Source organism: Haemaphysalis longicornis, unplaced genomic scaffold (genome assembly GCF_048455015.1).
Source record: "Haemaphysalis longicornis isolate Haplotype H1 unplaced genomic scaffold, Haemaphysalis longicornis Haplotype H1 scaffold_17, whole genome shotgun sequence".
NCBI classification, from domain to species: domain Eukaryota; kingdom Metazoa; phylum Arthropoda; class Arachnida; order Ixodida; family Ixodidae; genus Haemaphysalis; species Haemaphysalis longicornis.
This window is the reverse complement of record NW_027526276.1, coordinates 3,255,184-3,327,272: the sequence shown is the minus strand read 5'-3', so window position 1 is coordinate 3,327,272 and position 72,089 is coordinate 3,255,184. Positions and strand designations below refer to the sequence as shown.

At 48.4% G+C, this 72,089-nt stretch overlaps 1 protein-coding gene across 1 annotated transcript; it reads right to left on the bottom strand.

Moving 5' to 3' along the window:
- Positions 1-32,179: 32,179 nt before the first annotated feature.
- LOC144166392 (uncharacterized) lies at positions 32,180-59,552 on the bottom strand. Its single transcript, XM_077695911.1, has 6 exons — positions 59,257-59,552; positions 39,895-39,962; positions 35,262-35,384; positions 35,083-35,127; positions 33,011-33,061; positions 32,180-32,326 (listed from the first exon to the last, which is right to left on the bottom strand). The coding sequence occupies exons 1-6, from the start codon at positions 59,351-59,353 to the stop codon at positions 32,273-32,275; spliced, it is 438 nt and encodes a 145-aa protein (XP_077552037.1). The 5' UTR covers positions 59,354-59,552; the 3' UTR covers positions 32,180-32,272.
- Between the last annotated feature and the right edge of the window lie 12,537 nt (positions 59,553-72,089).

The window sequence follows — 72,089 nt, the reverse complement described above, 5'->3', positions numbered from 1 at the left end:
TACGCGCGTAGTTGCTTCAGGCAAGGTCCCCGAGTCTTCGTGTGACCCGGAGGGCGGAACTGAACGTGGCATCTCCTAGGTCGGCTCATGTGATGTAGGGGTGCAGAGGGATCGCTATTTGGAAAGCTGGACGAAAGTGGTGGTGCAAGCGCATTACTTGTGGCTGTGGCGGCAAGAGAAGCTTGCTGACAATGAAAAGGGGTGGTCCAGCAGAAATTAACAAGGACTGCCCTTTTGAAGTTGTCGTACACATTCGCACTCCGCAGCGGCAGCAGAAGTTGTGCCACGATGCGCTCTGGGACAGCCTTGCTGGCGATGTTGTAGCGCTGCCCCTGGTTATTGATGCCTCGGATAAGAAAAATGGCTGTAAAGCAGCGCTAACCCCCCTAGAGGGTCTTTTTCGTAGAACTCCTGTAGATCTGGGAGTGTGATGTTGGACGGCTGGACGGATGAGTTTCGGAATCAAGACCGGCGTGGTAAAGCCATGGGTGACGTGCCCTTGGGTGCGATAGCAACGCTGACTCAGCGTTGGTGATGCTGTTGAGATGGTTGCCGTGAATGCCTCTAAGTGGAGGGTCGGAGCGGTTAGGAGAAGGCAAATTACGGTGGAGAACGGCGAGCCTTGGCGCCGGTGGTGATCCGGCATGGCCGAGTGCGAGCGACGTTCTTTCGGCTCCGTGTCTCGCTTCCAGCTGCCGGCCGTGTAACTCGTGCATCGTGTCTCGCAGTTCATAACGATCTGCAGTCACGGTGTGCGGTGCTCCGGCGGCGCGAGCTTCTTCATCAGCCCCGGTTGATCTGCAGGTGGTCGCGACTGCAGATCATCATGAGCAGCGAGCCACGAGGCACGAGATACGCGGTGTACTGCTCCAGCGCGGGGCCATTTGAATGCAAGTGGTTTTCAGTATTTAGGGAGGAGGAGTGTTGGAACTGTGGAAACCCGCGATCCTGACTCGGCGCAAGGTCAGTGCTCCGAAACCAGCGCGGCCCTTCGATGATGGCGCGGCTACCGCAATAGCGCGGCAACAACGGCGGGGATCGCTTGCGCCCAGGGAGGTGCCACCACCACCGTTTCAGCACGCTTGGAAGCGACCTGACGTTTACGAACGGTGGACAAGCCCTACTGCTCATGCACCAACTGGGCATAAAAAAAACAAAGTAAATAACTGTAAGGTCCATTTATGAGATTAGCGGGCGGGCGCCTGGGCTGCGCGTGGGAAACCGCCGCTCTGTATAGCGACGTAGCACTGCCGACACTGCGCTGCAACCGCCGCCAATTCCTCACGGCGTGAACGGGAGACGGATTTTCTGGCCCACCGCATACCACAAGGATGATCCCCCATTGAGAAAGCAGACAGCGCCGCTGGATTCCGGGAACGTCTGCTAGACGAGCGGAAATGGAGGGATTACCGGCGTTAGGACGAGTGCCGCACGAGCCTCTCCATTGTTGTCGCGCCAAGGTTAGCATGACGCGCTGTCGCCGTCTTTCGCTTTCACCCCGCGGGGTCGCACGACCTGCTCGTTTGCGAGCGTGCCGTTCACCCGAAGATGGCAGTGCCTCTTTGAATATTCCGTGGCGTGCTGAGTGACAGCTGTCTACGTGAGTTTAGGCGCTCCCTTGTGCGTGTACGAACGCTACAGGGGCGTTTCCGAGAGAGGGTGATCTCGAGGTTTTATAAGGCCGAACTTGGCCTTCGAAAATCGTTCTTGTGTGAGCGCTCAGCTGGCAGTTCCCGGCGGGACAAGGAGTCTCGACCGTTAACGCTAGGTTGGGAGTTGTGAGCCCCCTAGTCGACGTTAAGATCGCGTCGGAGGGTTAGGGTGCAGCGCCGTACCGGGCAACTAGACGGATCTTGTGGCGAGACAGGGTCTCGGCCGTTATTTCTCGAGCAGTTTGTGTACGCTCTGAGAATAGGAGAGTTAGACGAAGTTGAGAAGCTCAAGTGATTTATGCGCACTTGGAGCTAGCGTCTAGCTGCAGTTTGAAGTTTTTCTCTATATTACTCGTGTACCCAGTCATCCAACTGTAAATAGCTGTATATAAACCTTCGTTTCATTTAATCAACCTAAATGCCTCGAGTTCATCAATTCGACCGCCGCCTCCAAGAACTTCAACACCATCACCCTGCCAGCCTCCTGCCAAATCAACCGGAGCCCGGGCGATTGGGTTCCTGATCGACACCAGACTTCGGGGAAACGATCTTTACTGGCGCAGCCGACAGGATTTGGCAGAAGAGAACACCAGGCCACAGCCAAGGGCAGCAAGCGGACGCAAGACCGTCTTCATCGGCACCTGCCGAGCTCCACGCGGAGTGGAGCGGCAGAGCCAAGCCAGCGCACGGGGTCAACGACGCGGCGGCCGACCAGCGAAGGTGAAAGTGAGTGGAATTTCTTGCCCTTCGTTGTTGCGGTGTAGGCTGAGTCTTGGGTTGCATGGTAGTCACGCGGAGCATGCTGGAGATCATGGCGGCAGGAGGGGTGGTCCAAGCGGAGTCTGAAACAATAATTATTAGACGAATGGAGTTGGAGTTTCAAGACCGAGAGGAGGAAAATGCGCGAGAATTTAAGGAGCGCATGCAAATGCTGAAGCAAGCTCGAATCTGAAGAGCGGTTGCGAAGGTATGAGTTGGAGCTGGAGCGGAGAAGGCAGACGTCCTTGCGCTCGGACAACCGCGAGCAGAAACAATGGGGCACAGACCCAGCTAGCTGTATAGCGACAGCGAAGTTGAATGGTTCCGGCCAGCGTTTGGAGGTTGTACATTGCGATGACAAAGCAAGCAGCCGTGACTCCCTACACGAGGCTAGCATTTCTGCCGATGTCGAACGCGCGGAGATGGACATTGGGATGAGGAGCGACGAGGTAGGGGCGGCCGGTGATACCGTAGAGCGGTGTAATGAAGTGATGCTCGAACATGACGAGCAGCCTCGCAGGCAAAGTTTGGGAATAGAGCTGCAGCGCATGAGACAGAACCCTTCGAACAGGCCCAGTTATGCGCTGACAGCAAAGTTGAATGGGGCAGCTCGCTTTTCAATTTGAAGCCGCGTGAGAACGAGATAGGCGGCCGTGCGCGCGCACGGGAACCGAGCGGCTCAGCCGTGAACAGCTGCATGGAAAGGGAGGCGAGCACGCGGAGTGTTCAAGCGAGCGCGTTCGGTATAGGAGCAGAGTCAAGGGGTAGCCCCGTTGTCGCGAGTGTAGAGCCGGCAGCCGCTTTTGCACCGGGCACTGCGTTAATGCATGCTGAACTTGCCGCACGGGCAGTACCCAAATTCTAATCGGTGGAGCGGAGGAGACTGGAGTCGCGCAGGAAAGTCTTGGGGCCCGCCGCGCTCCCAATTACGCTCGTAAGTTGCACGAGAAAGCGAACTCCAGGCCGGGCGTTCAGGAGCTCGTCAAGAAGAGAAAGGAGATAGAAGACGAGAAAGCATGTTACGAGTCGGAGCGAAAAAGAGACGGAGTTGACGATCAGGCTGAGGAAAAGCAGGATTTAAAGCCTAATAAGTGACCTGAGAAGGTAGACTGGGATGAACATGTAGAAAATGGAAGAGGAAGTGAGAGAGAACGCGAGAAGACGGAGGATGAGGAGCTCAGAACGTTTGAAGAGGGTAGGAACGATACGGAGATGGCGCGTGGGTTTGGTAGTGTTGATGGCGAGAGTGTAACCGAGAAGGCCGATGGAGAACACGAAAACGCAGGCGTGGAGACTGCGAAACCAAGAATGAGAACTCCCGAGGAGGTTGTGAAGGAGAGGGAAAAACCGTGTGAGGAGGCAGTTACAGTTGAAAGCGAGGAGCGAGACGTAATCGGCGATCTCGCGAAACCGGTGGCTGAGATAGCGCTTCGTAGCTTTAGTGTTGGTTGCGGCCATTAGCGAGATTTAGTCGGGAGCCGCGCTGGATGGGTAGACGCACTAAGTTCTGCAACCTGGCAGTCTGTCACAGGCCCTAGTTCTGAGTTGCGCCAGGATGAGTGCGTGCTGGGACGGCCGAAAAACTGTCTTCCTCAGGCCGCTGCTCAGAATGCACCTAGCGTGCACGAGCGGTTTTTGGTAGTGACAGGTGCTTGTGAGGTTGTTGTTGTGGGGCAGTCTGTGCGTAAGGGAAAGTATGATCCCGAGAAAGTCGTCGTGTTCGCGGGCCGCCATTACGCTCCAGCATCAACCCTACGCTCACGCGGCCAGCGCGCAGCATTGCCTTACGTTGGGGCATTGGAGAGGCATGGCCACTTGGCCTATGGGACAGGAAGCGAACTCGCATTTTGCGATACCACTCCGTCTTCCCCGAAGTTGTGTTCGCCTCATGGGGCTAAATTGTCGAGACTTGCGTTGACATTGCAACGCTACGCGGTCTGTATCATCTGCAGAGGGGGCGGGAAGTACGCGAATGCACTCCCCTGCTTTCAGATTGTTGCTTGGGGAGGCTAGTATTGAATTGCCTCCGAGCCTTAATACCGCCACGAGAGGATGTGAACATTCCCGTTCACCCGTCTTTTTTCGTTGGTGGTGTGTGTGTGCGTGCGTGCGTGCGTGCGTGTGCGTGCGTGCGTGTGCGTGTGCGTGCGTGCGTGCGTGCGTGCGCGTGCGCGTGCGCGCGCGCGTGTGTGTGCGTGCGTGCGTGTGTGCGTGCGTACGTGCGTGCGTGTGTGTGTGTGTGTGTGCGTGCGTGCGTGCGTGCGTGCGTGCGCGCGCGCGCGCCGCGGTTGTGCGCGACGAGAGGCCTTGAGTGCTCGATCCGTGCACCGAATTGATCGATCCGCGCACCGGACTGAACTTTCTGTGCCCCGCAAGTGATCGACAACAGAGCCGAACATTCTTGAAGGAACGTTATCAGGCTCCGCAGTCAAGGAGGACATTTGCGCGCGTGCGCATAGTGACAATGCAAACTTTCTTAACGTTTTATTTTTGTTGACTGCAAAATTGCCCGTGTTCTTTACCAGTCCTTATTCCTTTTGTTCTTGTTGTCGAGTGCCTGAATGATTGTGCGTGTTTGCAGTTATAACGTGCATCAGTGGTTTAAATTGAGTTGTCTCGTTGTTCGTGGCGTTTACGCGCTCCGGAGACACTACCCAATTTCGTTTTACAAGCACTTCTTGTTTTTAGCATTTTTTTGTGTTTCCGGTTTGCTTGGGTATTCCGTCCCTGTTGACGGCTAGTGAATAGGTTGTGTTTGTAGTTTAGGCGAGAGGGAGTTCAGATCAGCTGCAGAAATAGAAGGGGGCTGATTTGTGGTTATACCTAGCCCCTTCCACGTGAGATGAAACGATTGGCCCTTTTAAATTCTTTTCGGATTGACTGAACCAAGAGGTCCAGTAACCCTCTTAAAGGGGGGAGTTGTATAGTCAACTTATGAGATTAGCGGCCGGGCGCCCGGGCTGCGCGTGGGAACCCGCCGCTCGGTCTAGCGACGTAGCACTGCCGACACTGCGCTGCAACCGGCGCCACTTCCTCGCGGCGTGCACGGGAGACGGATTTTCCGACCCACCGCATACCACAAGGATGATCCCCCATTGAGAAAGCAGACAGGGCCGCCGGATTCCGGGAACGTCTGCTAGACGAGCGGAGGTGGAGGGATTACCGGCGTCAGGACGAGTGCCGCACGAGTCTCTCCATTGTTGTCGCGCCCTGGTCAGCATGATGCGCTGTCGCCGTCTTTCGCTTTCACCCCGCGGAGTCGCACGACCTGCTCGTTTGCGAGCGTGCCGTTGACCCGAAGATGGCGGCGCCTCTTTGAATGTTCCGTGGCGTGCTGAGTGACAGCTGTCTACGTGAGTTTAGGCGCTCCCTTGTGCGTGTACGAACGCTACAGGGGCGTTTCCGAGAGAGGGTGATCTCGAGGTTTTATAAGGCCGAACTTGGCCTTCGAAAATCGTTCTTGTGTGAGCGCTCAGCTGGCAGTTCCCGGCGGGACAAGGAGTCTCGACCGTTAACGCTAGGTTGGGAGTTGTGAGCCCCCTAGTCGACGTTAAGATCGCGTCGGAGAGTTAGGGTGCAGCGCCGTACCGGGCAACTAGACGGATCTTGTGGCGAGACAGGGTCTCGGCCGTTATTTCTCGAGAAGTTTGTGTACGCTCCGAGAATAGGAGAGTTAGACGAAGTTGAGAAGCTCAAGTGATTTATGCGCACTTGGAGCTAGCGTCTAGCTGCAGTTTGAAGTTTTTCTCTATATTACTCGTCTACCCAGTCATCCAACTGTAAATAGCTGTATATAAACCTTCGTTTCATTTAATCAACCTAAATGCCTCGAGGTCATCAATTCGACCGCCGCCTCCAAGAACTTCAACACTATCGCCCTGCCAGCCTCCTGCCAAATCAACCGGAGCCCGGGCGATTGGGTTCCTGATGGACACTGAACTTCGGGGAAACGATCTTTACTGTAACCTTTTTTTTCCCGCATGTGACGTCATGATTTAAGAAAAATGGCAGCTGTTGTACGGGTACCTCGCCGCGCTCTTCTCGCCGTGAGTTTTGTCTGCTGTTGCAGCGATGCATAGGTGTTTGCCTTGCGATTGTGACAAGGGCGTTCTCAAAGAACTTCCGGAGAGCACTCACGGTGGTGTGCAGCGTGTGATTGGGGCACTCAATGTGTGAGGCGGCCTAATTTGCGCGTAGTGCGTTACGATGGTGAACATGGCCGTTCTGCATTAGCTATGCCGCCTCGATTTGCGAGAGTGATGAGTGCGCTAGCGACAAACTTCTGCAGTGCGTTTTATTAGAGCACCGTGTTGAGGCCACTGGGCGTTTCATTTCCCACGTGCGAGTGCGCGTATGCCTTCAACGTCAAACGGTGCTGCTATCGTGGCCTGTCGCGAACGCTCGTCCGCACGAAACTCTTGTCGCACACCACACGGTCGTTGATTAAGAAATAACAAGACAATACTATTGCGACCTACAAAGGTGATTCCTGCGCGTAGCTTTGGTTCGTCGAACCCCGTGTCTTGTAATCGCTGCGCGCTGTCATAAGCTCCGGAACATTACATTCAGGAGGTCATGGTCCTGCTGCATATTCTTTTCAAATCATTGCAGAGGGCTCTTGGCGTGCAGAAATGAAACGTTTGTAATTATCCACGTTAGTTCCGTTGGTCTCCAGAGGGTTGCTTTCCTGACGAGCGTATTGATGCGTATATCGCGGTATGGGAGCTGCACAAATGTGTTGACGGATGTGGAGGGGCCCACGTTGTAGCTGTTCTTGGGTTGGTACTGGATATCCGAGGAGTTCAACGGTGTCTCGTCTGGTAGGTGGTTGAGGTGGGAGGTTTGGGAGTGATGATAACCTTCGTGCAGTATATCTGAGGTATTTTGTACTCCCGGTTAGGCCAACTTGCACGTGGGTGTTGCGAGGGCACCGTTCCTTCAGTGAAAATATTCATTTCGCCCACCACCAAATTCTGTACCCGTTTGTGCCGCTGCTATCAGCCTTCGTCGCGTTCTGCTTGATCCTACACAGCGACAAAGTTTGATAACCGTAGTGGAACCCCGCACCAAATGCGGCAATTCACATTCTCAAATGCCGTTTATATAGAAACGTTGGACACTAATTATTGTAACTTGTTCCTACTGTGGCTACACAGCCTGTTACCATGATGCATAGCATGTACTGAAGGTCACGTGCTTTGTTGTTCGTATTTCAATGTATCTTGATGCTACATACGGCCCTAACAGGCGGTGGTGGGAGCATGCCGCATTGCTGACGAATGGAACAAAAACCGATTTGTTGCTGCACTCCAAGACTCAATGAACGCCAGGTGGCTGTATGCCAGAATTTGATATGACGAGAGTGCTGAAATTGTATGGCACAAAACAGGAACGAGAAATCTTTGAGGTCTTTGTGATAAAGGTAAGAGACAGATGCACTTTAGATTACTGAATGATTAGTGTGAAGTGTGCAACAGTTGTACTTGCTTTTTACCTGTGGTGTTAAACCAGTGTCGCATGAGGGTTTTGTTTACTTTGTAATCACTCTCAGAGGGAAAGGAAGCTTAGTTGATGAAGTTCTTTCCTGTCTCTCTCCTTTCCTTGAGTGATGCTTGACATTTGACCAAAATTTCCACGATTAAGTCCCAACTAGCCTGCGTAGCCACCTTCATTCAGTTCACGGTTTTGATGCATATTTAAGCCCCAAACCCTGGGACGTTGCCATTAATGACTCATAAGAAACCCTTTATGTCCGCCACACACACCACCAGCACTTCCACAACTTTGCGAATAACAGATTCAAGGATAGCCAAGACAGATTCCACCATGCTTCCCAGTAACCACGTCGCCCCTATCAAGAAGGATGGATCACACCTCAAATACCCTACGACGCATACAAAAGCTAGCCATCATCTACCTCATCTGGACATCACGCCTTATTAAAAAGGGAATGAGGAGGCACGCACTGCTTCCCTCAAATTTACCATCCAGGGATTCGTAAAAATCAGAAAAGACCCGCCAGATTCCCTCACCGTCCTCTAAGTCCAAAGCCATTTTACAGATGTCTACAAACCCACACATACAACAACACAACACATTACCCAACACGTGCCCATGTGAATGCGCAAGTAAAGGGAAGACAGAGATGTTAACCATCCAATCAACTGCAGGCAATGCTTGTTAATGATTTCAAATAAATGCGTGAAACATGCATAATTAACACCTTAGGGCATTTTTAACTTTCATGCATGAAACTATTTCTATAAACTTATACACTTATACCGAACTGAAAAGGCAGTATATTTTAAGGTGTGTGAACATTTGCAACTTCAAATACCTTGTGAATAGTTTTTGATCTTCAATTTGCAGCTCTGTTTCAAATATTTGAAATTTACAAATAGTACAACAGCGAATGTTTGCTCTTTCGCAAGACGCAAAACCTTCACGCTGCACTACATAGTAAGACCTTACGGGTTGGTTTTTCTGCATGAAACCGAAGCCGTGCCAAAAGCCCAATGTAGAAGCCTTGCACCACACAAGTGCTCGCTAACTGTGGTTTACGTTAGGTCAAGTGCAACACTACGAAGGAAAAATTTATGATCTAAAATAGGTTTCTTGTAAATATATTGGCAGGAGTGAAAAATCAAGCATCATCACTGGCTTGTTGGTGAGGTCTCACCAGCCACTAGCATGCCCAGCCTCCTTTCAGATTGAGGGTGGGGATGGACTGCTGCCAATCATATTAAATATACTTAACATGATTGCTGTATTCACAGTATTTTGAGGAACGCATATTTCCATGGCAATTTATGCAAAATTCTTGTTGCACTGCTTTGCATGTTTATTTTTTATTTTCTCTCACATTAAATGTTTTGCAAATCAAGCACGGGTACCTGAACAGACATGTGTCTAGTTCTGACTGCCTAAGCTGTCTTTTTTATGTAGTGATGTTTTATACTCTTTAGAAACACCAAAACAAAGATAGTGTGGTTTGAAAATATTCAATTCGGAGCCAGCTTTCACTATTCGTATTCAAAAGTATTTTATTCAATTCACAGCCAGGTTTAACTTCTTGTATTCAATTCACAGACGCAAAGTTGATAATCACACACCTCTAAATATATATACAAAATGTAAGTTGTCCTCGCCTAGAAGCAGTGGAGCAGGTGCAACCACGCCCCACTTCCGGCAAGCGCAGAAAAGGCAGAGAAAGAAGGCCAGGAGGAGCACCCAGCCCTTTATAACAATCCGTCACAGCATCAAGAAGACATTGAAAAAGGTATGCTCTCAGATCTCACGTCAGCACAGAACACAGCGCAGCATGATATATATAAACAACTTCAAGAAGCCATCATGCATATCTCAGAGCGTAGAAGCAATTCACAAAGCCATTCAGGAGGACAAACAGATTCAAGCCGCTAGAGTTTGCACGTTGGAAGCCAACATAAACGAAGCTCTGCCAACTTACCGCTCGACCCGACGTGCCACACCATACGCTAAAACCAAGTCGGATGTCTGGTCACCCAACCCTACTACTTCCCAAGTTGTCCCCCCACAATAAACAAACCAACCCGATGACAGCCCTACAATGAAACTGCCGTGGGTTTAGGGCGAAGTGGGAGAATTTCAGCCATATATCAGGACTTTAGACCCGTAACCTGATATAATAGTTCTGCAGGAGATCAGTGGCAAAATCCACCTTCCTGGCTACATCACCAATGCAGACCCTTCAGGATAAGCAACAGCCACTTAAATCAAGGATAATATAGCAGCAACGCAACACCTCACGTGTCAGAAGGGCCGTGAGCACACATTGGTTGAAATTCACTCCCGTGCTATAAGAAAAAAAAACGCAATCTGTTCATTTTGAACGTGTATTGCCGACCTTCTGCTAAACAGACCGGGCTACAAGACACCATCCAAGAAACCGTAAACCTAACCACAGACCAACCAGTTCTCATCCTTAAGTACTTTAATTCCCCTCATCAGATGTCGGGCTACAAGTACAATTCAAAGCGAGGACGACAGTTAGCTCATATTATGAACCAGAACGGGATTACTTTACTAAACGATCCCCATGTTCCCACCAGACTGGGCATCAGTACGGCGAGAGACGCAGCTTCAGACCTCTCACTACTGGTTGGGTTCCTCGACGTTACTTGGGTCGATACGAACACCAATCTTTGCTCAGACCACGACATCCTTGAAATAACTATTAAAGGACAAAGCTACTAGACCCATATCGGCTGGGCCAGACTCATCAACTGGGACCGATTTAGGGAAGCTCAAGCCGCGAAAGAACTGTATCCGGAGACACCCTATGACACTTGGGCCACAGAAACAATAGAAGGCCTCAAATGGCATACTCAATCAATCGCAACTGCATACTGCACTTCCTACGTAGACTATCGCCTACTCACCTTTGGGATGCCAGGCGTAGCCTCACAAAATGATGGAAAAAACGACGACATAACCGAAAGCTACGCAAACAAATAGTACTCAACTGCCTGCAAAAATACAGTCTTTGTGAAAATTTTGTGCGCCGAGCCGGAAACGTGGAGGCTGCAAAAAATTCAACGTACAAGCTAAGGTCCCGAGCGAGGCTGAAAAATTTTATGCAGGAAATCGACAAAAAACACTTTTCTTCCTTACTGCCTTAAAATATGTTGTCGCATTTAACGGTATAGCCGATTATTTGATTTGTTTGGGGTCAAGAAGGCTTAGGATTGGTCCACAAAATATTGACAAACGGTGTACCTAAACAAAACCAAACAAATTCCCGACACAATGTTTGGCTTCCGCAAACACCTCGGAACTCAAGACGTTCTTCTGCAACTCAAATAGGAGGTTCTTAACCCATCCACGCAATGCTCCCCTAGAGCGGTACTAGCTCTGGACTTAAAAGGAGCGTTTGACATTGTTGCCCTCAACGATGCAGGGTGTGGTCGGAGGACCTACGACTATATAACCGACTTCCTCTCAGACCGCACTGCAACACTCAAAATAGCTGACGTCACCTTCAGTCCTGTCTTCCTAGAGAGTTGCGGCACGCCTCAAGGATCTGTCTTATCCCCTTTCTTATTTAATATTGCCCTAATTGGTCTTCCTCAGCAACTGGCCAATATACCTAACCTAAACCATGCCCTCTATACCGATGATATAACCCTCTGGACGGGCACGGACTCAATAGGAGGATACAGGAAATACTACAACAAGCAACAGATGCCGTCAGCCAATATGCGAAAAAGTGCGGCCTCATCTGCTCACCCGAAAAGTCTGAACTATTGATTGGGCGGCATCGTAAGAACAAGAAGGAGCCAGAAGACATGTACGTGATCTTGGGACATACAATCAAGCCCTGCCAATCCCTTCGAGTACTTGGCCTCCACATTGAAGCCGATGGTAAAAGTAATGACGCGATACAACGCATGACGGGAACCACTGAACAGGCCATACACATGATATGCAGAGTGGCAACTAGATGAGGGGGACTCAAAGAAATAGACAGCTTTCGCCTTGTTCAGGCATTTGTGCTCTCGAGAATCACCTACATCATACAGTATTTGATTTTAAGCAATAAGGACCGCGACAAAATTTAACACACGCATACGGAAAGCAACAAAGCACGCCCTAAGCATTCCCATGAGCACGCCCACCGACAGGCTGCTGAGAATGGGCCTGCATAATGCGCTGGACGAGTTAGTGGAAGCCATCTCTCAAGCCAAAAGTCAAGACTAGCCAAGACTCAAGCGGGAAGAAAAGTCCCCGAGAAAATAAAATGGACTTCCGACACTGGAAACCAAGAATTGGAATTTCCTGATCATTGGAGAGCGCAAGTCACTCTTCGTCCTCTACCTAGGAATATGCTCCCCGTCCACCAGAGAGGCCGGCGGGCCGCAAGAGCTAAAGCCTTGAACAAGGTATATGGAGCACACCAAAACACGGTCTCTACTGACGCAGCAGCTCTCCCTGGACGAAAGGCCAAGATAGCAGTAGTGACGACCAAGCACGATCTGGTCACAAGTGCGACTGCAAAAACAAATTCAACAAAAGAAGCCGAAAAATTAGCCATCGCGCTGGTGATCGCGCAGACCACAGCCCGTACAATCATCATGGACTCTCAATAACCGTACCGAAGTTACCAATCGGTATGGGTGGCCCCTCTAGCACATCGAATATTATCAAGTCGATTCCCCAACCGAAAGGTGCAAATCGTATGGACGCCTGCCCACCCCTCCATGGAGGGCAACGAATTTGCTCACCAACAGACCCGCGTACTAACCAACCAGGCCCTGGAGAGTACGGTAGAGCTTATTCCACTCACTACATTCCAAGAGATTACCCAGCACTACAGGCTTAATAGGGGACTGTTCACACTCCCACATCCAAGCCTCACAAAGGATCAGGAAATAACTCTACGGCTTCTTCAATCGAATACATATTGCCGTGAACTATGCATCGGGTTTGTTTATTTGTGTTTTGCTTTTACCGCACGGCTGCGCCGGTCTGTGTTATCTCTGTGCCAAGGGAAACGCGTGTTTCATTCTTTCTTTCTGTGCCGCATGTGTTATCTGTTCTGATAGGGAGAGCATCCCGATCTAACGTGAACAGCCCGGAATAATCTTCTTGGATCTACAATGTTCTCGATGCGAATCGACGGTTCGAGAACCACGCGCGCCGAAAGATAAAAAGCCGGCAGAGCAGACGCCGGGGTATTCGATTTCTGCGACGCTCGCCGACGCAAGTCAGTTTGTTTTGATTGATTGATTGATTGATTGGGTTTAACGCGCCGACGCAACGCAGGCGATGAGGCGCGCCGTTGTGGAGGGCTCCGGATTAATTTTGACCACCCGGGGATCTTTAACGTGCGCCGAAATCTTTTACACACGGGCGTTTTCGCTTTTCGCCTCCATCAGAAAAGCGGCCGCCGTGGCCGGGAATCGAACCCACGACCTCGTGCTCAGCAGCGCAACGCCTTAGGCAAGTCACTTTGTTGACCGCTGCTTCGCCGCCTCTGTATTCTTTTGAGTTGTTAGGGGAGCACAAGTTCGCTCCAATAAACTTGTTTCTCCTTCAAGAAAACTGCGTCGTCCTTGGCTTCGTGACATCTGGTGGAGGTGCGAGGTAGCACCCTTCATGCCCACTACAACCTCTGAAAGCCGCCAAGCCAGTCCAACAGGAGCCAGCCTCCGCCGGCAAGATTTACAACCCGAGTTCGGTCTGCTACCGCAGAAAGCGAAGAAGAAAGACGTCGCAACCAGCACCATGGTCAACCAAGCCGATCGTCCTATCGTTCTGCAGCACCCACGGGATCCGCCATCATTCCGAGGTGCCCCCGCAGACAGTGGCGGTACCAAGGGGGGGTGGGGTAGAAGGGGGCGGTCGCCCCCCCCCCAAAGAGGTCCTCAGTTTCTTATTTTTAGTTTTTTTAAGCATTCCACTTGCGCGAAGTTAAATCCCAGCGGGTTGCACCGCATACGCGCACACGCCTCCATGGTTATCACCACCTCCGCAGAATTGGCGCAAGGTGGGGGGCGATTTTTTTTTCGGCTCGCCCCCTTCCCCCCCGCCCAAAAAAAAAAATCGCCCCCCCAAAACCGATCTCTGGGACCGCTACTGCCCGCAGAAGACCCAGAAGAATGGTTGGAGAAACTGGAGCGCGTCCGGAAATTCAACAGGTGGGACGACGCAGAAACGTTCCGGCATGTTTTCTTTTACTTGGTATATTCGGCTCGCACTTGGTTCGAGAACCGCGAGAGCTCCTTGACAAACCGGGCTCAGTTCAAAAGCGAGTTCCTGAAGACCTTTACTACCGTGGTAATAAAAGAACGCGCAGCGCTTTTGCTGGAAACTCGAACGCAGCACCTCAACGAAGGGGTCATGATCTTCGTCGAGGAGATGAAGCGCCTTTTTCGCCGTGCGGACCCAGAAATGACGGAAGAAAAGAAACTAAGGTTTCTGATGCGAGGTGGGAAGCAAGAGCTCTTCGCGTGCCTTGTTCGCAACCCCCCCAAGACCGTGTCCGAATTCGCGTCTGAGGCCGCCGCGATGGAGAAGACGCTCGAAATCCGAACGAGGCAGTACGGCCGCCCAATCAATTCGCTGGTTTCGGAGACGATTGGTGCCGGCGCTATTAACTCCGACTCACTACGCGACACCATCCGTGCAGTGGTGAGGGAGGAGCTGCGGAAACTTTTCCCGACGACGACGCCACACCGTCAAGTCGCTTACCTGACTGACGTGATCCGGAAAGAAGTACAGCTGGCTTTGGGAACTTCTATGCCGTCCGAAGCACCCCGAGCCAGAGGCTATGACCTACTCCGCGGCTGTTCGTCGACACCGCCCTGTTCCAACACGTCGTCAAGAGGCCCCGCCCTACCGCCGCCCACTGTCGCCCGCCCGACCCCCTGTAGTACGAAACCAGACGCCGAGGAAGACTGACGTATGGCGAACACCGTATAATCGTCCTCTGTGCTACCACTGCGGAGAGGCCGACCACGTCTACCGTCGCTGCCTATACAAGAGACTCGGACTTCGTGTTTTCTTCGTCGACGTACCACGCCCCCAACCCGGCCAGCGCCCATCTGATATTGAAGAATACCTGTCCAACACCAGCCGTGGACCAGCCCGTTTCAACCGTTCGCCGTCGCCCTACCCGTACCAGTCGCCGGACCGCCGCAGCAGTGCTGACTTCGCACGTGGAAGGTCCCCCAGCCCACGCGGGGAAACTAAAGGCGGCAACTTCTGGAGGTAAAGTTGCACAACGGCGGAAAACCGAAAACCCTCCAAACGACGCAACGATTCGCAGAAGAGTGTAACTTACGACATGCCCTCATCCCGGCGACCCGACCTAACCCTGACGTCACTCCTGAACACGACTACAACCACACGGCGCGACGCGTACTTGACATAACCAAACCTGCCGCTGAGACGACGACAACGACGACGCACAGTACCCGACCGTCAACACACACAAGCCGAGATGCGACGCCCCGACGAACCCGGAACTCGAGGAAGGCGGCATCCGACGTCAAGGTGTCCATCAACGGCTTTGACGTAGTCGCCCTCGTAGACACGGGAGCCGACTACTCGGTGATGAGCGGGTCGTTCGCGTCTAAGCTGAAGAAAATTACGAGAAGATAGGACGGTCCGCATATACGCATAGCAGGAGGCCATCTCGTAACGCCAAGTGGAACGTGCACATCCCGCGTCACCATCGACGGCATCACGTACCCAGCTGCGTTCGTAATTTTACCTAACTGCTCCCGCGACGTAATACTCGGAGTGGACGTTTTGACGGACAACGGCGCAATAATTGATCTGCAGACCAAGTCGATAACTTTTTCCTCTGATCACTCTACGACGCCGCCACTGAACCCCGATCACGGTGCTGCTGTAAGTTTCGCCGACGATCACGTCACCCTGCCACACCGTGCAAGCTTGATGATCGCCGTCTACTGTGAGGATGCTGCTCCTAACATCGACGCTATCGTAAAGGGTGACCAAAGGTTGCTTCTCAACCGCGGTGTCTCCATCGCAAGAGGCATTGCGCGCTTTAAGCAATTGAAATCCCATGTTTTGGTCACCAATTTCACCGAGGAGTTCCAGCATCTAAACAAGGGAGCTGCAATTGCGTTCCTCGAAGAAACGCAAGAAGCAAGTTAGGTGATCGCGGTCGCTAACTTTGAATGCGCACGCGCAGAAGCTTCCAAGCCGCCGCAACCTTTCGACGTGAACCCGGCGCTGCCGCAAGAAAATCGGGGCAGATTACTGGATTTGCTCCGTCGCTACAGCGAGTGTTTTTCGGCAAACTCAAAATTACGTCAGACACCCCATGCGAAGCACCAAATTATAACCGAAGATGGGAGCCCGACCTACCCGACAGTCACCGTACCGCGTCTCTTCACACGAGCGGGAAGCCATCCGGACTCAAGTCGACGACATGCTCAGCGACGACATGATACAGCCATCGAAAAGTCCGTGGGCTGCGCCGGTCGTACTCGTGAAGAAAAAAGACGGCACATTAAGGTTCTGCGTTGACTACGGGGACTGAACAAAATCACCAAAAAGGACGTGTACCCCCTGCCATGAATCGACGACGCCCTCGACCACCTCTGCCATGCGAAGTACTTCTCATCAATGGATCTGAAGACCGGCTGCTGGCAAATTGAAGTGGACGAGAGAGACCGAGAGAAGACTGCATTTATAACCCCGGATGGCCTATACGAGTTCAAGGTGATGCCTTTCGGGCTGTGCACGGCGCCAGCAACGTTTCAACGAGTCATGGACACGGTGCTAGCTGGCCTGAAGTGGCACACCTGCCTCCTATACCTCGACGACGTTGTTGTATTCGCCCGGACTTTCGACGAACACCTCGCAAGGTTGGAGTATGTACTGGAGGCCATTCGTACGTAGGGGCTAACGCTGAAGCCTGAAAAGTGCCGTTTCGCGTACGAACTCAAGTTCTTGGGCCACGTCGTCAACGCCGCGGGAGTCCTACCTGACAAAGCAAAAACTTCAGCAGTTGCGAACTTCCCAAGGCAGAAAGACAAGAAGGGCGTGCGCAGGTTTCTCGGACTGTGCGCATACTACCGGCGCTTCGTCGCATACTTCGCACGCATTGCAGAGCCGCTCACGCGCTTGACGAAAGATAGCCTCCCTTTCAGCTGGGACAACAACCAAGAAAAAGCATTCGGCGAGCTGAAAAAACGCTTGCAAAGCCCGCCCGTGCTTGCTCATTTCGACGAAAACGCCGAAACGGAAATACACACGGACGCCAGTGATATAAGATTGGGTGCCGTCCTCGCCCAAAAACAAAGCGGGTGCGAAAAGGTAATCGCCTATGCCAGCCATGGTCTGTCGAAGGAGGAGAAAAACTACTCTGCGTCTGAGAAAGAGTGCCTGGCAATTATATGGGCGATTTCAAAATTTCGCCCATACGTGTATGGAAGACTATTCAAGGTTGTGACAGACCACCACGCGCTGTGTTGGCTCGCCAATTTGAAGGACCCCTCTGGCCGTCTTGGGCGATGGAGCTTGCGCCTGCAGGAGTTCGACGTTACAGTCGTTTATAAATCCGGCAGGAAACACTCCGACGCCGACTGCCTGTCCCGCGCCCCCGTCGACCCACCAGCACAAGACTCTGATGAAGACAGCGCGTTCTTTGAAATCATGACAGAGAGTGACCTAGCCGCTAACCAGCGTGCCGACCCTGACTTACGCGTTATAATCGACCACCTCGAGGGATGCAACGTCACCTTACCTAGAACATTCAAACGCAGCTTACCAGCATTCAGCCTGAGAAACTCCGTCCTCGTGAAGAAGAATTTCAGCCCCGAGAACGAATTACCTTCTTGTCATCCCCGCAGACCTTCGTGACGAAATTTTGGAAGCGTGCCACGACGACCCGTCTTCCGGACATCTCGGCACAGCCCGCACAATTGGAAAGATCAAGGCGAAGTACTACTGGCCTCGCCTTACATCCGACGTCACCCACTACGTCCGGAGCTGCCGTGACTGTCAGCGACGAAAAACGCCACCGACGAGACCCGCCGGACTACTGCAGCCGATCGCCGTCCCATCAACACCCTTCCAACAGATTGGAATGGACCTTCTGGGCCCGTTCCCTACGTCACAATCCGAGAACAAGTGGATTGTCGTAGGAACAGACTACATGACGCGCTAGGCGGAGACCGCCGCTCTTCCGGAGGGGACTGCACAAGAAGTCGCCAAGTTTTTCATAACACAAGTTGTGCTGCGACATGGAGCCCCTGAAGTCCTCATCACGGACCGCGGAACGGCCTTTACTGCGGAGCTCATGCAAGGAATCTTACGCTACAGCAACACGGAACACCGAAGAACAACGGCGGACCACCCCCAAACGAACGGACTAACGGAACGTTTGAACAAGACGATTGCGGATATGCTGTTCATGTACGTCGACGTTGAACATAAGACTTGGGACGAAGTGCTCCCGTATGTCACGTTTGCGTGCAACACGGCTATCAGAGAAACTACGCAGACGACACCATTCGAGCTCGTCTACGGAAGACTGCCGACTACAATGCTTGACGCCATGCTGCCTCACGTAGAAGACGACGACCTGAACGCCGACGTCCAAGGATGCCTTCAGCATGCAGAGGAGGCCCGCCAGCTCGCTCGAGTTCGTATAACGGACCAGCAGCTGGTGGATGCCGGCCGCTACAACCTCCGACGCCGAGCCGCCGAGTACCACCCAGGAGATCGTGTGTGGGTTTGGACTCCCATCCGACGACGCCGACTGAGTGAGAAACTTCTGAGACGGTATTTCGGCCCCTACCAGATTCTACGACGTGTTGGCCAACTTTCCTACGAAGTGATCCCCGATGGTGACTCCGGCACATCACGACGACGCACGCGGCCTGAAGTCGTCCACGTGGTTCGCTTAAAACCTTTCTACGGACGATGACCAACTTTTATTTTTATTTTCGGACTGTCGCTTATGTTAGCATCGGGTCGATGCACTCTTACAGGGGGGGTAATGCCGTGAACTATGCATCGGGTTTGTTTATTTGTTTTTTGTTTTTACCGCCCGGCTGCGCCGGTCTGTGTTATCTCTGTGCCAAGGAAAACGCGTGTTCCATTGTTTCTTTCTGTGCCGCATGTGTTATCTGTTCTGATAGGGAGAGCATCCCGATCTAACGTGAACATCCCGGAATAATCTTCTTGGATCTACAATGTTCTCGATGCGAATCAACGGTTCGAGAACCACGCGCGCCGAAAAATAAAAAGCCAGCAGAGCAGACGCCGGGGTATTCGATTTCTGCGACGCTCGCCGTCGCAAGTCACTTTGTTGACCGCTGCTTCGCCGCCTCTGTATTCTTTTGAGTTGTTAGGGGAGCACATGTTCGCTCCAATAAACTTGTTTCTCCTTCAAGACAACTGTGTCGTCCTTGGCTTCGTGACAATATTCTCATCCCACCCGAATTAACCTAATCTACCCAAACGAATATTAGGCCGGATTCAAATTCTGCCAGCAGCCAGGGACACCCAGGCACATTATTGTAGAATATAAAGTTACGACATGATTTCCGCCCATAATATTCCCTTCCTCTCACTCCCAAGAGCAGTGGGAGACACTGCTCTCTAGCCCGTTCCTCCGTGATCAGCTCATCCTCGTAGAGAGGGAAGCCATGGTCAAGACGGCCAATTGATTCCTGTGAATAGGGAACCACTGCTGCATGATCTTCTGACCAATGCTCCTAATAAAAGTTGTTCTGTCTCTCTCTCTCTCTCCTTTTACCGATAAAAAACACTCAGCTGCCATTGCCATCACTAGTGGAGAGGGAAAACTGACAAGCAAAACCTCATCCCTGACTAATTTCCCTTTTAAGTTGTAGTAGTACTTTTGTGCTGTTTGACAAGCAATAACTTATTTGCGGTAAGAATGCTGCAGAAAACTCCTCAGCCATGCTAAACACACAAGAAATGGACTTGAAAGCACTGCACACCATAAGAGCTGTTCTGATTGTTCTGCGGCCTGTGGCAGCACATATCAAGGACATATTGGGTGAACTGTTGAGCATCTGTTGAATGCATGGCATTATACCAGCTTGAACGTGCCCCAAAAGGGATAATTTTAAAAACGGTAACTTCAGAGGGCCCACATAAAGAAAAATGCTTGGCACCAGGGCTAAGCGCAACTAGCTAGCATTTTCTCATTCACTGCTTGAGGCCTGGATGTGTATTATCAAGTCTTGGTTCCTAGAGCTGGTAACAACGCAACAACAAAAAAAAAAACCTTTGTCCTGTGCGCAGCCCTACCTCCCACCGGGCTGCATTTCCTATTATCAGCTGGCTTAAAGGGGTCCTGAAATACCTTCCGCCGATGCATGGATGTACATGTACCCAAATAAAGCAATGTATTTGCAATCTCCTCCCGCAAGAATTTTGTTAAAGCGATGAGTATTAGCTGAGAAATCGTAAATCAAAAACCGCGCATTATCGTCGCTCCGCGTTTCCTCCTCCTTTCGACTTACTCTCCGCTGTTGACGGCGCGCGAGCCTTGCCTCCCATGATGCTGCGCTCCGCAGCGGTGACGTACTTCCTCTATAGCGCTGCTCAGACTGTCGTCTGCTACGGGCAAGCTTTGTTGACACCATGAATACCGCACTCCGCTCAAGGCTGGAAAAGCGAACGAAAAATCTGGCCGCATGTATGCGGCGGCCTGGCCATGCCCTTTCGCGGTGTACGTTGCTGGCGGCAAATGACTTTTTATCGGCGGCAAACTCGCAGCCGCACGGGGAGGGTCGTGTGCTCGTTCCCTTGATACACCGCGCACTGTTTATCCAAAAAGCGCCTTATCAGATGTGGCCCCGCTGGTGCCGGGTCTTATTTTGCGGCGGTGGTAATTCTTGCCGGCGGCATGTGAAAAAGTCATATGAAACCGATACAGAACCCGTGCACAAAACGCTTCAATGATATGACCAGTTCAGCTTGGGGCGACGCGTGGTGGAGAGCGGCAACGTTGGCAAAACATGCTCCGCCGCGGCTCTGAGCTTTCTAGCGCTGGAGCGAACGCCATTTCTTTGACAATCTCAACCATCGGTTGCCTTGGCAACAAGGCACAAACCGCTCTAGAAGTCAGTTACGGTTCCGTGATCCCGGTTCAGCTCGGGGCCCCACCTCGCGACATGTGTAGCACTGCAGGCGTACCACTCACTCCCATTGGGAAGTGCGAGAGGCGTTTGGCATTACAGGAGGCGATGGTGTGTGTGTTTTGGACGCCTTTGTTTCGCGATGAAATGCGACGTTGTGCTTCTGCGGGTGGATAGTGCTTCCCATGGCCTGGATTATCTTTCTCGAGCGACGTAGGACTCAACCTCGCATGGGGTATGTGCAGTGTGCGTGGCTAAAAGCCATCTCGGCTTGCGCGCCAGAGTTACGTGACTTGCTGTTCGTCCCCGCAAACCGCGCGCGAGGTTAGTGCCGAATTTATTACGGGCAGGAGGCAACCCATCCTCTGTCAATCGTGGTTAAGACTTTCAACGCATTTTGTGACGTTGTGTTCGTTAGAAACGCATCTGTGGATTGTTTTGAAGTTGAATAAAATGTATGCGTCAAACCCGGGCATTCGGCTCAGGGCGTTCTCTGCGATTGCACGAAAGAAGTGCCACGGGGATTCAACGCTTTCTTATGGAACGTACTCAGGTAACAGAATATCCATGTCGTGTTATGGCCGTGTTGCATTCAATACAAACGGTTAAGCGTTTGTTTTACACTTGTTTCGTTTGTCGTAAAATGCCCAAGCACTCCGGCACTCCGCTGGCAGATCAGCCGGCGAGCCGACGCTGAGCAGACGACTCATCTCTTTGCCGGAAGTGCGTCAAAAAGCCGCCCAATAGCAGGATGTCTAGCTCATGACGAACATCTGGGAATCGATGATGTAGGCATGTGAAGATGGCGGCGTCCAAAAACACTAAGGGAAGGGTGAGAAAAAAACGACAAACTTTGCAACAAAAGTGTGACCTTTCCGCTGCGCGTAAAAGAGTCATACTTGGCACAGAGGACGTTGACGACCCAATCTAACGGTTGCGCTAGTTCATTTAGTGTGGTCAAAATGCCTTTCAGGGCCCCTTTAAGGTTTCAGACCAAGGAAGTGATTAGCAGACAGATTATTCAGCATGGCAGTTACTACACCCTCGCAATGGTGAACATTACCTGCGTGCCTCACGACTCCGAACACTCAATTATAGCTGTCGTCGCACAGGTTAACTCGGCTATCCAAACACAGCCCTGTGGTCTACGTAGCAGTCCGGTGCGAAATAAGTTATGCGTGCAGAATCGTTTGCAGTGCCTAGCTTGGTTATGATGGGAGTGGTGATGCACCGTCCCAGTGCCCTCGTGTGACCGGCGTTGCTGCCTCTCGTCACGGTATGTAGGCGACGAAACGTCCATCGGCCTCAACACGGCGCTCTAATAAAACACAGCGCAGAAGTTCGTCGAGAACGCACTCATCACTCTCGTAAATTGAGCGGCAGAACTGATGTAGAGCGCCCGTGGTCACCGTCGCAACGTACTACGCGCAAATTAGGCAATCGCACACACTCGGCGTCCCAATCACACGTTGCACACCACCGTAACTGCTCTCCAGAAGTTCTTCGAGAGCGCCCTCACAGCAATCGGGAGCCAAACACCTATGCACCGCTGCAACGGCCGAAAAAAATCACGACGAGAAGAGAGTAGCGAGGTAACCGCACAACAGCTGCCATTTTTCTTGAACCATGACGTCACATCCAGCAACAAGAAAAAGCGCTTTCTTTGTTTCTTGATGTCTCGTTGGCGCACGTGCAGTAAGGCTCGTCCACCGTTCCTGAACGTCAGGTCGGCGGCAAGCCGCTCCGAGCCGGGACATCTGAACAGGAAGCGGCAGAGCGACCCGGGGCTTTCCCTCAACCCTCGAGCGGCGGAGTCCAACGACTCCGGCCGCTCGAGCAACGCGAGACCTGTCAACGATGTGACCTGTCGACAACGCGGGACCTGTCGAGATCGTCGACATCGTCGACGATGTTGACGATGTGTCGACGTTAGGGTGGTTTTAGGAAAACCCCCTTGGAGGCTCGCGCCGGGTGCCTTTCCTTTTGCGTGCCTCCCACGCCGGCGCCGTTGGCAGGGCAGCCGCGTGAGGAGGATCGTCCGAGTCAGAACATACGCACAAGTATACAACATACAAACGTGTTCGGACCCTCGTGTATCCGCATTGAAGAATGCGGCGCGGGGGCCCTGCAGCTTCGCCACGTAAATCCTCATTTCATTCCACGAAGACATATCAGTTATAACCATCTATTCATGCAATAAAAAGCTTTCCCTTATTCGTAGTTGTATTTTGCGTGTTTTGCAGTTGCATTTGTCACCTTTATCTAATTTTAAGTGGTATTTTCTCCGAAATACTAGAAGAAACGTCTAGGAGGCAGTTTGCCTCAAGGTATTGTTCAATTATGTTGAAACGCAAACTTTGCTTCACGAGGAAATGGTGAAACGTGAATTTTTCATATTTATTGTTATCAGTAGGCTAATCTCTACCACTCTTACCGTTTTATGAACAACGCTTCATCGGTACCAGTGCCAATAGGTTCCTCATAAAAGCACAAACTACATCGTTGGATATAGTTCCTCACAACAAGGAAGAATTGCCGACGGTTAGTAGTAAAACAAACACGATGTTTATTTTATTTCCACAATTATTGTTTCCAATACTGCTTACAGAAGACATTTTACCGTAACTTTGCGGTTCAAAAGTGCTCATAGTGAGTAGAGATATGCCTGAACGCCTTCACAGGCTCGATCAAGAGAGAAAGTTCTAGCTCAGTCATGCTCCTCGAGTCCGCAGAAGTCAAGAGACATTGCTTCACAGGCTGCGTCTTCGAGTAGCATTGACCCGGAAGCATCTCCACACAAGAGGACGGCAGGGCAGCCCGGACTGCCTTCTGCGATGTTGTCCTGAGACTATTGAGCATTTGCTTAGCGCTTGTCCAAAGTACTCTACTGAGCGAAATAACCTCGAGGCACCATTACACGCTTGGACACTCGCCCTCTGTCCGAACAAAAGGTTTTGGGCTTGTGGGCTGACAACAGCAAACAAAGCCTAGCCGTTAAAGCCCTGCTAACTATTCTTAGTGACTCCTCTCTGGATTCTCGGCTCTTGGTTGCCACAAAATTTAACAGACTGAGAAATAATGTCTCAATGTTTTTTTTTGTTTGTTATGGACGATAGTCATGGGCTGAAAAGTGGACTGTAATCGTTTGATTCAGCGCCCTGTTGTATGCCAGGTTTTACAGCTTGCACGTAGTTTATTTGTCATTTTATTGTCATTTCCCATACCTTCCATGTTCATTCCTTCCTCTTTTCATCCCCCGTACCCTCCCCCCCGAGGGAAGTAGCAGGACCGAGATCACTTTCTCCGGACGACCTTTTCACCCTTTCAAGAAACATTTACTCTCTCATTGGCATACTTCTTTTGTGTGTTTTTGGTCATACCTCGCAGGCTGCGCCTCTTGGAAATTCATTTAACTGTCTTTTAGAAGCTGTTTTGAGCAAAGTTGACTGCCACAAAAAACAGACAAGATCTGTCACCGCTAACAAAAATTAAAAAACGAGTGTAATACTCCCAAAGGAATTTATCACTTCTTACTATCATGCGTTTTTTTTATTTTAACAACAAATATAAAGGTTTTTGCATTTTTACTCATATTTTTTACTATTATGTTAACGTGTGGCTTGTGTTAGTTGTAAGCAGTTAGATTAGAAACCACGCACGGGTTTTTGTAGTTTGCAATAAGATATTTTTTTTAAAGTGAGTAGAAAACATTTAGCAGTACACCTATTATTTTGATTAAAATCACGTAATATAGCCAAGTATTATTAGCGTTCGTTGCGCCCTCTCAGTTAAGATGAGAAATCAGTTGTGTCGCAAGACATGCCAGTTGGCTGGCTGCCTCTTCTGGATCACCACTGTTACGGCCAGACATATGGCACTGGATGGGACTTGCAACGGTTGCGTATATGCAGGCCTATTTATTCGCACCAAAATTTTCTGTGGCGCTAAAGAGAGATGACGCTGTCTAATTGCAGGCTTTGAAGCACGAATCAGTGGAGGCACAATTTCTCAAGTGCACTTGACTCCCACAGCCTTGTGATGAAAGAAAATCGAATGAAGTAATTTTTTAGACCTTATGTACTGCATTTCAATGTGAAGAAATCTTCGCCCCGATATCTGCGAAAGAGAAAATACTTATTTTGTAGTTTCTTCGTGTGGCCCCACTACGAACTCTATACAAATATTAAGCCAAGAGGACGCACAATATTTTTCTATATATTTAAACAAGGAAAGTCGTGAATGTGGGCATACAAGCACACATTGAGTCAAAGCGAGAATTCAGGGGTTTAAAATAACCCGCTTAAAATTCGCGCTCTTGAATGGCGATGACCAGCATAGTGTAGACAGGTTATACGACAACATAACAATGGCACTGTCAGCCACAGCTCAGGTAGAAGCAAGAAGTGGGTAACAAGCGAGAAACCTAACTCAGAGAATGAAGGAAACAATTGTGATACACATGGACTTGAAAGCGTGTGGTACGGCGAATCAAATTGAATTATCTGAGCTGCCGAAAGTGGATGACAGAAGTATAACCAACGCTGTATGCGCGTACAACGGGCACTAATTGTGGACACGTTGTGAAAAGGGGGAAGTTACCGAGAAGAACCGAGCTCTCAGAAAAGACAGATTGTACGAACCAAGATAACAGCCGGGTAACATACGCACATCATAAACGGTATAAACGACTATCGGAAGGATTCTATACTATGGCATATGCCAGCGATGTTAGACATTGGGAAACTACTGAGGCTACATCGATGTTTGACTAGTGAACAATAAAGAAGTGTAAAAGCCTCTAACGGGCAACAAAAGACGAACAGCTGCTGGTGACTGCGGCACAACAGTGGATCGTTTAAAGAAGCGAATAAATTTTGTACGGAAAATGGGTGCTGCACTGCCCTATTTTCAGAATGACTAAAGGCTCTAAAGTTGCCTCAACCCCAGGAGAACGCCGCCATGTTTTTGACTCACAAGAAGGCAAATACCAAGCACCTTAAGGAAATAAATACCCGTCAGCTTACCCTGCGTTGTAGCGAAGCTTTTTGAAAACGTACTACTTAATCGCTAGGACAGAGCCCAAAATACCAGAAACCCTGAGAGTGGGGTAGATTTCGGAAAGGATACTGAACAAGCGATGACATCCAAGTCGTCAATCAAGTAATGCAAAATCCGCAGAGAATGCAAAACCTTTTTACATGGTATTCATGAATATTACAAGAGCGTTTGATTGAATACACCGTGTAAAAGCACTGAAAGCATTAAAACACAAGGGACAAAATGCGTCCTACATAAGGCTTCTAGATGACATATATAAGGAATTTACGGACCGGATAATCCTCCGCAAGTAAACCACAAATTTCGGATCCGGAACGCCGTACGAAAAGGAGATAACATCTCGCAAAAACTGTTCACAGCATGTCTGTAAGGGCTGCTTCGAAGGTTTGACCGGGGAAACACAGAATTAACGTTATACAGGGAATACTTGAGCCATTTGATGCTTGCGAACGACATAATCTTGTTGAGTGAGACTGCAGAACGCCTGCAAACCATGCAAGAGGAAGAGGAAGTACAATCAGAAAGCATGGCCGTGGGCTAAACATAAATATGAATAAATCTAAAGTATTGAGGGAAATGCGGGCAAGAGCGTCCTTTTTCGTTTAGGAAAAGAAGCGCTAGAAGAAGAAAAAGAACATACCTACTGTCCTCAAGTACTGTCCCCAAGCACAATAGAGAATTCCGAGGCAGAAGAGTGGGAGCACTCGGCAAGCACGCCCAAATAGGGAAAAGTAAGCTACATCTGTCACCCAGAAAAAAAAAAGTACAGTAAATGCGCCCTGCCACTGATGATATATTGAGTGGAAACATCCCGCCTTACTAAACAACTGGGACAGAACTTGGGTAAGCTCAACCTTCTGTGGAAAGAACTATAGGAGGAAAACTTTGTGCCAAGTAAAGTGCTTCCTGATTGAGAGGCAAAATCTAGCAGAAGATATGACGGATGCTCACTGACCGACTTCGAAAGCTACAGCCCAATCTGCCCGCTTTCTTACAGTGGTTTCAGAGCGACAGACGAGATTGCTGTGTATCACCTTGTTCGAAAAACAGTTGTGGTAAGAAGCGCTGATTCCCTCCCCCGAAAGCAAATGTCGAAATTGGAGGGAATGAGACCTGGCTGCAGATGCATGGTCTATTCGCCGGGCCAAGGTATCGGCATGACCGTAACGGCTGTTCTCTCCTCCCCCCTACCCCCTTACCCTTAAATGGAACTTTTTGAAAACTGCAAGCGCAAGCTGCCGTAACTATAAGTTATTCCACAAGTTAGGTGCAGCACTGTGGAGGCCACACTGTTGTCAGCAGCCCGCCCACTGAGGGCGCCTAACTCACCGTGAAGGCGGCCTTGAAACGATATTTCCTTGTGCCCTCTCGGCAGGTGGAACCGCACGGCCCCGGCGCCTTTTGTCGCCCTCCTTCACGGTGAGCTAGGCGCCTCAGTGAGCGGACTGCTTACAACAATGTAGCCTCCACAGTGCCGCAGCTAGCTTGTCGAATGAACTATTGACTGGCACAAGCCAGCGTTGCGAACACCCATACAAAAATATTGTATGGTCGGCTATAGAAAATCCTTTTTATGGTCGTCTTTAACTATTTGGCCCAATAATCTTTAGACTTTTCTATGGCTGTCTTTAGCGATTCGTATCGCCATTCCTATGGGTGTCTTTAGCTTCTTATATAACCGGTTCTACGGCTGTCTTTAGCTATTCTTATCGACATTCCTATGGGTGTCTTTAGGTTCTTCTATAGCCGGTTATATGGTTGTCTTTAGCTATTCCTATCGACATTCCTATGGGTGTCTTTAGCGTCTTCTATAGCCATGCAGTTCTGTGGTTGTCTTTAGATATTCGTATCGACATTCCTATGGGTGTCTTTAGCTTCTTCAATAGCCGGTTCTATGGTTGTCTTTAGCTATTCGTATTGAATTCCCTATGGGTGTCTTTAGCTTCTTCTATAGCCGGTTCTATGGCTGTCTTTAGCTCTTCTTTCGATATCGCTATGGCTATAGAAGAATCTGAAGACACCCATAGGAATGTCGATAGGAATGGCTAAAGACAGCCATAGAAATGTCTAAAGATAATTGGGCCAAATAGCTAAAGACAACCATAAGAAGGTTTTTCAATAGCCGGCCATACAATATTTTTGCATGAGCTGCAGCCAGAAGAGAATCACCACTACTTAAAACACAGCGACAGCAGCAGCCGCTGAGAAATTATTAGCACGCTGCCATGCCGGCATAGAGCCTTGCAGATCTCTAGAACTTGTCATGTGGCACTTAGGTGCATTATGTTATATATGCTACGTGAACGCTTCAGCGATATAGGGGGAGTGCGAGGTTGCGATTGCAAACACTTCGCCAGTTTTCATTCACAAAAGGCTTAAACACAGGCATTCAAGGAAAGCAAAATCAAGGGGTTTATTCATTCCATTCATCACATAAATGGCTACTATCTACGCTACTTCACCACCAGTAAACAGTTGTTCACATACGCCGATCGAAAAACACAGCACACGCATTCTAACACTCTGGCTCACGCTTAAGTGACTCGCTCGACAGCCATACGACGCTGCACATTCCCCGCGAACGTCCGCCGAGACACAAATACCTACAGGTGCTGGGTAGTCCACAGAAAAGAAAGCACTCAGAAGTCGTTCATTACACTGAGTACTCAACGCACACAGCTGCAAGTTCGGTGGCTAAAAGGGAAATGCACTCTCAATAAAACAATGAAGATGGTCGCACACAATGCAATGATAAAAAAAAACGTTTTTCCAAGTTCACTCAATTAGTTCCTTGTAAGTTTTATCAGTTCGCAAAACAATTATTTTTGTCACATCACCGCGGCCAAATCTTCACTTCTGTCTACGTTGCAGTGCCCATGTGGTGCAGAATAGTTTCGAAAAGTATTCGTGACACCAAAAAAAGTCCTGCATTTCTCGCACTATAGAGTCTCTTCAGTTCGTAAGATCACTCACACTAGAGTTTTGCGCACGATGAAATTCCTGTCACAGTATCGCAGGTATCCATTTTCGCATGACTTGAAGTTGATGTTGAATTAATCGTAACACTGTCACCGTAAACACCGAAATTCACGACACCAAAAAGTTGGCGTCACACCATCTACACGAGCACATTGCCTTGGAGTCGAAAATCCCAGCACCAGGCAACACGTGCCATGCCCGCGCACATGAGCAAGGAGACGAAATGTGGCTGACTGAGTACATCCAGGTATAAGCAGGTCCATCGCGATAGCAAATAGTGCGGAGATACATGCCCATCTTTCGATCTTTTTCTAACTTGTTCGGTGTGAATTTTTTTTTTTGGTAAATACAAGATCGCTTAACGTTTTCTTTTCTTCATCCGAAAAAAGTTGTATCTGTTCTCAGTACTCATGGAACATTGTCTGTCACTAGCATTGCTGCGCGCAGGAATACTAACACAGCGCGGGCCGCCCGGCCGTGTCCTTCGGTACCCATCGCCAAAACCAGTATGCCAAACAAACAACAGAAAACAAAACAGGAAGCAGGGGTGTCCCCCCTACCCTTTCATCGCTTCCCAGAATTTCTTCACCGCGCCTTCTTCGGTCCCGCGTGGGTCGCTCTCCCCCTTTCTCAATGACTAATCTGAAAGTGGGGTCCGCGGGAGAAAGAATGCGGTTGTTCGCAGCTTCCAGCATATTTCTGAGAGAGCGTACCGTGGGCCGCGAAAGTTATTTCCAATCTGCTTTGACGCTGTGAGGGCCATTTTCAGAGAAGCCGGCTTTTTCACTTGACCGCGGCAGCGAAGGGCCACAGAGGAATAATTCTACGAAATTATACCTCTTTCGGTCAACATTCATTTGCAAGCTTTGCGGACGCGCAGTATCCAAAGTTGCAACCTGAATTTGAGCGTTAATCAGTAGCTTCTTTTAATTGTACTTTTCCAGTATTGTTGGTATAATAAGTACCTAACCCCTTATTGAACAAATACGTTCATATAACCGGCCGATCAACCTCGTCATCGTTATCCAATCTGTGTTGTAGATGTAGCTAGGTAAATCATGAGTATATGAATTTCGCGTCATAAGTCATATTGAAACCAGCAGAATAGGATTTAATGGTTGCTCGAATTATACCTTTATAGGCTAACACTTTTCGATTAGCGGCTGGAAACTTGGAGCCTTATGTTACTATGTAGTTAGCTAAAGAAGCCTTTATGGATGCAGGCTTGTAAGTTCTGCGCCAAACGCTTTCTTAATGCCGGCAAAATGTTGCTTAATTATCACACATTTAAAGGTTTACAGTTATATATTGTACTGTACCCAGCCGCAGAAGTTTTTATGGCTGCCTCACTTTAGCTTTAAAGCAAATTCTCTCCAATAGCTGGCAGAAGACATCCGTATGGTTCCAAGTTTGTAGACTTAGAGCTAAACAACGGCCCATAGCCAGCCAAATGAGCTTTTATGGCTTTCTCTCTATAGCTTTAGGACGAACTCTTTTCAATAGCTGGCAAAAGACAGCTGAATGGTTTGAAGTCTGTAGACTTAGAGCTAAACAACGGCCTATAGCCAGCCGAATGATACTTTTATGGCTTTCTCTCTATAGCTTTAGGACGAACTCTTTTCAATAGCTGGCAAAAGACAGCTGAATGGTTTTGAGTCTGTAGACTTCAAGCTAAAAAATGGTCTATAGCCAGCCAAAAGAGCTTTGCCGCGGCTGGTCTATAGAACTAAAGCCATACATATTTCTTTAGCTGGCTACAGTTACCTGAATAGTTGTGACTCTATAGACTAAATACACTAGGATGTTCTATAATCGTCTAAAGAGAATTGTATGTTTTACAGTCTTTAGTGCAGGATCTATAAAAACTTCAATAGCTGGCTATAGCCTAATTTATGCCTTTTTATGGGTGACCATAGAGACCCATAGGCGGCCATAGCTCACCATACATTTTTCAATAGACGCCCATAAGGCATTTTTGTATGGGCACGGCCTGTAAGCGACCGGGCCTCTTTTCCTCCCGTGTCGACGCGCTATGCTGCGACGTCAAGCCTCGAGGTCGCAATCCCCCTGTTCCACTGCGGTGTCATTACGGAAGCGACTGCGAAATGAGGGGCGGGGGTGAAGGGGCGGCGTTGTCCACGTATGCCTGAGCCATTCGCATTAGCGTCTTACAGCACGAAAATATCCGTCTAATCTTTCTCCTTTAGGCAAACGTGAAGTCGAGGCTTCGAAGAAAAAGGGGAATAGATTTCACGCGAACAAGAGGAAGAGGAAAACAGCATTACAGTTCGCCCATAATTAGACCCTTTCCTCCTCAGAGCATCCTCAGAGTGTATATTTTGCGGATGTAGGCACACATACCACGTATTAAAGGAGGGTGGCCGAAACCCCTATGTTCCCCTCATCACAATCATTCCCGTGGGCCGATGGAAACGTGCTGTCCAGCTGACGCCTCATCGTTGAGACCATCTTGGTTGGTCGAGCAGACACCGCCAAATGACGCATCAGCTTCCTGACTACGTAGCCATTGCACAGTTTTTCGGGATCAATAAAGTATTTCCACCATGTGAAATAAACCAGGGGCGCATAAGACAAGACAAGGACGAAAACAAAAGAGGACACCACGTTTTCGCCCTTGTCTTTTGCTAAGCGCTGTTGTTTTTATTTGCATCCCCAGCACACCCAAACCTCGGCACTTTGGGACTTTATTTCCGTTGTCATTTTATTTCTTCTCGGTGGAAGGATTCTGCTCTCAGCCTTATTGTGATCGTCAGTCACGTCGAAAACAGGCTTACCCGCCGCTGCTGTTCATGTGGAGCGCGATTGTATTCCAAACTTGTCGCTTTGCTACTCACTAGAGTGAAGAGCGGGGATTGAAGATAGCGTTGACAAATCATAGTGACTTACAATCTGTGGGTGGGTGTTTTCGTGCCATATGGGTACAGCCATCGCCGGTTATCGCATTCTATGTTCTCATCAAATTTTTTTTGGTTAGAGTTAACCCCGAATTTTCACTTCTAATCAAACTTACCTCCTGTATAGTACTAACTTCGTTGTTTTGTGGCCATACAAAAGAGCAAACCAATCTCAGACTAATTAATTGGCTTTCCAACTGTATTTGAGTGTTTTGTACAGATTAGATAACCAGCGTCGTGAGAAGTTTCGCGTAGGCTTCGGAAATTCCTGCGTTCATGACTGTGCTTCGTGATCCCAGGTTTTCTCGATGACATTATTGACGCATTTCTGAAAAAAAGAATTGAACAGATAAGGTAATGTGAGTGCACGAAATATAAACAAAGGGCAGGTTGTTAAAGTTGTAGAATGAAACCTGAGCTTTCGCTTGTAGTGGGGCCTACGTACGCCTCTATGATAATAAGGTCGTTGTTTTAGGGGCCAAATAGCAGGCGCTAACCAAATACACGCAATCATTTAGCGGAATTCGAAGTGTAGTTGGCCCTTCGTACAGAATTGTTGTGTTCTGTAGCTGCTTGTGCCGCGTTTATAGAGTAACCATACACCTGTCGCATATAAAATTAAAATTTCCCCACTATTTCTGGAGCTTGTGCGCTACTACGGTCCCCATATCAACTCTCCTAGTGTTGCCATAACTTCATCATGAAGCGTGCGAAGCAATAGTGTAATGGCACCGAAATTGCGGCTTCATGCTGTCTCCGCCGTTATAGCAGGGAATATTGGCGCTTCTTTTCATTTTCTTCAAAGCCCCGAAACGACAAGTTGAGTTCGACAAGTGGAAGCAAACTGTTTCCAGGCTACTTTAGTTGTTCATACGGCAAATTGTTGTACTCGTTCTACCTTTACCAACTATTGATGGGGGCACACAGGTTGTCAGTGTTTTACAAAGCTTGGTCATTATGCTTTTGGGTAATGTAATGCATTACATGCAAGTCAAAAGAAATCGTCACTCACTGCAGCGTCCCTAAACTTGCCGAGATCTTCATTGCTGAATCCAACTCTGGTCTGCAGAAATAAGAGAGCAGACATCGTCAACGGCGCCGCAAATTTTCACCATTCGTCAGTAGAAAGGTACTGTTGTTTTCTCGAGGAGCGTTACAACATCCGGCACTAGGCTTCCTCTTACAACCTTCACGAAGCCAGTGGATGTTTAGCGCTGAGTCTGAGATCCACCCTAATGGCACAAACAAGTGCGTAACAATTCTACATAAAGCTTGAACAGTGCGAGTTCGCAATTGTGTAAAATAAAATGGACTCGTGCCCTTATGCTTCACGTTTTTTCCAGAGGAGGAATTGGTCTTCAGGGCATGTGACATAAGCGTAAATGTGACTGGTATGCCTACCACTATGGCTGACAGAACACTCGCCTTTCCAGTGTGGTTTCTTGAAACACAGCCCAGACTGGTCCGGTTTTTTTTTAGTGACTGTACGTCTTCCAAAATGTTTATTCGAAACCTCTGGATTTTATTCATCTTTATCGCCCGCAGACCCACGTAAAATAAATTTCAGAAATTGTGTGGAATTATTATTCTGGGTCTTGGACTTTACCGTGACGCAGAAGTAGCGTTTAAAACCATCAAAATGTGGTTCGAGCGAGGGGCGCATTTGCTTAAATCATTGAGCTTTCTATTTTTCAAATTTATTCTTAAGCTTCTACCCGCGAACTGATGTACGTAAGCAAACGCATTGGAAGGCAGATTCGCTAATAAGACCTATATGCTTCGGTATTGTTCTGACCTTTCCTGAAAACATACTATTTGGAAGCGTTCAAATGTCTCCCTACAAAACTTCACCAGAGACACCATTAAGGAGATGGAAAACATTATTCAACGAATAAACTCCATGCCAGCATTTACACTACGGGACCCATGGCAACAGGCGGCCAATGAATCGCATAGTAAGGTGTCTTGGAAATACGTTTTGCCAAACACACTACTCCTTGTGGCGTCATAGGGGCAGCCCGAAGAAATCTTTGGTAGTTGGACACTTTTTCAGTGGTTTCACATTTTGCCTAGCTTAATTGCTTGATTAATACGTTCAAACTAGGGAAATGGATATTTTTATACACACTCGTTAGAATGACCCAAAGTTGTATTTTGACCTTATGGTCCTCTTGTTTCAGCGCAACAAAATTGGCCGATTCGTTGCAACGTGCCAACCTGTAGTTGACCAAAGCTCTTCGATGTAGGCAGTTGCGAAACTCCGCCTCAAAAAAAAACGGCCCGCACTTGGACCCCCCCCCCCCACTTTGGATCATGCATACGGTGGCGCTACCGTGGCCATCGCACGCGCTATAAAACAAACACACTAATTATTCGATCTGACAATTTAATGTCAAACGTTATTTTAAAGTTGCATAAGTCTTTATTTTTGTACTTTCATAGGTTATTCATTGCTTTTTTAGCTCCAGTTTTTATGTTGCGATTGTTTCTGCGTCTGCGCAACTGCCTCAACCAATGTCCGCTTGTCCGGGCACTTGTCGCTCGGCCTACAGCACACTGTATTACAAAACTAATCCAGTAGCTGATCAAAGTGGCTCTAAATTGTCCCTTCAAGTTTGGGTAAAGCCGTTGAAGCGAATTATTAATTCTTTTCTTGTCGCCGGAAAACCGCAGATGACGCGCAGCAGACGACAATGTGCAAACGCCGACGCATCTCGCTGACCACAGTCGCATTTGTTTACTGCTCTTGCTTCAAATGCATATAAAACACTTGCATGGTTGAACACATTCTGCTCCTTCGGCATTACAAATTTACGTAAGCACCCATTCTTCGCCCACGTCTTCGAGCGGCGAAGCACGTTGCGTAGTTTATTTTGTCACCAAGAGATGGCGCCACTGTACGGAAAATCCAAGAGTGGAGCAACCTTAGGGCCGCTTTTTGATGAATGGGGCCCAGGGGAGTTTCGCAACTCCTATTTCAAGTAACTGTGATAGTTGACAGCGTACCAGCTGCGTAAGAACCAGATACATATATAGTACGCTTACCAAACTGTTAGGATACAAAAGCAATTGAGGTACACTTACCAAGAGCTGGTCTGTGTCCAAAAGCCTATTCCAGCACTGGTAGAACTGCAAACAATATCCAGACAAAAGAAACAAATGGTTCAAAATTACGAACGTTCCAACATAGCCATGTTAGTTTGTTGAAAATTGTTAGAGACATTTAGAAAACCTGCGCATTACCCACTCTTTTTTAGACTGACCTTTCGTGGAAAGTCCTGAGCATCGTCGTTCTTACAGCGCCTGTCCTTAATGTCGGGAATGGAGATGTCGGGATCAACCTCTCGGGCGCATCGCAGACTGTATCGAATGCTCAGCGCTGCAAGCTGCAAAAAAAGTTGAGAATTAAGAAGGAAATTTTAACAAGACCTGTTGGAATGCTGTTGGCCATTCATGAACTGCGATGAAGTGCATAAGGACGGCTGCCCCTCGCGACTTTCGAAGGGGCTGCATATACCACGCATATACACAAAAAGAAAGGGTCTCCATTAATACTTTCGGGGCAAGAACACTTTGCATAACTCTAAAGAGCCTGAGAGAGTAAGGTGAAAGCCTTAGATTGCCCAATGAGCGAAAAATAAAAAATAAGTAGAATAAACGGACATCCTACATCTGTAAACCAAAAAACCATTTCCCTTCTACTCTGTGAAGAAGAATGATCAGGGAAGCTGCGTGGAGTCGGAGGAGCGCACCAAATAAGACACGTTTGTAATATCTGATTGAGCCTACTTCCTGGCCTATAAGCTGACTGAAACTTTGAAAGATTTCGGATTGAACCCAAAGCACTTGACTACGGAGGACCGCAGTCAGGTCGCATCGGGCCGTGAGACGTCCACGTTCAGATTTCCTTCAGCAGTACGAGTATGTCTACGGCGAGTGCGTGATGTCTACCTGAGAATGCACGCACCTCCTCCCTCACCCCCCCCCCATTCTGGATAAAAATAGCAGGGGGGAAGCAGGCGCCGTGCATGGCGAGTAGAAAACATGACTCTTGAGAGAGGCGTCGGCATTGCATAGGAGTGTAAATAGGGGCTGTGACTATGCTTTCTCCGTAGATTGCCGTGCTTCACTGCACAACACGCAATGTGCGAAAGCGACCTTATAAAGACCAAGCCTGCACCGACCTCCAAGTCGGCTGCACCTCTAAACAAAAAGGCATTGCTGAGAAGACTTTGTATAACGGCAATATATTACGTCATATCAATATATGGAGGACCCCAGACATTTCTTTTCATTTGTATGTATTCTCCCATATCATGAACACAAGTCCGCGAGTTTTGGTTCCACGGGGGTGCAAGAAGTGCAGTGATTCGACATAAACAGCTTCACTGTAAAGCGGCTCGTTCGGAGGCGTCCGATTGCCCAAGGCGTTATATATCACATTGCGTTCCACAGCGGGATCTTGCGCGAGGAAGCCAGAGATAGCAGTAGCAAGACAATGCCAGTGACCCACTGTCTCATTCCTGTCTAGCCGAGTGCGTCATGTATGGTGGAGTTGTGGATACTAGCCACCAACGTCTGCCTGGTTCGTCTATGCCACAACTTCAAAAATAATTTATTTCGCGTGGCACTGCGGTCAGTTCCAAGGACGGTCTGCTTCCTCCCCATCTGCTTCTCACCGCTTGGTACTTGCGGGCCAGCGGCTTACTGTATAGCCGCAGGCGAGGATATAATTTTCCGACGTGTTGTGACTGGAAGAGACGGTCTGCGCCTAGAGGCAGCGTTAGAAAAGCTGGGCAAGATAAAAAACCGTTAACGGCGTGGCGATTGTTTGGGTGTAGCCGTAGGCGGTAACTCCTACGTATATCATTGCAATAAAGGCGCTCATATCAAAGGGTGGCAATTAGACTGTCGTTCTTTTTAGGGCTCGGCGACAACGCCATGTTGCGACCACGAAACCACGTTACCTATTAGGCCTTACGTGGCTTGTGCGCTCCCATAATGGCGGCAGTGGCTGAAACCACAAGGCGAGAGGACAACAGCTGCTAGCATACGTGGCTGCTTCAATGGCAGCTTGCGAGGAGGACAGCCCAGAGAGGGCCGGCAGGCAACAAACAGTAGCGGCACTGGATCACGCGGTCACACATTTGGCATGGCGACTTCGTAAGTAAATATTAGTGCCTATGTTATAGGAATGGCTACCAACTGCTTTGTTGTGTCTTCGTCTTGTGGGTAAAATGCAAGGACTGTGATAGTCACGCTACCGATGGAGGCACGGCTACTTGCCATGTCCATGCTCCATATTGTTACGGGGAAGGGACAACGAATAATGGTGTATTGCCAGTTATTTACAGCAGAGCAGTGCTCACAAGTCATGCAAGGTGGTGGTGGTGGCCCATTAACTGCCGCATACCCAGTCAGGGGGATTGGCCAAGGAGATTTTTTTAATTAAAAAGAACCAGATAAGGCAAAACAGTACAGTCGAAGAAAGAGTTTAGTATGTAGATTCAAGAAAGAAATAGAAAAAGAAAGAGGAACGAGAAAGCCTGATCGGAATTGTTTTAAAAACGCAGGCGAGCCGTCTCTGAAATGAACTAATGGATGACGTGACAAACATCGCCATGGCCACGGCCTAGCTTCGCGTCTACGAAAGACAAAAGCACTGGCATAGTTAATGGCAGTCCAAGACGCCGCAGGGGAACCTCCAGCAGCCTTCTTCGACGACGATAGAATCTGCGGCTAAAAAGGAACAAATATTCATCCGATTCAAGTGGCCGCGGTACGAGCGAGAGCGAATCCTCATCGTCCTCCTCGTTTCCCCTAAGCGCTAGGAGCATAGCCGGCATGGCCCAGGCACATAGTCTTCCCGCATGAAAGACCCCAAAGCATGCGGTAGCGCTGCATCTTCCTTAGAACGTAACTCCCGTCGGAAAAGCGCCGTCCCGGTGCCTTTCCTCTCGGGGGTTACATGATTGGAGGGGGAAATACACCATTATTCGTTGTGCCTTCCTCGTAATAATATGAAAAGGCTACACGCCATGACGTCTTTCAGTATTGATATCACCGCCAAGTGCACCCTGACGTTTCGAGCAGTTTAAAGGGGTGCGGACAGAGGGCGCTCCCTAAGCGACAGGATGTAGCGGAATAGAAATGACAGGTCTCAGTTTCGTTCCAGTGCTTCTACGTAGAGGGGACTAATGTATAGCGGTGTGTCTTCTGCTGCGGGATGGCGTAGAGACGGTTGAATTTATTTAACCAAGATTCTTTAGCGGCCCTTATTTATTTAGAGTCTTATATATAAACGCGACGGCTGGAACTTTCACAAAGGGTACGAATATGAAGATCGCGTAACATATGAGCGATCCCAGACTGCGGCGATGCTGCACCATTTTATTTTGAGCAACTACCCATCCGTATGTGCAATCGCTACGGGACCACGATAATGTCGAAGTCCATGCTAATACCATTGGAGGGTTTGTGGCGTTGTATATAGGCCGTTGAAAAATATGTTTGGAGTCCACTTCTCACTGAAATTAGCCGCTTAGACTTTCGGCAATCGTTTGTGAGAATGTGTGCGATATTACTGAGAATAGGATGTTGTGGTTTTGTTACCACATCTCCTACAATCCAGGTCCTATACTAAGATATAATTTGATATGATACTCATTTAATACGCATTGGTCAGTCCCCAAAGATGAATAGAACTCGTAGAGCTTTTTACCATCCCTACGATTTTGCTATTTACCCGGCGTAACCGGTGGGTAGGGCGCTGAGGCAAAAGAGGAGCTTATCTGCAGTTTCTGAGTAAGTGATATCGCACTCCTTGTCCCAATATCTATGCGCCACACTGTCGCTGTGCTATTCTGTTGATTTTGTAAAGTGTCTGCAACTTTTAGGGTGCCAGAGTTGATGTAGAGAAAAACATGCCGCAGAAAAACTGATAAATATTTCCCGGCTGTTGTGGTATCTGCTTGTTTATCGGTGTGACGCAGCATACGCTCAATAGAACCAAACTGTCAGCGGCGGGCCATGAGTGCCTTTAACGTACGTACTGTTTAAGCTGGTGGTTAGGCCGGCGAACGTGCGCAGCAAACCTCGCAGAGCGATGGCGTCATAGCACGCGCTGGCACCGTAGTCACAGTAGCTTTGCCTCACCGAACCGTACGAAGGACGCGCATGCGCAGTTTCAGAGCCAAGCCGTGACGTCACCTAGGGAGTAAAAAATGCGGCACCGCTCCACTGCCGCGGCGGCAGAACATCCTGGTCTCCCACTGAGGGAAGATGGGGCGACAGAAGAATAGCGTCACTCCCAAAGAGGAGGAAGCGTGGCCGAAGTCCACCGCGAGTACGGATGCGACTACTTCGGTCCAATACCGAATATAGCGCCGGTGTAGCAGCAGAGAAACGTCAGCGATTTGCAGAGGATCCGGAGTTACGAGCTAGTGGACATTGTGCACACTGTAATGACCGATACCTCATTGCTCTTTAGGGCCCTAACGACGAAACCACGCAGAAAACTTGACCGGGTCCCCAAGCACTACCACGCATAAACGTAGCCGAACCAAGAATAAGCTACGTGGGACGGTGAGCTTGGCTGTTTGCCCCGTTTCCGCGCTGCTGTCGCATTTTTTTCGACATGACATCAATTCCTCGGTTTGATAGAGGCTGCAGCCTGTGTATAAGCAGTCACTGTTCCCTTCGTTCTTGTTTGAATGTTTTATTGTGTAACCAAATAAATGCGTTGCACTTGGCTAGCGTGTGCATCCGGTCGGTCTCTCCGCTCCCCTTCCAAATACGCAAATAACGTCATTGAGTATCTGGAAAACTTTGCATCGTTGCCATTCCGCTACTACGTGCGTAGTGCGGAAAGCCGTGCAATGCAGTCGAAACTCTCACCTTGTCCTTCTTGCCGGACAGGTCTGGCAGGAGCTCCTTGCATTTGTTCACCTCGCCTTCAAGGTGTTCTGTAAGCAAAACAAGACGTTCTAATTGAACCTGCTGTTGCTTCGTCTTTGTTGGGGCGGCAAGAATGTTTCCATGATAAATGAAAACAAAAAATGGCTCCAATCCAGGCTGTGAAGGTGGTTGGAAAGCAAAGCTTTAAACGACACCCGCAACAATTTCCCATGTGGCGTCACTTAAATTCACACACGTGGCTCTCAAGGAGGGAAGCACGAGATTCTGCCAGCCGTTACCTGGGATTCGCGGGAGCGAAGTCCCGAACGCAGCAGCGACGACCCCAGCCGGGCTAGAGCGGCGAACGCCGCCGCTGTAACCCGACCGTGCGTAGGCAGAAAGAAAACGGAGAGGAGCGTCTTTCGAAGAGTGAGACAGCGGAACCTAGACACCCTGATGTGCTAGCTTGGGGCTACACCACCGCGCGGCACAAGTGCAGACACCGAAACAATTCGGCATGTGATCTTAGGGATCCCCTTTTTTGCCAATTAAACAAGTCAATCATTAAGTATCGTTTCCCTACGACCACTCCGCTTAATTTCGTCGGGTTCGGGTTACCCAGGAGGTGCTGTCAAACGAGTTAATCAAGCCATAAGAAGGAAGCGCGTAGTGGACGTAAAGCTGCGCCAGAACAGGCCCGAAACAACCGTCGCTAAAGCAGACGAACCCATCCCGCCGTCGCGCCCGCCAGGGTCAGCAGGTTCCGGCGCGCGGGGGGAGGGAGAGGGGGGGGGGGTGGCGTTGGGTAATAGCGCCCATTCGCCGCGCCATCTACACTCTGCTCCGTGAGTAAGGGACATTAAGGGCCCGTCAGAGAGAGCGAAGTTGGCGCTGGTCTTTATCTTACTCTGTGGTCGCCTCCAAAAAGCGCCCACCTCCTCCGCAGCCGCTGAATCAAAACCAGCGTCTGTCTTTCCGTCTCCACGTGTTTTTGCGTAGATAGCTCATTCGCTGAGACTACGAGCTCTCGGTGCGCTTGTCTTCGGGCCAAGGTTTGATCCCTGGCAGTGCGAGTAGTTTTATTCAGCCTGCTCGGGAGTTTCTTGTGGATCACGTCACGAGGAAGCCATTGGCTGGTAGAGTTGGGAAGCTTTGCTTCAAGAACGCTTCCCGTGACCGGAATGCAACCTGGGTTCCTCGCGTTATGAAGCCGGCGTCTATCCGATTGCTCCGTTTTTGACATGATCGACACTCAGTCAAAACTCAGACGACAACCAAAGCATCTGTCACGAGAAGGCTTCGCGTTCAACCACCGTCGTCGTTAGATGAAGGGGTGCATGATTTTTTACGTCAGAATATCGGCTGTAGACGGATTTCACGAGGACCGTACTTGTGAGAATTCCGCGGGCGGGGAGGGTGCCCTGGCTGGCTGCTGCATGCAGCGCCACTGGTAGAGGCGAGCGGAGCTCGTGCTTGGAGCCCTCTCTACTTTCGACGTGGGTTTCCGCATACCAAGGTGTCGCTGACTGTCACTTCTGCCTTTCAGCTTGTGTTCTCTTAATGCGAGAGACGCGTTCTCAAAAAAGTCTTACAGTCAGGTGGGTTTAGGAGCGGGCTTTCAACGCGGGTGTGCCCTTCTGTTCGATATGTCATTCGATGCTTTCGCCATAAAAGGGAATTCGTAATGCTTGAGAGTATGATATAAATCTTCGGAGGCACATGTTACAAGCTAATCGGAAGTAATCGCTTAACCTTAGCTAACGTAATTGACCCCGTGAAAGGAAATGCATCTACGCATGACCTGGCATAAACTTCCGGTCATGTTGTCAACACTTTACATAAGCACAGGACGGGACCCGCTGGAGAGGTGAACTGCGCTGGTCGCGAATTAGCGTAATTTGCATAATTACAAAACATGTAAGTTCATAACGTAAAGTCCGCGACCACACTTCTATATAGTATAATTTCCACGCACCAAAGTCATCATAGTTCACAGACATCAGTAGACCTCTGTTCGCACATCGAGATCCGTACATATTGAGTAACGACAGTGAACGTGAAAAGGTGATCTATAGGGCATTACAGATCGTTTCACCGTCAAATAGATAGGATGTTTAAGCATGTCAACGGTGTTTAACATCAGAGAAAGGATACAAAAAAGACAAACACTTTGTGAGCCTTTTGTATACACAAAAGGCAAAATATAAGCGCTGAAATGAGGTTAGCAACGTTTGTAAATGAAGATATCATCAAAACGTCAGAAAGAATGCTATTTAGAAGAAGCGAATGCGTGACGATCGAGCCAGAACAGTGTGAAAAACTGCGGCAAGTGAGACGTTTTCAAGCTGGTGACGCGCTCACGCTATGGGGTTTTGTACAATTCGTAAGCACCAATCTTGGAATGGCAGTAACTCCTTAGACTAGGTTGTAAAATTTGTTGAAAGTGAGCAGCAGAAAGCAGCTGATTATAGAAATGCGTCTACTTTAAAGCACGAGGACAGAAGAATGCAGTTTGAAACAGCCGGATCAACAGGAATGGGATGCATTAGTGGCACGCTGCAGTTACAAAACTATTTGTGGTGAGCCCAGTTTGGAAGGATAGTCCTAGCTGCTATTCAAATAGGGATACTCTAAGGCGTACTGTGTGGCAGGTTCTGCGAGAAATATTGGGAAATTATACTAAACCTAGCTTGCCTTACAACGCTACAAATTCTCTATGAGCCAGTCTGAAAACAGCAGTAGTGTTGGTGCTATCAATGTCGTTGCCTAGACGGCACGTTGGGAGATTGTAATCTAGTTATTACAGAACATTTAAAACTCATTTCGTAATCTCTTTAGAGGCAATACAATGAATGCCCTAGTGACAAAATGGCCACGCAGCACTATTCACATTTTTGATGGAATTTCTCGCCTACCACAGTGCGTCATTTCTGTAACTATGTTAGCACAGCTCTGAGAAGTCTTGCCGATTGTAAGTGCCGAAATAATAACCGATCTCCCACGAACATGGGCCCTCTTTACTTCTTTCGCCATGCCGCCGAACCCAGTCTATATGGTTATCACCATAATATCTGCACAACACATTCAGTAATTCGTGCGAGTATATCACCGGTACTTTCATTCTTTCGTGAAATTATCTTTGCAGCAGTAATTTCTTGGCGCCTTTGACGAGAGGGCACGTTAACAAAAGTCTGTGGTGTCCTATATTATCAGCAGTATAAATGACTTATCCTTGGCATTGTATGGTCCGTTCTGTTAGCGGATTTAGGTTGCGCTTACTTTATACTGAGAAGTCCTAAAATTCCCCAGATGCTCTATGCAGCACCTTTTTTTCATGCTGCTGACGGCCAGGTTTCAAGAGGCTTTTTTATTGCTCTTGACAAACTGAAATGTAAAAAAAAACAGAGAATACCCGATTGTTACAGCTGCCGCTGTAACGCGTGACTGGCACATGTCAACCCTGCGCATATATTTTCTTGTCGGCAAGTAACCACCGAGAGTGGAGCGTCCACCCAGTAAATTTGATGGCACGAATCAATCGGGTGTTCAGAGTAACGCTACAGCAATGTGTACCAAGATCGCATTTTGGTATCAATTCATGTCTGCAAGGCAACCCTTAGTAGGATGTTGGTGCTGAATTGAAGGAATGATCTCAAATTATTCCAACGAAAGTAATTACGAACCCATGAAGCTTCGGGGAAATTTTTCGCTTCTATTTCTTGCCGAATCTAATTCTTGAAAATGCACAGGTGTCATGCGCGCGTAGCCCCTTCGAATGCTTACGAATTGCAGCAGGAGATTAAAAGGTTTAATCAACTGGTGCTAATACTGGCGGATATTTAATACCAATTTCCAAAGGTTTTCCGGGATGGCAGAATTGTATGACTTGAGGCAGCATGCAATAAACATGTTATTGGCTGTATAAACACAGATAAAAAGCCGGCCCACCATTTCACCCTTCAACTGTGATCTTGTTTTCAAAGGCTGGGCATGATTTCAATCACGAAGAAACACCAAGTGCGGCGAAGTACCTTTTACTTCCACTCATATTTGAAACAAGTCACGTCCGTCCGGTTCACAGTACCACCAAAAAATGAAAAACTTGTCCTGCTCATCGCAGAAGAAAAGGCAGAACAACGCATTTATTCCAAAGGACAAGAAGCAATTTTACGGAGTCTGGCGTTTGAAATTCACACAACATCTCAGTTTCACAAACAACGCGCGTTGATGGGCACCAGCCAGGTAGGAGATAAAGAAGGCTAACTTATCCAACTATGACTTCCTGCCTGTGTCCAGTACAGATGATGGAGCAAGAGGGTCGTTTCCACTACCCTTTAGCTATGGCTCTATATTAAGCAGTGATAACTGAGTGCCGTACGCCTTCATTTATATTCAACACAGATCAAAAGTTGTGGTGGGCCATACGGAATTCCCAACAGGTTTGTAGAACAATGCCTGTAAATACTGTAAAAATACAATTTCCTTATATTTTCAATATCAATTGTTATGTCCCGACCAAATGGGACATGCCCAACATTTTCCCAGAGTACTATGCTTGTGATGGGTTTTCTGCAGTAAAATAGAGGTAGTTGTTTATTACATAGCTCATTCTGATAAAATCGCTCAGCAAATATGTCGAAACTAACGGCATTCCTCCCTCTTATAAGTGGTTTCCGTCGCAGTCTGGCTACAGTTATGCAACTAGTTGTCATTGAAAGCTTTAATGGCTCCATGAATAACGTGCGCGGGTTGACGGTATTTTTTAGAATTTTTTCAGGCATCTTACTGTGTTTCGCCTCCGAAGCGGACCTTGATGCTCACAAGTGTACGATAAGATAAACACATTACAGTTGGTGATACGAATAAGAGCTCTTTGACAGGCCCTTACTGATATTTGCAGTATTCCAACAACTTGCCTGAATCTGTCTGACATTTGCACGGCGTTCCTCATGTACCGATTCGGCCTCTTCGTTTGAAGTGTATGCGAAAAGGAGTTGCTCTCAAAACCAGGTGAACAAAAAACACACTTTACAAAAAAACCGATTAACATTCATGCTAAGGTAAAGACATTCGAAAATAACTTCACAGTAAACAGTCACAATGCCTGTTAGAGAGCAAAAAAAATTTGGTTAAATGTTTCGCAGGCGTTCTAAAATGAACAGGTTGGCATTGTCCTTGGAAAAATATTTGGGAATCTCAATTTATCATCACAACAATGGGATTTCTTTTGTGCACCATATTTCAAAAAAAACACTTTGGGCAAATTATTCTTTTCGATCGAAGCTTTCGCAATTCTGCACTATAGGGGTAACACTTCTGGGTTGTCCCATATGTATCCTGATTTATTAGGGAAATAAAAATGTACCATGGTTGCCTTTCAGAAATCGAAATATAGCTACGCCGTAAAACAGCAGCGAAAAGCTTTGCTCTTTATTTCAATTGGCACAACTGTACCCATTCACTGGCAGGGTTTTACATTGAAAATATATTTAAATACTGAGTAATCGTGCCCTTCATGTCGTTAAAAATTTATGCACCGGCTCAGCATCCATTCGAAATTAATCTCGCCGTATCTGTTAACGACAAAGGCAAGACAAAAAACGGAACAGTCATTGCCCTACACGTGCTGTATGTTTTTGCACGAACGTCTTACGTGTGGTATTGGTGTATCAGTTTACCCGTGACATGTTTTTTCAACTCCTACGGCGCACTCCTCTCCTCCTTCAGCGGAATGCATGGTGCTCGTAAATGGACTATGCTCTTTTTATGAGCACGTGCCCATGCTCGGATAAGTCCTTGAAAACTTTATCAAAGCACTAAGAAATACGGACGCAAAAGGCAACACAAAGTAGGGCACAGCGCTTTTACGGTCTTCTTCCATATGTCTATGTCTTTTAGCGCATAAATCATGTTTTTAGGAAATATTCGCACACTCGCCAGCAACAAGAACTTCTGGCGGGGAAATCCGCTGTCGGGGGCTACAGCAAAACCAGATAGGGATATTATTCTATTCAGCCTCACTCTCACGCAAAAATCAAACCAACTCTGCGGCTGTTACCGCTGGTTGCGAGCAGTACGGCTATTTAAAGTTGTGCGGTTTTCCAGGAAAGGTTGCACCGTCGTTATCCAGACAACCGTGACGCCATCGGAAGCCGCCATCTCGTCACGCATGAGTTCGATCGGTCTCTGCGACACAGCCGACACCAAACTGCGCCGGAGTAATGGTGTGGCCGGAGCTGAGGCGTCGCGTGTACATGGCATACGTGAAGACTATCGTGATTTCGCAACGCTTACAACACGCATTTTAGTCTAAGCACATTCAGCTAAAAATGGAGTGACCTCCGCGCAAGACTGGTCATAAACGCGACGCAGCCCTGAAGGCGTCAAAGGAAAGCCCCGAACTCTAGCGCTGCTTCACACGGCCTTAGTGGACCCGTCACATAGGCACCTGCAGGCCAAGGTTCGGTAGCTAACGCTACGTCTTGAACGGCGTGCGAACACGGAGGTACAGAACCGGACTATGCCCCAAGCATATGAAAGGAGCACACCAGCCGATTACGTCACTTAACACCATAAAAAATCCTTCGTCGACAACTCCGCTCGGACACGTTGCACAATACGGGCGGTTTAGCATGGAGGGGTTTATCATTGACGTCAGGCGTGTCGTTAAAGTGGGTGCTATGCAACACATTCAGTAGGGAAGCGGAAACACTTTAGTGTGAACCCGCGACACACTGGGAGCGGCAAACTGTCTCCAGAACAGACGGGAAGGCAACGTTTGCACGCAATGTCTAGCTTGTCGCCAAACGCGGCAGAACCTTCCCCGTGTCGATTGCACAGGAAGGCGCGCTGGTACACTTCGTTTATGTAAATTGTATGCACCACAATATAAGAAAGAACGCTGAAAAACGAGTCTGTCGGCTCGGAAAAGTAAAGCCTAATCTGTCCCTTGAGTAAAACTCTTAATCAGGATGATTGGTACGCCCTCACTGCTTGTCAGTTCAAACAAGAAGACAGAGAAAAAGGGAGAAGCTACAGTATACTCGATAAACGGAACATCAAGGAACCTAAAAAAATAGTTCCGTTTAACAGGAGTCCCGGTTACTGATATAGATTCGTGAAAGTGAAAATCTATGTGCGTGCACTCTCTTAATACGATTTCATGGAACTCTTACCACTATAACGTCAATGTAGCTGATAGTTTTTTAGAAAGGAAGAAAACTCCAAGACGTTTAGGCACAGCTTCACAAAATTGGTCTGGCAACAATGAGTCGCTGTGCATTACAAAATGCATCAGTTATTTTTGTTTGAGACCTTGCAACTGCATATTCACAGAAACTAGAGGCCTCAACTTCGCGAGTTCTTACGATCGACCCAATAGACCTTTCCGGAAAGTTGCGCGCGCCCCCAAACGGCGGCCGCAAAGCAGCCTGGGAACTGTGAGCGCCGCAGCAGCCGCCGCCGCCGCCGCCGCTTCATGTAGCTCTACCGTGCCAAACCGTGCCGTGCGCGGCAGCGCCTGTGGAGGCAGCATTTGTTGACGGTGCAGCTTCGGCGTTTAACATTGTGTGATGCATGCAGAACATCTGCTATCCTGGACAGCTGTTTTGATAACTGGCTTCTTTTTCAAACTTACGCATTCTTACCACAGCCCGCATTTCTTCAACAAACTGCTGCATTTTGGGGAGTTGCAGTGTGTATCCCATCGATTCATGCTACACTATGTCTGTATTCGCTTCAAGTACTGTTGCCTAAGAGGCGGTAAGTCTCATTGAGCAATCCTGAGCTCTTTTGCTGTTTTCGGCTGTGTGTAAATATGAAAATAGAAATGTTTATTTCAGTCGAAAAAAGACGAGGCAGCTAGTATGGTATCATTGCAATAAAAGACACGTACACTTTTATTCGGTTAGCAAAACTAACCAATACCGACTAAAAGGTAAAACTATTCAGAGGGCGCTAATACAAAACACGAGTTGACATTTCGCTTACTTATCGATTGAGAAGTGGTTCATGTGTTAAGTTGTTCAGGTAGCAACAAGTTTTCCATATCTGGTTTGGCTTGTCAGCCATTGCATTTGGGAAAACATACCACATGTAGTATTCTCAAGTTATTCACTTCTCGAATAACTCGCTCAACGTGTCTCCTCAGCGTGGCGATCTGCCGTGTGCGTGTTTGCTCCGCTACTGTCAGTTGACGCCGACCATTTAACATGGGGGGTACGTCTGTTCAATTTAACGCCAAGTTCACGGAGCTCATCTTCGATCAAAAATCCTGGGTCAGCTATGACGAGCTGTCTCCGTTGTTTTCACTCAGGAAGTACACCATACCTTAAAAGTGGGAAATAATAATTCCACAATGAGCGACCGAAAAGAAATAGTCGAAATGCTGAACTCACAATGCCGCAAGAGACAGGCTGCAGGCAGTCGCTGTCGCTCGATAAACCGCATCGTTGTCTGCTGGAGCGAAAGCATTGCTTTATCGCCCTGTTACGCCCTTTGTGCTAAAATTCATTTCAAAACGGGCGTTGATTACTCTGAGCTGACAGGAGTATCTCGACAGTGCTGCATATCACTAGTTTGTCTTGGATGCCTGGAAGCGGGACGGGCGCTTAGGAAGGCGGTGTTTCGTTCACTTCGCGGCAGCATAGGAAACAAAAAAAAACGTATAAAAACATAATTTACGTTATAATGCTGGGCTTGCCTGTCTACCGGAGGACACCTCTTGGCTAAGACCTGGTGTGTAAAAGTGGTCGCATACGGTCCATGTAACATTTGCGTCCGCTCGCGTTGAAATGGGCTCCACATATCCTGTGATGCTCGGACGGCTCCCACAAAGCGAATCGGTCATCACGACCCTGGCGATTTATCCGGCGAACCCATTATTCCTTTTTAATTGTCTTGTCCTTCGGAAACTTGTGCAATGAAACATGCCGGTCTCGTAACGTATTGTTGTGCCAACCGAGCACACAGGACGTTTGTCCGCCTCCTGCAGCTTCCTTGGCGCCATATCGTCAGTATCGCGTAAACTACAAACGCTAAGGCAGGTTGTAAACGAGTGTAGCTTTGCACACGCGGAAATGCATCACGAGTAGCGTGTGCACATGATATGGGCTTCTTCGTTTTCCCACTCGGCTCCCCGCGGGCTGCCGGAAGCAAGAGCTGGTTATTTGTATTTTTCTCGGGTAGCTCAAGTGTCACATTTGTTCTCTATTTCCTCGTGTTCAGGAATTTCTCTTTTCCCGCGGGCAGCCAGAAGCGCGAAGACGCTTTTCAACTGGCAGCAGCTGGTTCCACTCTCCAAGCTAGCAGACGACGTTGCTAGCAGACGACGTTGCTAGCAGACGACGAAAGGTTCTCACGCGGTGCCAGCAGTTTCAGAAGGATGGGGAGTTTATTTCTTATTTTGGGTTCTATGGTTTAAAGATGCTTTAATTGATGCGTGACATAACTTTGAAAGCACAGCATTTCATTGACGGGCTCACTCCGCGCACGCGGCGCGCGGCGCCCATGCACCCCGTCGCCGCTCGCACCGCCCGCGCACGCAGTTCCCATGACGCCTTGCGCGGGCCCGCCAGGGGAAGGAGCGGCGCTGCAGTTTCTGGAAAGGTCTATTGAGAAGACGGGAACGCGGTAATGAATCGCGAATAGCGCCACGATGTCACGAACGAGGCGGCAGGAGCTGAGCCCTGTAACATAGGCATCTTGAATCGACACCGAACGAATGGAACAAGAACTGCGATGTTGCATTCGTTGCGGTAACGCGGCTGACCACAAACGATACGAGGTTTACGTGTTTAACGAGGCTAAAAAAAAACGCGGAGAAAAAAGAACGGAAACAGCTGGAACCGTGAAAAGCTCATTCTCATGCCAATGGGTCTGACAAGAAGTTCTATTTCCTGTTCCGTTTACGCGGTGACGCGGAAATTTTAGTTTCAATTACCGATAGCTTTTGTTTACATTATCTGAATAAAAAACCAACCATCTTACAGGCTACTGTTCCGTTTAAGCGGCAATTCCGTTTAAGCGATTTCAGTGTATCGAGATTCTACTGTATAGACAGAGCTAAACAACGTCAGCAAGTGGATAATAATGCGGAAAATTAGAGCACCGGTAAAGGCAACAAGGGAGAGAAAGAAAGAGATACGCATGCAGCGAAAGCTGCTTTCTAGGACACCACCTGTTTCGAGAATCATGGACTCAGAGGAGAAGAGAGAACCGAAGCCTGGCTTACGCACGTGGCTTGCAAGCCCAAGCCTGCCTTAACCACTCTTTCACTGTAAACCGCTGGTGATATATCACGCGTGCGCACATGCGGTTAGACACACTGTACCTCTACGCGCTCTAACGTCTCTTGCATAACGAATGAACCGGGCGCTCCGGGTAGGCGGCGTCTTAAGGAGTGCATTTGTTCTTTAAACAGCGATCTCACGCCAGACATATGGTTTCAAAGCAGTAAGGGGGATATCAGCGTTTTTCAAGCTCACAAAGCGCTGCTTTCTCGCCGAGGATCGCACACGCAGAAAATAGATGAGGTCGGTGAAAAGAACCGGTAACCAGTTGAAAATATTTATTAGGAAATGCTTTCTTTGGCAAAATAACTTAAGAGAACGGACGCAGTATCGCTACAGAAGTTCTTACCTGGGCTTATATAATAAGGACCAAAGAATTTGTTCCAGTTAGGAGGCGTGCAATTTGAGCTTCATTTCTGTTACGGTGCAAGCGAACCCTTCCAGTTTCATACGAGCTCAGCCGGGCCATGTTCAGTTGCTTAGCGCTATTTGCAAATTATTTTGACGGTTTGCGTTTGAAAGAATTCGCTCACAGCTGCTGAAGCAATGTGGGGGTGATTAGTCGTACGTTTTAACTGAGGCCCAAAGAAACAGTAGAACAGAGGTAGTTGAGAGTTGAGCATGCTGCTTGCCAGTGTTTACAAGGCCGCCATCACATTGAATGGATTTAGGAACTCCAGAAGCTCCCATGCCCTGGGGCCGCATTCAAATGGCTTTTGCACTGTTGCTGTTACCTGTTGTTGACTTTATTTTGTGGCAATAGCGCATATTGAGAGAAGAACAACCGCAAAATTTTAAATTCTGAAAACGCCGATTACGGTTTAGCAATGTGGCTGTGAAATAAGGCGGAAAACTTCAATTTTTAGTTTCCACCTAACCGTTGCCGTACAAATAAAGCCATTAATGGTAGACAATTGACCGGCCTCATTAACCACGCACTGTTTGGAAATGACGCCGTATATTTGAAACCAATTGATGAAATCGACCTACTCTTTAAATAACTGCATTGTAGTTTAAAAAAACGGAAGAGCCTTTTTGAAGTGAAGCTGAGTACCATTTTAGCGTAGCGCTTTTCTGCTGCTCTTTAGTCCTGGGAAAATTGCAACAGATATCATAGAGTATAGGTCTACGTCAAATCATACCATTCCCAGCCACCCTCACTGCCCTTACAATTATATTGCCTCTTTTAACGGAATTATTGCGTAATACGCAAGGTTAGTTCCCCATCTTTCCCAAAGAGTACTCAACCATTTTTTTTGTTTATCCTGATTACCTTGTCTTATATGAACTCACGGAACAAGACAAGTCGTCCATGAATGTAAAGGGGCTGAAGTACCGTTCATTTATTAACGTCCCTGCCTGCCTTCAAACAACCGTTATTAATGATAGACACACTGCAGATAACTTCGGAGAGCTGCTGTCTTCTTGTTTGATGCCATCAATAACAGGGAACGTCTCAATCATCTTTTTAGGGGTTCCCAAGTGCTTTGCAAATACTACTCTTAAAAGGTAAATTTTGAGAAGATTTTTGAGTGGTACTTTACCACACTTTCATTGCGTTTTTGCTTTTTAGTTCGAACGTTTTGAGTGGGGTTCATCTTTAGTTGATGGCACACGAACATACCACGTCAGCAGTACAATAGAAGGGCTGGACAGGTTTTAGAGGTGAAGAGGTCAGCAGACACACAGACCACATACACTCTGTCTCGCCCGTACGAGAAACACACGCGCGCAAGCGTGCGCACACAGGACATGTGTAAAGCACTAGCCATAGCAGATTTTAGGGGCCGCGAAAGCTGGCAAGCCCGGATCTCGTCGAATACATGGCGAGGGGAAAGCGGAAAGATCTTTAAAGGGTCCATGGAGACAAAACACAAGTTTGGTTCATTCGAAAGGCGTAATCGTTAAAATTATACTTACACCACTTTAACGTAAACTTTGCTCAAATAAGCTACATAATTAGGAAAAAAGCGAACGGCCATGCGACCCTCTAGCTCATTTGCTGCAAGAGAACCTATGATGTCATGTGTGGCAGCTCTGAGATTGGCTGAGGCTGGCAAAAGCAAACGCAAATTAGGCTTGGTTTACAAGGGTGCCGAATGAGCTATTTGGGCTTAAATTTAGTGCAGACTCATTTTACAGAAGTAAGAATGAAAGCAGTAATACAATGAAAGTTACAAAAATGCAAGTAAACAGAAGTACCGAGGCGCACTGCTGTTGGTACTGGGCCCACTATATTTATTTTAGCTGCACATGTCAGTCATCTGCTTCGGAGTTGTGTTACACGAAGCTGGCTGATTGGCATAAGCGACGTTGTTTTACGTGACCCTGTTTGTGGAGCATACCCCATGTTTCACAAAACGGTTACTTTCTATCGTAAGAAAAACAAGCCCGGTGCAAATACGGTCAAAAACAAACGAACGGCCTACAACGGTTGGGTACTCTGTATGTTAGCGCTATCAGGGAGGACTGACGTTAAGCAAGGCTGCAGAGCCTAGTGACACACTGGCAGTTCTTTTTAATACCCGTCCTTGTTACTTCATGGGAGACGTCGCAAAAACGCACGATTTTGCGGGAGAATCATTAACCTAAATTGAATTTTAACCTAAATTGATTCTTTTCTCAGTGAATATGGCATCATTTGCTGCCGGAAAAGCGGGGGGGGGGGATATAAAACACGAACATTTTAGAATGAAACAAACTTGTATTAGGTGCGGAGCACCTTAGGAGTGCACAATGTCCGTCCGCGTCCGTGCACATAGCATTTACAATCGAAAAAAATCACACACGCACTGGCAGGATTCGAGACTGTGTCTGGTAGACGAGACAGAGTTAGTGTCAGTCGTCTTACCTTTTGGACTACGACCGTGAGTTAGTACCCGATATTTAAACGGCATACTCCCTCGCCTGTAACGGTGCGGAGTACGTTAGGACCTCACAATGTCCGTCCGCGTCCATCTGTGCGTACACCACCATGAAGCGAAAATCAAGCAAACTGCGATTTGAGCTGAGAGTTGAAGTTTCATTTAGGGAATAATCACGGTGCAACTCACGGCTCAAATCGATTAACGGTCGGGGCGCAAATCGGGTGTCACTCGGGCCGCAACTTGGATGTCATTTCGAGTCCCCGTACTCCGCACTCTCGCCATCATCCACGGAGTGGAGGTGCTGTCATTTTTTTTTGCCTGCATGATTCCTTTAAATGCGTAGGTATCGGCATGAACATGGCCACCGGCTGCAGTCGGCCGCACAGCCTCACTATCCCGTGCGAATACACCCTTTACAAAAATACAGCGCTTGCGGCCTTCGGTTTGACATTCGATAACTGTTTACGTTAAGAACCATGATAACTGTTCACGTTAAGTACGCGATAGCAAAAATTTCATCATGCGCCGCTCTATTACCGTGAACGTGCAAGTCTTCCCTTCACTGAAAAATGTTGACTCGCATGAGGCTCCGAACCGGCGTCATGACGGTGGGTATACAGACCTCACATTTATAAACACGGCTTTTCTAAAGATGCGGAAAACGAAAACGCCCTTGCGTTGGGATATCAACGCATGTTAACTATTCTTACCTGGAACGAGTTAAAACCGTAGCCGCAGCTTTAGATGACAGCTTCTGCGGTCCGAAACTAAATTAGATGGACGCTGGTCTTTATGGTATCTCCTTTGTTCTTCCCTCGAGAATGACCCAGAGTGCCATAGGGCATCATTACGAGTGCTCAGGCATTTTTAAAACCAGTGAAAAAACAGCACCCTATCACTTCACCAGGGATTCAATTCTATGCTTGTGTTATGAATTAAAAATGTCTGAATATATTGATGTTGAAGTGCTGCAACCAGACCTCGAAATTATGACCTTTGCATGACGGCAGGTAATGGGTGGATGCAGTCACTCGAATGAGCAATTTCCGTTATGGTTGGGCTGTATGGCTTACAGAGCTGAAGGCAGAGGTTGTTAAACGTGCGATAGGAGGAACCGACCTTCTTCTTTTGCAGCGTAAGCTACACTGGCCGAGGTTGAGCAGATTCGCGTGGGCCCTGAAGGGCCGTACTGCGCAAGCGCGAGGAGCATTGGATTGGATTGTATTGGATGTGGATGGTATTGGATCAAATTGGATTGTATGTATTGGATTGGTAATCCAATGCAATTGGAGTACGGGTATGCAGAGAATTGGGTCTGCACTTTCGCCGGTCTGCGCATTCCAGGGGAGTGACGTCATAGCCGCGGCAGACACACTGGCGCCGGCGCGTGCCCAGCTGTGCGCCTCCGTTGAGCAGTAGCCAAGTTTGACGCTGCGCCGGAGCCGCTTGATAGCCGTATCGCGTGGCTCCTGGAGAGACGTGCTCCGCATGCGCAAGGAGCAGTGACTGGACTGGACTGGATTGGATTGGATTGACTGGATTGCTAAACCTTATCTCACGCTACATATATCCTGGCATAGCCGAGCTAAGGCACTGCTAATTATTGTTATTGCTCTTCGCTTTGAAATGTCAGTAGCCACAAAGCGAACTTTCGCGCCAACCGTTAGAGCCTACTCATGAGCATCCCCGTGTACGACAAAGCCGATCCCAATCAACAGTCATGTATGGGTGAAACACATCCTCTGAAAGCAACTGCCGTCATTTATTGTTGATTGACACGCTTCCGGCTCTGCCTTGAAGAGCAAGCGGAGCTTCCTGCTTCGCGATCAGAGTTGTTGACCCTGGTTACGTATGAACGATACCCAAGAAACACCCAGCACTTATATGTCAACACTGGTTAATAAACGTAGCCCCCTGATTTATGATTTACGAAGTACCCGGTAGTTTTATCTTGCCATTTCTTTCGCAAATCAGACTTAGGCAGGATTTTTAATATTCAGGGCATCTCGTTCCTAATGCACCAGTTTTAAACGCTTTTCACGTCTATACCTCGAGACGAGTGGGACCTCCTTCAATGCAGGCTATGGTACGCAATGCGCAGTGTTTTGTGTTCAAACAATACCATTAATGGGAATTTCATAAACCCACTCGTATAGAATTTCGTTGTGAATAACAAAACTTCGCCCGCACATCCATCCATTCCGACTGACCTGTGGTTGGGGAAGAAGGTTACATTAGAGGAGGTATCTAGGGGAGGGAAGGAAGACTCTCGACTGATTGGCTTTCACTCAGCTTTGGCACCGCAGAAGTGACAGTAAACAAAGTGAGTGTACGTTAAATTATACAGAATGTCTGTATCCGTGTGTCTAAAAAAACAGGGACAAAATTAGCAGTGGCTTAGCTCGGCTATGCCTGATATACGTAGCGTGAGATAAGGTTCAGCTGGTAATACATTATTAACTTTCCGGGTTCTCTAGGATTAGCTCCATTATCACGCTCACTGCTGCTAAAACGGTTTTCAATCCAATCCAATCTAATCCAGTCGCCGCGGGGGCGGCTCCGGCGCGCCAGCTGTGCGCCGTGAGAGGGCACTGCTCCTCATGCATGCGGAGCACAGCTCTTCAGGAGCCACGCGAAACTGCTCAACCTCGGCCAGTGTAGATCACGCTATAAAAACTGTTATTCCAGTTAGTTCCCGTAACATTACCGTTAACGTTTAGAAGATTGTGCTGAGTGAGGCTACTCTGTTTGAAGTGATTTCTTGAAATTTCGGAGAAAAGGATTCATTTGAACTTTTTTAATGAGACTGAGCTATACATGGGGGAAAATTTAACGCGTTGTGTAGTGTAGGTAAACGTTACCTATAACCAGGTTGATAAGAACGTACGAACCGAATATACCCAACGTGTTTCATCGTGACCTAATATAGAATGCACTCAATTCTTTTGCAAGACATCGGAGTTCATAAAATTAGCTCCTAGTTTCGCGCATCTGGTTTCGCACCCCTTAGAAATAGCTAATTGCAAATAGTCAAAAGTGTAACCTCAAGAGACAGAGGCAAATATTTATTATACTGGTGAGCAGGAGGAAGTTCTTAAGGCCAGTAACAGGCACCTCAAAAAGTAACTTATTATACACATATTTGCAACTATGCGCTCTTCAAGACACGGTATCACCTTCGGAAGAGCTACTACATACGCGATGACAAAAAAATGAGAAAAATCATCGCAAACTAATAATTCCTCAGATGTTGCACACGTGAAACGCTCGGGATTTCTCACCGCTGCTCCCTTGGTACTTTACTTGACATTTGTTTCCCCAAGCAAATTCACATGAGTTTCAGTTTTCATATTTCGGAGTATAGCTAAGTATATTACCTGTGTGCAATGTGAAATGTGCAATGCGTGCAACGTGCCATATGTGCAATGCCCCGCATTTCGCAGTTTAGAAGTGCCGGCCTTGAGGGCTTCGAGATCGACAGAGCGATAGCACCCACGCACGTCACAGGCGGAAAACGTAGCCCACGAACGCTTGACTGTTTAGAGAGCGGTTGGGTTCGCCGAAATGAACTTGCTCCCTGTAAAAAAGACCGAAGGAATCCTGCCCTACAAAAGCGGATGACGCACGAAGCTGTGGCATGCGGAGGTGCCAGTTCTGCATCCTTTGCCTCTAGTTTTTTCTTCGTGCAAAACACCATTGCTGGCCGGTAGTGTCCACGTGATGGGCGACGGAGAGTGCACGTGTTTGTTACGTATCCTGGCGTTTCATTGACTGCGTCGCGTTCGTTCGAGCCGTAGCTTGTTTTATTTTTGTTTTCTTTCTCCATGCTTCTTGCTAACTTTCACGTCTTCCATTCCACGACGTCCTTTATTCACACGGACGGCCCGAAAAGTCTGTGAGATGAGCGGCTTAAAAGTTTGCTGCATCAATTCTCATTCTGGATCGGTGTTCCTTCGACAAAATGAAGGCGAATGCCGGGAGGTCCCAGCCGTTATTTACAAGCCGACTTCTTCTCGACTTGGGTGACGAAAAAGGGTGTGGAGGCATGCGCAACAAGCAGAAGAAATAAAAGTGTCGATTTCGACAAAGGTTGTTCCCCGAGAGCAGAATTGGTGTTCGTTACAAGAATGAGAAACATATGGAATGCCAAAAATTGCCCTCTAGATCAACTCATTTTATCGCAAGGAAGAAGGGAAAACGGAAACGCAGTTTCTCACTAGGTTTATTTTGTTTCGCTTGGGTGCTTTTTTTTGGAGGGGCGAGTCGAGAAGGAAATTATTTTTTAGATATGTGCGATGCCGCGCACCCATCGTGACGGTGCGGCATCCATGCGGAGGCTCACATCTGTCGACACAGACGCGAGGTTACGAAGTTCCTAATTAGTTACCTACATTATGCATATGTAATACTATTACGTGAACGGAGGTCGAAAGGAAACTATGACGCGGTGGTAATGAGGTGACCATCTCTCAATCACGGTGTCGGGTGACTGACCTACCGTGCATGCGCATATTATGTGTGTTTTTCCTATAATGTCTGCTTTGTCACGGAGCTGCTGAGAGCGGTGTGTAGATGGTATTTTTCTGACATATTCATAAAAAAACAGGAATGTGCGTGCCATGTTCGGAATGCGCTTTTTTCAGGGAGCAGCTAATAAATGCTGAACGCTGTAATATGCCCCTGGTTAAGCCAATTTGCGCTCCATATTTGGATATAAAAGGGTGGTAATCAAAAGCTTAAGGTAGGCTCCCTAGCATTATTCCTAACAGCGGGCCCAATTGAATATCCCGCCGTTCTTCATGAAGATGCAAACGGCTCCAAATTAAAACAAAATACTCCTGCGGCCTATTGAGAGGAGGGAGTGTGGGTGGTTCAAACACCCCAAACCATAAAATTTCCCACAATCACATGCGTATGCAATTTTACGTATAAAACGGCCATCGACCCATCTTCTAAATGCTGAAAGCATTCTGGTTGTAATGGGTGCTGCGCAAATGTTTCACCGTGTCTTGAAAAGCTGTATTTAGGATTGATGTGACGAAGATAATTTCAGATACTCATATCATTTAATAATAGTTTGTCTCAAGAACTACTCAACATATGTTTTAGAATAAGACGTTTTCCCCTTACCACTCACATGTATTGCAGAAAGGAAAACTGTACAGGATTTGGTCTGCGTTTCTTTCAAAACAAGTTCATGCTCTCCCTGCAACTAAAAACAGGTTTTAGAGATTGAAATGCTGGTATGTATCTTTTTAGGGCGCAGAAAAGCCTTAAAGTGATTTTTTTTTTCTGGATATGATATTCTCACCTGACACTTGAAATGTCGTTAACAAGCACGTGAGAACAGCTTATGTTCTTCATGAAATATTACCAAAAGCTTTCATTGAACCCACTTGAAGTGGATGCTACATTCCCGAAACTTGGAGGCGCCAGGAGTATAATTGGGAACAACACTGAAAGACTCTGCCAATATCTTCGGCCAAAGGTTCAGAGACCACACTTATAAATCTGGATGTATTTGGTATCAGGGAAAGAGCAAGCGCTTTCAACTCATGGAGGCCGTCGTAGTGTATCGTCTGAAGGTCACTTAGAACGTTTACTTGAATAAATTACCAAACATTTCAGTTACTATGATTGATTGATTGTGGTGTTTAACGCGCTGCAGCTACACCTAGGTGATCAGGCGCGCCGTAGGGCCGGATACCGAAATAATTTTCAGCACCTGGGGATCTTTAACGTGCGCCGAACTCTCGACACACGGACGTTTTCGCTTTAGGCCACCACCCGAAAAGCATCCTTTGCGGCCGGGATTGCACCCGCTTCCTTGGGCTCAGGAGCACAGCGCCTCAGCCACTGCGCCGCCGCGGCGGGTATTTGAGTAACTGTGACTATAGTGGTTTGTGAAAAAGTTGCGTTGATAAAACGTAAACTGCAGAATTTCATCTGAGACCATTTTTAATAATAATAATTATCATATAACAACAAACTGGTAAGGTACAACGTCGGTCCGCGCACAGCCGTACTGCACTGACACGAATTTCCCCGAATTCAATAAAACTGCGCAGTCTACAAGTTAAAAATGATCCTACTGCATCAGGCTGCCTAAATGAACGGCTGTCACTCGTCGAGGGCACAGCGTGAGAAACGTATTTAAAAAGAAGGTGAAAATTGAAACGAGGACAGTGACACAGCTATGTACTCACTGTGCTGCGGACAGAGGATCTCCTGTGCTTCAACGTGCGAAATGACTGCCGAAAATCCTACGAAGCAAACGACGACGAAACACCGAAGGGACGACATGCTGCAAGCTTTGTTTTTGGACGTCCGCGACGACGTACTCCTCTGCTTGGCGAGTCTCAAGCGCCTTACGTACAGTGTCTTCACCGACTGGTTTCTGACCCGAAGGCACGACTAGAATGCGCAAGTATAGTCCGCCGATCAGCAGGTCCCTCGATTCTCGCCGACGTCAAAGGCTTATCGTGAAAGGGTTGAAACGACGTGGGGTAGGAAAACAACAAACGGAAACAATCTTTTTCACTCTCGCGATCCCATTATTTCTCCCACTTCGCGCCGGCCGCGACACTTTCCCATTGAAACATCCAGGCTACGGCGGTTGCATCACTGCGAAGACCGAGGCGACTTAACGTCGCCTTCCTGGTGGCTCGCTCTGGATGACGTCAGGAGGACAGGTGCGACGCGGCCAATGGACCGAGGAAAAAGCGCGGGGAGAAGGAGAAGCCTTGGCGCGGAATTAACGCCGCTCCTTCATCGGACCAAGTTTTCGCGCGCGTTTCGAGGGCCACTAGCTCCAAGGACGCCGACTCGCCAATCGGGGACGCTACGTTAGACCCGGCGGTTTCTCGCGTGTACAAACATCAACGGCTTACCGAGAGGAAAAACGAGCGTTGAAAACGACCACCTCCTCACCGGGGCGGTGCACACGTGTTTAGGGGAAGTCCGGCATACGAGGCAAAATAAAAAGTACTGAAAAAATAAAGAAAACGGGCCATGCGTGAGGTCGCAGTGGAGCACCTTTGCAGAGAAGCTCAAGGGCAACGGGCTCGACGTCTTAGGAGGCTCAGTGGCTAAGGCATTGCGCTGCTGAGCACGAGTTGGCGGGTTCGATTCCCAACCGAGGAGGCCGCTTTTCTGATGGAGCCGAAAAGCAAAAACGGCCGGGTGTACGAGATTTCGGCGCGCGTTAAAGATCCCATGCAGGTGGTCAGAATTAATCCGGAGCCCTCCACTACGGCGCGCCTAATCGCCTGCATTGCATCGGCGAGTTAAACCCTTCAATCAATCAATCAATCAATCAATCAATCAATCAATCAATCAATCAATCAATCAATCAATCAATCAATCAATCAATCAATCAATCGACGTCTTAGGGGGCGCGGATCAACAAGTTTAAGGGAAGATGGTGGCGGGGTGAACCATTTCGCCCGTGTTTAGTGAGCCCCTGCAGTGTTTGGAAACGGGCGCTTTGGACAGCATACAGTGCTTACGTAGGGTAGAAGATTAAGCACTGAAGGCCTCCTCGTCTGCATACGTGCGAAGTGTATCAATTTCAATCTGATTTCTTGTTTTCCCCTATTTAGTCACTCATCGCTACGGGGCGAATACGCCAGTTATATCATCATGTGACTAAAATAGGCTTGAGAAGAAACAGCGTGCTCAGCGTGTCTGCCTACCTTGCAAGATTACCGTAGGCTCTGCAAGGTTGAAAGGCATGAATTAAACATCTCGACTCTACTTTGCAGGATGCCCCTTTAACGAGCGCAAGTTTGTGTCATAGGCGGGCAACAGTATGCGCAAGAAAAAGTTCGCCGTCTCAAGTAGGTTGGCCGAGCTACTTTCACTTGATCTCCTGCTACACTTCTTTCTTTCCGCGTCTAATCGCTCTGGTTGATCAAGGGAGAGTATATTATCATGCATGATTCATTTCGAGCGCCTTGAAAGACTGAGCCAGAGGCGACTCTGAAACCTTCGTTCGTTGCGAGCACAGTCAAGGGGCCACGTGGGACACCTATCTGCTTTTCTGGTCAGCGTCTCGTTTTATAAGGGCAGCGCTTGCGCAATGTGTTGTTGTATAGGTGCAATACCTTGTGCCCAGCACCGTGTCCCGCTGCAGATATGCTTACGCGTGGTTTGCACAGTCCCCACAGAATGAAAATTGGCTGAACCCATTACGTTGTGCGATGAGCCTATGAATGTCGGCTCAGTGAAAACACGATGAGCGCCAACTACACAATTTGGACCGGAAATAGGAAATGGGACGGGCATTTTTCTTCCGGTGTTCATTCCCAGTTATAGTGTTTTGCGGTGGAAGCTGACGCCTGTTCAGTTTCCTTGCAGCGGAACGCCTGCACTGCTTACTAACCGGGCACAAACTGTCAACGACGGCGCAAATGCAATGTTCGCTTATGATTGGGAAAATGCGGGTTTTTTGCCAATATTATCCGCGGTTTCTAATGTAAGGTCAAGGCGCTTCCGTATTACGTTTTTGTCACATTTTTATACCTGTAGCGGAGGCTGGGTGACTATAGTGGCGCACTGCTCAGCGCGAACCTGCTACACTGATTCGCTGCTTACTATGTGAAGGCGAAAATCTCAAGTGTCTGTTTTTCCCAGAACATGGTGGAAGTAAACAAATATATCGCAATAGAACTACGTCTGTCTCGATGCTCAGGCGGCGCGCTCAGTATGAGCGCAGTTTAATGCCTACACATTTTTAACTGATTCCTTATCATACTTCATCGTTAACCGGAGCGCATATCATTTGCCTAGTGCGCAGATTATAGTGGATGGGGAAAACAACGGTTTTCGGGGCCGCACGCCCCACTCAAAGAAGAAGTGGGTACGACCCCTCCAAGAGAGCGGGACGTGCTATAGCGCAGTCCCGACACCGTTTATTACTTTCCGCCACTGACGCCTCGCAGGTAGGTTGCCTCCATGCCTGCGCGCCCGCGGGGGTGGCATTTAGGCACCCCATTCCGACCGGTGTGAACCAGGAACAGGTCGTATGCACATCACCCCCTGCCGCATACAAGCACACCCGCTTTTAAACGCGTAGCGACTCTTTGGACACGTACGGGCCTACACGTGCTCAGCGGCCAGCATAAACTTTAAAGCCTCCTTCTTAACAAGCACCTTTGGGGAATTAGTCGTTAAGAGGGATCATCATGTAGAACTAGTAAAATAAATGACAGGTACATCAGGCACTCAAGTGCGAAGCGAGCCGATAACGGTAGCTGATGAGATGCGGGTTACGGATGATCGCAAGGAACAATGTCGTTTCGTAGAACGTTGCCGTAAAGCCGACTGCTTACTGTGAGGTAGTAGTCACCCTGAGAGGATGTTTCCTACCAACTACCGTTCTCCCCAAAACTTACTTCTGATCCTGGAGGTCCTCACTCGTAACACCCTCTTGATACCAGTCGTGCGCTTCTCACGGGAATGGGTGAAAACGTGACCCGCACTTCTGTCTTTCTACCTGGAAGCTCCCACGCAAAGCGACCGCAACGAATATGCAGAGACGTCCGCTTCTTCATCCGCTAGCCCTTGTGTGATGACCTACAGACAACGAAGTTGGACGGGTACGGTCAGAAACGGCCGCTGCTAGCGCTGCTCCTGTAGTGCATCACGGAAGAGAAAGCAAATAGGCCGGAACATAGCCACCTTGGCTAAGTTACAGGCGCTGAACCGCAGATGGTGAGCGCAAACTCAGTGTTGCGAATACTCGTACCTCACGCCAGTTCCAAGTTGGGGACGGCATCGAGGACGCGAAAATCACAACTGGGGGCTTATTCCACCAGGATGCGCTGTATTATTTCTGCGAGACCAAACATGAGCCTTCTCAGCTCTCGCATCGTCCATCTTAAAGGAAATATATACCTCATTTCAGCAAGAGAAGATTAAAGCGCTTAAAATTCAACACCATGCGAGGTACGAAGGATGGTAGGCGACATATTTTGTGGTGTTCATTGAAGGAGGATTTCAACATAGGCTCCGAACTTATCACCTGAAAAACTCCCATTCGGTAAGGAGTTGATAAAGGCGCATAATGATTGGTCTCTGGCGTTGCCCGTAAATGACGGCAACACTAGCCAATTTTCTGTGCATTCTGACGCCTTTTCCTTAATAAGAATAGATGAGCTTTCCAAAGAGGTAACTGCAGCGCAAAGTTCGAGCTAACATCTCCATCCGGACGCTCAAAGCTGCCGTGGCTGAAAGATGGTTATTATATCTCAAGCTGGGCGAACGGGAAGTAGAGGTGCATAAATGTAAATTATGTTTCCCGGAGAATGAGACGGTCGGAAAACTACATCGCAAGGGAAAAGAAGTTCTCCCTTGGAGTTGTAACAAAATGTGATACTTTGCGTCACCAAAAACGGCACATCAACACGATCTCTGGCTTCTACATGCGCGGCATAAGCAGGTCATGTCAGCATTTCTTACTGCCAGTATTTAATAAAATGGATCTGATTTCTTTAACTTTTATTCTCTTTACGCCGTTGGACGTTGTTGTGGCCATCTTTCGGTCTCGGCTACGCCGGATTTTCTTCAAGGGTAATATGTAATTGTTTACCAATAATACAAGGTATAATGTTGTTGATAACCAATGCCGTTGCCCTGTAAGGGAATAAGCTAGTGTTACGCTTCGGCTGTTTTTAGCTTGCTTCGGAGAGACAGCTTAACCTTTTTCTAAGGCAAGCTATGGTTTCTGACAATGAACTCAAAACGTAAGCCACACTGTGAGGATCGATTTCATTTTTCGCGGTGAGGTTTTACGCTGTGAGAGTGTTTTCGCACCGTCGTAAAGCGATTTAAGGTAAATCAATTTGGCGATAATGATACCCACTACTTCAATGTGGACGTACGAAAACATAGCGCCGCGCGCTAATTCCAGTTCTCCTTAATCTGTTTCGGCGGTCTTGGGAGGCTGGGTGAGTAACGCGGCTAACCTACCGATTACCTTACCGCGTGTAGTTGATTACGTCCTACGTAAGTTCACTTAGAAGCTGATAATCTTCGTCATGTGTTAGGTTTTATTTGCACAACGTTTTGCCGTTTGACCCTTTACATTGATAGCAGCGTACGTCTGCATAAGGGATGTGCAATTAAGCGTCGTTTTTATCTGCCCGCTTTGGAATCCATAGCTCGTCCACTGAGCGCAAATGCGAGCGTTTTTTGTCGCTGCTCATTGCTGAAGCAGGCAGAGCCATTCCTGTTTAAATAACGCTATCTTCACGGTAGATGTTTTCTAATGCTCTCGAGGAAGCATGTGTGGTGCCGTGTATAGCAAGAATGTAGAAACCTGTGTAAGAGGATGTACGATGTACAGCAGCACGTAGAAACACATCTAGTCGTGTTGTCGATACCGCTAGTTTTTCTGCTGTCCCAGTTATGCGGCCGTCAGGGCTAAAAACCAAGACGTGGCAAAATAAAAAGAAAGTATGTTAGAGATAAATAGGAAGGGCATTACCATAAGGGCCTAGTACTGGCTAAAGTACTTTAGTTCACCACGAAATGAATTCTACGGACTTTGCAATCTGTCAAGTGCTTTGACGCCGATTGACGTACGCGTTGTGACAATGCGGGCACAGTAATAAACTCACAAATATATACCAGCTACGATGCAGGAATCAGCATTCTATTCAGCCCGAAAAGGAATTAGACGCTCGAACAAGCGATAAATTTTGGAAATGACGGATCTGACGCTGGCGAGTTTTTAAATGTTGCGTCATAGTGTAACAAGGGGTGAAAAAAAGATACTCAGAGCCGTCGATTGTCTATATGGCAGCCGTTCTTGCGACCTCACTCACTCCGCACTGGTCTTTCCTGCTGTGTCAACTCTTGTTCATCAGGTGACGTTGGAGGATAATGTGTTGCGGATACTTACGCACGCTGCCAAGATAGCTCCTTAGATGATCATACGGCTGTCATACGTGAAAAAGTCCCGGATATTCTTTCCCAAGCTTCAGAATGACCATAAGGAAGTTGACACTCAATGCCACATAGTTGCATTGAACAAAGAAGTACTGTGATGATGAACTTTCACTACCTTTTTCGTACTTCAGAGCGAATTCTGTGCGACGGTGGGATAAGCACTTTGCGCAAGGGCGGAATAAGAGAAGCGTGGAATTTAGAAAGATGATATATCACTACATTTTTAAGCGTCCCGTTCTTGTCTCATATAAATGTCCCTATATATTCGAATGTCCCAAAAGTACGGGTAAAATGCCTTCAGTAATAGTGAGATATTTTTAGATGAACAAAACATATTGATTAATTGATTTTCGGCCAAAGTTTGCGAGTGTCAATGCTTTCTAGATTTTTTCGCGTGCCTAGCGCACTTCCGAAATAAGGCAATGCGTCTTTTCAGCGTCTCGAACGCTTGTTAACCAAAAATGACAGTTCACTTATAACTATGCAAATATATGAAATTTTGTTTAATGAAGAGAACTTGGGAATAAAATACTTGACGTAGTGGTATTTATATGCACTGGCTTGATTATAAAGGATTACTCCCTTCGTTGCCATGATACTCTATGACTCAATTGCTCTAGTTCTGGAGCATTGCGGCTTTGAATTTCGCGCTCTTAGAGTTGGTAGATTCAAGGCTGCGTAATAAAGAAGAACTACTGGAGATGCTTAGTACTTTCAATGTATGTGAAGGAAAAAGCCTATTAGGACCTTCTGTTGGTTTCATGCTCAACTTTCATGTTGCTTTTTTCGGGCCGCTGCCGCAGCCTCAGCAATAGCCGCTTCCTTCTGGAGACCCGACCAGTGGTACTTTGAGCTGCTCTAGCCTCTACCGCCATTGCGTCCTTTGCGGGTGCCCGCGACTATGACTAGGACCTGGTACGTCTTCAGTGCTCGTCACCCATAGCGATGTGGAATTAAGCTCTGAGCAGACGCGGAGGCGTATACTAGATGTGTCATGAACGTTCTACGGGTTTGCCGTCTTTTCTCGTACCTGCTGCCTTCTTGCAGCACTGCTACCTTCCTTTCGCACTGCGTGCTCCAATTTTGTGTCTATTTCGGAATTCTGTGCACCTCGCATCGATATTTGCTCCACCTCACAACCCAAGCACTTGAAACATGGAGATATGTTGTGACCATCTGTGCAAGCAGATCCGTTTGTGAGGATAGAAAGGGAGTGAGGGCGCAGCAGAAGTGACTTCACATTGCTGCGCCCCGTGTTCTAGCCAACTCCGCAAATGCATGAAACTGTGTCTGCATCGTCAGAACACGTAATGGAACAATGTCCGTCACTAGTGTGCCCGTCACCTGTGAATTGTTTTGTTGTGGTGCATCTCACTGATAATCGAGCAGTGATTGGGTCTATCTCCCCGTGAAGCGTTGGCAGAGTGGTTCTCGCCTCCGCCGCCAACAATAAAAGTGACGGCGCCAGGCAGAAACGCACAAGCTGCCACTGAGAAAACGCCTGATGCTCTCGGCAGGGCAGCGACTTCTAATGAACAGCACCCGTCGAGTGGCTGAGTTTCTTACCCTGCCATGTCAAGAGACCTTAATCCCGCGCCTCGGAATGAAATAAAAACAGCGCTGCGAAACCACGCGGAGAACCTGACAACTTCAGCAGGAAGGCGCCAACTCTATAGATGTAGAAGGCCACTCCGTCATTTCCGCTGATACCAGTTGGCAGCAGACAAAAGCCTCAAACAGAAGATTCGTGAAAGCAGTATTATCCTAACGGCTGTATTCATTTCTACCTCACCACGGGCCTCCCAGTGGGTCTTACACGTGGATCAATACGGTGCAAGGCCACATTAAGGCTTCAAAAGAAAGATACGTTAGAGCCATTCAGAAACTGGTTTCCTAGCAAACTTGAACTCGTATCTGGGCACAAAGGCTCCCACGACTTCACTGCACGCCCTAAGTGAACACCTTTGCTCTGTTGCACCTGATAGTGGCTCAAGTGCATCCCATAATAAAGGCTCAAGCACATACGATCCCACCTGAAGGTTCGGTTCCCATCCAGGTGTACCTCGTCGAAGGGTCTGAACTTGAGCGCTTTGGCATCGGGAACAATAAAGAGGGGGCGGTTCTCAAGCGAGGGAATTACTTCCCTTCTTCCTGCTTAAAATATAGCGCTTCATGAGAAAAAGTGTCCTTGCGCCGTCAACTACACTGTCATCCTACAGGCTCACTGCATCATTGGAGAGCACTACACGCGAAAGCACGTAGCCCTCTACACCTGAAAAAAGAGTTTCCGCCCAGTAAAATTGAATTGCCCTCCTACAACCCCCAACTACATGTACTATAACAGCGGGATCTTGTGGCCTAAGCCTTACCATCCCAGTGTCGTCTGTTGCAGCAGATGCTCTCGACCTCCTATAATGCGCGCAAGTATTGCCCTTTCTCATGTAAAGATGATGATACTGCTGGAATAACGGCTACCGAATCCTTACGTCCCTCGCAATAACAAACAATGCACAGTAACACTCAGCACCTAGGAAGTCGTCGCCTACAAGAATTGCCCACCTATGCACGAGAGCGATGATGTGTTTACGCTTGCTGTTAACGACAAAATCTCTTTCTCCTTAGCAAAATTCACAAAGCTACGGTGGCACTACGAGTTAATTGTTAACAAAATATGGTGTGGTCAATGCACAGACTTGTTCTCATCACCCTACACTACAACCCGCCATCCTCAGCGCCCCTGTATACATATTCTACAAGTCGTCTGCACTCCCCGGCCACTCTACTACGTCACTTTGACGTTTTCTGGCTAACCAACTCTCTCATGGGACATCAGCGCTCGTACGGCACTTGTACTGCTAACCAAAGCTGTCAATTTTACGAGTGTCAGGTATCCCTCAGTCGACCTTCAAGAGTCTGCCATCTATATTCGCCAGCAAAGACCCGTATTCTCATAGACAAGCTTCCGAAATATCACTTCAGGAAAGAAACGCTCCACTTTCTCTTGCGTGCTACACTTCTCATGCGTGGGCAAATGGGCAAAATGACAAAATGGCGTTACATATGGCAGCGTGTCAACCTCAGATTCGCCTGTAATTAGAACAAGGGTGCAACTGATATGAGTAAATGGGTGCAGTCGCTTTAAAACTTACCAGACAAGAATCACGTCGTATCCTGTGGCGTGAGGGCACATAAAATCTGTTCCTTATTAATTATTGTGGGCTGGCTTTTGGCTCTCACATAACAATATCTTCGGTGCCTCATTTTAGTCGGAAGGACTTCAACGCATTCACCCGGAATGGGGGTACCTCGTATCCCGCCCCCGTGATAGGCATCCGCGGGACGTGTCTGCTGACGCGTCGTTCATCTTCCTGAACCACCCTTGAACAGGCACACGTGCAGCGCAAAAATCGTGAAGGGTGTCGCATGCCCTGGGTCTCAGCTGGACTTTGCAACCAGGCATCCTTTATGGAACCTGGAGCCCAACTGGATGGTGAGTGATCTCCAGCCAGACTCAACCAAAATCCACGCGTCGCGGGACAACCGGCTGCGGCGAACGGGCTGTGTCACCAGCAGCGACACCTTCTGGTGTACCCTGGCTGCCCCGCCCGTGAAGGGGGCACTACACATTTTTGGAAGAATACCAATTGCGCTCCTTTGGGCTACTAACACCATTTCTGCGTGGACGTAGGTCTTCCAGCACTGCATATCGGCCTCCTCAGTTTCCGTGGTGGCTTGCCAGAACACGGCCCACAACTGCCCGTTACACCACAGAAGACTTAGGAATGTTTCCCCTTTATCTCTCTATCTTTCTTCTATCAAGACGCCCCGACTTCAGGTTTGGAAGCCTCCCTATACCATGCCCTAGACTTGCCGCTATTCGAGAGGTCCTTCCATTTGTACCCGGTACCACTTTACATCTCACAGCACGTATCTCGATTCGTAGCCACGCCTTTGAAGCCCTTCGCTTACGTCATTGTGTAACTGGGAGCCCGATGCTCGTGCGGCAAGTTCATACTTTAAAATGCAATCAGATTTGAAGGCATTCCAAGTGGTCGTCTACCAATGGACGTGGGAGCAGCCTGTGCTAAAACACCGTGTTTTCGGCTGCACTCGGATCATGCCACTGTACAACTGACATGACAGAGAGGGGGGGGAGGGCAGAGTCTTTATCCACTGGCCCGATAGTTTCTCAGAGGGTCGGCGGCCCACTCCAGTTTGGACCCAATGGCGGCTCCTGTGACTGGGCCGTTTATGAATGAGGTGATTGCTGTTGCGGGTATCGCTGAACCACCGGGGGACCCGCACGGATCGCCAAAGCCACGAGAGCCGTCTGGATGTCATTGCTGGGGCTGAGCGGTGTGGCCTCCCAGTGTTAATCTTCGCGAATAAAATTGTTGTTCTCCATAATGGCGCACTGCCGTAACATGTATTGCATGTTAGCCCGGTCTCCGCAGGAAGGACAGAGCGGGCTGTATAAGGAGGGTGTATTCTGCTGTAGAGTGCTGGGGAAGGGAGTGTGTTCGTATGGATTTGCCGCTGCTTACCGCTTTGCGGTCGCTTTGCGGTAGCGATTTGCGGTCGCATCGTACCAAGTGAGTGAGGCGTGCGGGTGTGGGTAAATGCATCTAGTGTCCTTGTTGCGAGTTAGAATATCTTGAAAACTAAGGAGGGGTGCTGAGAGAGGAGTGGCAGGATGATCGGACACCTGGTTGGTGAGCTCGCAGGCCAGCTCATGAGCCACCTCATTCCCCTCCAGGTGAGAGTGGGCGGGGGTCCAAAGGAGACGTATGGGAGGTAAGTGCGGAGTCTCGGGGATGGTGAGTAGAATGCGAGCAGCTTCAGGGCTGCACTTGCCGTTAGTTATGTTTCGCAGGGCGATCTGAAAGTCAGGGTCGATGATTCCAGGCGAGGCACCAAGAGCGATCATTACAACCGCAAGGGCGATGGCGGCCTCTTCTGCGTCGGTGATGTCGCCATGGGTCAGGGTGCATGCGATTTCCTGGTTATTGGGAAAGTTAGATATGGCAGCGCAGAGAGCGGGGCGTCCATTACATGGGAAGGCGTCCTTATACCAAAGATGTGGATGAGTCTTGAGGAAGCGGGTTAGGTACCTTGTTCGTGCCCGGCCCCGGCCGTCTTGGGAACCCGCTTGCATGTTCTTGGGGAGAGGGAGTGCTTGTATCGCGGCTTGCAAAAAGAAAGGCATGGGTTGCGCATATGGGTGTTCAAGTGGTACCGTACGGCCTAGCCATTGTAAGATTTTTCTGCTCGTAGGCGTGTGTGCGAGGCGGTGAGCGTGAGAAATGCGCTTAGCCTCAAGGAGTTCAACAGCTGTATTATAGATGCCGATTGAGCAACAGCAAGCAGCGGGTAGGAGCCGTTTAGGGAACGCCTAGCACCTGCTTGTAAGTACGGCGCAGAATTATATGGACTTTCTAGTTAAATGTGCGTCAGCTGCAGATAGGGGGTCGATTACGTTATCTTGGAGAGTATAGGCGCTTGTGCAAGGTGAAGTAGAGACTTCAGTATAACGAAAGAAACGAAAAGAAAAGAAAACGAGGCCTGAGGTGGTGCCATATTCCCATAAAGTAGCTCACAACCTTCAGCGGGTTGCTACGAAGTATCGGGTTCCGATTGCGTTTTCTGCTCCACGCAAACTAGGTGGGTTGTGCAGCCGTATCGCCGGAAAAAAGAAGCCTAATCCATGTGGTAAGAAGCACGCAAAGAAGTACGTGGGATGCAAAGTTGGCATTGTTTATCAGATACCGCTCACTTGTGACAAGGTATATATTGTCGCGAAGACAAGGACGATGCAGTTGTCTTGAATGAGAGACACGTTTATTGGAGCCAACTTGTGCTCCCCGAACAACTCAAAAGAATACAGAGGCGGCGAAGCAGCGGGCAACAAAGTGACTTGCGTCGGCGAGCGTCGCAGAATCGAATGCCCCGGCGTCTGCTCTGCAGGCTTTTTATCTTTCGGCGCGCGTGGTTCTCGAACCGTCGATTCACATCGAGAACATTGTAGATCCAAGAAGATTATTCCAGGCTGTTCACGTTAGATCGGAATGTTCTCCCTATCAGAACAGATAACACATGCGGCAAAGAAAGAAAGAATGGAACACGCGCTTCCCTTGGCACAGAGATAACACAGACCGGCGCAGCCGGGCGGTAAAAGCAAAACACAAATAAACAAATCCAACGCGGCATTACCCCCCCTCTAAGAGTGCATTGACCCGATGCTAACATAGGCGACAGTCCGAACAAATAAAAATTAAAGTTCGTCATCGTCCGTAGAAAGGTTTTAAGCGAACCACGTGGACGACTTCGGGCCGCGTGTGTCGTCGTGATGTGCCGGAGTCACCATCGGGGATCACTTCGTAGGTGAGTTGGCCAACACGTCGTAGAATCTTGTAGGGTCCGAAATACCGTCGCAGAAGTTTCTCACTCAGTCCGCGTCGTCGGATGGGAGTCCAAACCCACACACGATCCCCTGGTTGGTACTCGGCGGCTCGGCGTCGGAGGTTGTAGCGGCCGGCATCCACCAGCTGCTGGTCCCTTATACGAACTCGAGCGAGCTGGCGGGCCTCCTCCGCACGCTGAAGGCATCCTTGGACGTCGGCGTTGAGGTCGTCGTCTTCTACGTGCGGCAGCATGGCGTCAAGCATTGTAGTCGGCCGTCTTCCGTAGACGAGCTCGAACGGTGTCATCTGCGTGGTTTCTTGGATAGCCGTGTTGTACGCAAACGTGACATACGGGAGCACTTCGTCCCAAGTCTTATGTTCAACGTCGACGTACATGGACAGCATATCCGCAATCGTCTTGTTCAAACGTTCCGTTCGTCCGTTCGTTTGTGGGTGGTACGCCGTCGTTCTTCGGTGATCCGTGTTGCTGTAGCGTAAGATTCCTTGCATCAGCTCCGCAGTAAAGGCCGTTCCGCGGTCCGTGATGAGGACTTCAGGGGCTCCATGTCGCAGCACAACTTGTCTTATGAAAAACTTGGCGACTTCTTGTGCAGTCCCCCTCAGGAGAGCGGCGGTCTCCGCGTAGCGCGTCATGTAGTCTGTTGCTACGACAATCCACTTGTTCT

What these genes read in the sequence shown, in the direction of transcription:
- LOC144166392 (XM_077695911.1), bottom strand. Translation starts at nt 59,353, where the DNA reads ATGTCGTCCCTTCGGTGTTTCGTCGTCGTTTGCTTCGTAGGATTTTCG. An exon ending in CTCAGGACTTTCCACGAAAG is followed by an intron (nt 35,128 to 35,261) that starts GTCAGTCTAAAA and finishes TATTGTTTGCAG; the next exon opens with TTCTACCAGTGCTGGAATAG. An exon ending in GCAAGTTTAGGGACGCTGCA is followed by an intron (nt 32,327 to 33,010) that starts GTGAGTGACGAT and finishes TCTTTTTTTCAG; the next exon opens with AAATGCGTCAATAATGTCAT.